Here is a 68850-nt window from a genome sequence, read left to right on the forward strand (position 1 = left end):
CTGCTTTCTACTTTTCTCTTTGATCACGCTTTCGGCCTGTCATTTCCGTTATCATGATCTACAAGGAAAAGACATTACAACATTTATCTATAAAGGGGCATAATGTGCCATAATATAATAAGTACACTATCATACAGTGCCATATGATAATTGTGATGTGATAAACACATAAATCTTCTGAAATACACTGTATTACCTTTGCTGAAATTAATCAATTACCTCAACATAAAAATGCAATCTAAATGATTATCTCATCGACAGAAACGTGTTGGGTATGGTTCAAAACTAGAAAATAGGTTCAGTTCGTGTACCATACCTTCAAAACATGCTAGTCATCGTTTGCAGTACTTTAAACATGATGGCTTGATTGTATATATATATATATATATATATATATATATATATATATAATACCCTGCACCACAAAAACATGATTTTTTAGACAGATTCCGAAAGAGCAGACTCAAAGCTTTTAATGATACTGTATATTACTCAATTTATACGGACTCTCCTAACCTATCTAAATTTTGGGAAAAAAAAGCACACACCATGGAAAAGTGTGAACTGAGAAAAAAAAAGCAAACGGCTCCTAAGTAGGCCTATACAGTCTATTCCAGAGCTTAATCTTTACCAAGCCGTGCTGTCTGTGCGATGAATGGGACAAAACAGAGGATGTAAACCATCGTAGCAACAATGGAGGAATTTCAGATTAAGCTGGAACTGAGCATGCTCTGTTATAACATTCTGTCCATAGTAAATGTAAACTCAATATTGACTTGGTTGAACTATTTCACCTCTTTTGAGTCATCAGGGGAAAATCCAAGGATGTGACTTTTTGTTGGTTTTGTGATGCACGTCATATATATTCTATATACAGCCAAACCTGTCTATAGCGGCCACCCAAGGGATACGGAAAAAGTGGCCGTTATAGACAGGTGGCCGCTATAGACAGGTAATCCAACTTTGTGTGCATTGCCTACATGTACATGTATCATCGTTGTATATACATGTACATTTATGTGTGTACGTATGCACACGTGTGTATCATGCATAGAACAATGCCGGTGTTTATGAAATTGTTGCCCAGTACACTAGATGTAGCATGTGCACAGTCATGAATTAGTGCATTATTGTGACTGAATAAGTGATGAATGCAACTGTGGCGATCACTGAATGTTGCCCAGAAATGACTGGCACGGCTAAAAAGCAAAAAAATACCCTGAATTATCGGCTCGGCTACGGCTCCATCGGGTTTTTGGCCGCTATAGACAGGTTAAAATCTATCGCGGGACACAAAATTTGTGGCTGCTGGCCGCGTTAGACAGGTGGCCGCTTTACACAGGGTCTTTAACATGGCTTTTCTGTCGGGGGGATTTTTCAGTGGCCGCTATAGAGAGGTGGCCGCTAAGGCAGATTTGACTGTATATATAATATATATAATATACCAGTCTCGGCTTGTACCTTTTTACGCTATTCCGTTTATCCAAGTTGTTTTATTTTCCCTTTCTCTAATTACCACCATCACTTAGAAAAGTTGTCAGTTTCGTTATAATACATTATTTGGAAGAATCAAATTTAATGTAGTCATCCACTTTTTTTATCCAAATGTACGAGACTTTAAAAATTAAGAATGTTTTTCTCCCTAACAAAAATCACAACCAACAGGATAATCTTAGATGATATCCAAAACCAAAGAATGACACTATTACTTTTTGACATCGACCGCCGACATTTGACATGTTTGTCCATGGGTTTAACATGTTTAAATGGACGAGAAGTATTTCTTCGCGTACAACCTTGTACCAAAATTAAAATGACCGGTTATACCATACTAGGGGAGAAGAGAGAAAACAGAAGTGCTGGTTCATCCTAATTCTTGCAGGATTGATAACTCTGATTACGATCTCTTGTCGTGAATATATCAAAATCCACACCTTAACCGTGTTCTAGGGGAGGGGACATTTCATGAAACGTTTTTTTTTTTTCGACCAATTTGTTGAACATATTTGCCCTCAGCCAGTCTAATGCAAGTATATTAGTAGCTTGTAACCGTTTGTCATAAAAATATCCTACAAAGGGCTTTATGAAATGCCCCCCCCCCCTTTGGTTTTCGGTCATCAAAAACCACCCTTAACAATCACCTTCGTGTCTCGTATTTTAAAGGAGTGCGAAAGAGATGAGAAAACAAAGATCCTCGGAATATCCTCATTATTCGGGGTATATGTTTCATGCAAAGACTGTCATTCTTTAATAGCAAATCATTCTTTGTGGCGATCAATTATAAACCCTTTTTAAAGACATAGTATGCTCTTGCTTCACACTATTATACACTACAGTGCATATCACTTATATACGGAGTATAGAGGAGTGCTTTCTGTTAAAATTCACACTTATGGTGAATTCCACAACGTGTTTCAAGATCTTGATGTTAGGGATATAATAATATAATAAATAATAATATATAACGGTTAACTTCCCAAACCAACTATACATTTCTGTAATGAGGCTGAATTTTGTTGTTGCACGTAATTGTGTAGGTTTGAATTAGAGTGACGTTGTGCGCTGCTGTGTTACAGGAAATATTGGAAATGATAATGGTTGTTATCAGTAACCGTGTATTTAATCTTCACGTTTCGTTCAAGCCGTTTCAGGTATTTAATACAAGAGCATATTCTGAAAGAACAGACTTTTAGCTTTAAAATGATGTATAACTCAAATCAAATGGACTCTCCTAACCTATCTAAATGTTGGAAAGAAGGTACACACTCTACAAAAGTGTGAACTGAGAAAAGAGGCTCTGAAGTACAGTGTCTATTCCAGCGCTTAATCTTTACCAAGCCGTGCTGGGTGTGCAATGAATGGGAAAAAAAAAAAAAAAAAAAGATGTAAACCACCGGAGTAACAACAATGAAGGGATTATCAGATTGAATTGAAATTGATCATGCCTTATTACCCTATTTTGTTCTTAATCAATGTCAACTTTCAAAGTAGTAGCTCTATCCTTTCAAAAGTTATAGGACTTGAAAGTGAAGGGTGTGTACAAGGTTTTTAATAAATGAAAACGGGACTCTAAAGGCACACTCAATCACACTATTCTGCCAAATAATTAATTTCACTTATTTTAAATCCTCACACAAAATCAGTGTGTGCGACCTTTTGTTCGTTTCGTGGTGCACGGTCACATAGGGTATATATATGTATATGTACATATACATGTATATAATTGTACAGTATATCTATGCATGTACAGATTAATATATATCTATTTATTTATGTATTTATATGCTATGGTGGAAACCCTGTGTGCCACATTTTTCTGAGACACAAATGTTGTCTTGATTTGAGAAAACATTCTGTATTTCAAATATGTGTTACTTTTATTTATATCTGTTAAGTTGGACATAACTAGTGTAAAGTTGAAGAAAAGATGTCAAGCTTTTCTTTGATGTAAATTGTACAACAAATCTGTGATCCTTGATCTTTCAAATGATTATAGTAGCTAAATTATTGTAAAGGTGTCACTTTTGCGCACAAAACAGTGATAGAAAAAAATTTGCTTGATAGTCAATCACGACATCAAATTCAAGCTATATGTGAGAGGAACAAATTCGCGAGAAACATATTCATTTTACTGCAGCAGTTCGCGATTTATCGATCGGTTTCGGCGGGTTTCTGCGTTTCAGCGGAATATGCGAAGTTCGCACGCCGTCGCCTGAGTCGGATGTGCGAAAGTGGCAAATAAAGAGAAATAATAACTTGTAAAATAAGATAATCGAAACCTATTAAAAAGTAATTGAAATGAGATGACAGTTAGATATAGAACCATTGGAAATAATAATTAAAACTTAAGGTTTGCTTCACTCAGTCATGTGCAAAAGGATCCTTGAAAAGGCATTCTATTTCTAAGTGAAAGTAGCTCCTGATAGAAAAAAAAAATCACATGGGCCGTATGAAAGCCTATAAACATTTCTACAGTGAAATACATTTTTCCTTGAAATACACGATATGTGCGATACGCAGTTACACAATATATCAAGCATAACATTAAGAGAGAGGTCTTCCTTTATATCGACAATAACAACCTATATCTTACAAGATCATGATCATGATGTTTTTAGTGGTATTGTTCACCATTCTTGTCATTGCTTCTCACTCTCAAACAGAGACGCAGCTAAAGCAACTACTAAGAGCATCAGGAAAGACACGTAACAGACAATGTTACTGGACATGGAAGTTTACCAGCTTTTTTACTAACTTGGAAAGACCAGAGATGGAAATGTTCGCAGAAGTAGTTTCTCACCAAGACCAGCTAAAAGGAGGTATTAAGAGGATATGCACCATGGATATTCATGGCAGAGACAAGCACGAGAACGAAATCAGGTCAGGAGACCTGGAACGTCACAAACAATATGCCGACACTGACAAACCACGACCGACGAATGAGAAAAGCAAAACAAGAACAAAATAAAAAAGAATTTGGAAGAGGTAGAGGAGAAGCAAGAGAGGAAACGTTGGTAAGCGAGATCACAAAGGCACGGGAAGCGAGACATTGAACCAGGAATATACCTGAAAATGCACAAAAAAGAACTTCACATTTTTTTTTCTCATTTTCTTCTGCAATTGAGCACACTGCTCATTGACATTTCTCCATGAAGTGGTGCCTCATAATGATAATATTGATTACACGTATAACAACGACTGTTTTCTACTGTTAAGATAGCCGTATATTTTTAAACATGTTATAAATATTAATATCACTGATTTTGTCTTGTTTTTGACTATCGGTAATACTTTTTACCAGTAAGATATAAATGTTTTGAAATGAAAATGCAGTCGTACATGAACAATATTGTCATTACTGAGCCCTTTTTGGATACTCTTCCACCGAAACTCTAAAGAATTTCTTCCATGGGTAGAGGATGTGAACTTTTTTCCTTCAAAACAATTCATAAACTCTATCATTATTCCTGGCTCATCTTTCTCCTTTGAATGTAAAGTATTCAACACTTTTTATATAGTTGGGATGTACAACGCTTAGTGCAATGTTACTCTCAGCGTTGGGCCATTATGTGGACAAACATCTGACACACCTCGCAAAGACTGAATTTAATCAACAATTTGATTCTTGATATGCAGAGAGAAACTCTCATTATTACACAAAATAAGCATAACTCACGCTGTTAAAGAAAGGGTGGTCTATCCTTCTGCTGTGAATTTGTCTTCAAACAGACTGTGTCTGTGCGGGAGAGTTTTTTTCCGTTCTATTTTATCGTTATATAAGATACGAAGGGATGATCGGAAATTTCTACATGTAAAGGCAACTCGCTTTTTCTGTGTATACTATAACGGATACGTTTAACGGATTCATCGTTATGAATGTGGATGCGATATCAAATTGTTCATGTCGCTGTGCTTTTATTGCCTAAACATGTATACAAATGTGAATCTCAAGAAATCAGAATATGTGTTTAAATCTGATATAATATTGACTCGTAAGAAAGCAGCATGAGAAAAATATATAAAAATGTGTGATAAAGTAAAACACGACAACGAGGACGGTTTTATTTTGCTATATACAACACGCATTTCAGACACTTGCCCGGGTATACTCGGGACTCGTCCTCAACGGGTAAAGGTACAAAAAAAAAGACAAGTTATTTATGTTGTATTTTATAGCATACTGAGAAGTATGTGGCACTATTGTAGCTCATTAGTTATTTTGATATCGAGGAATGTTTTTATGTATCTAAGTGGTTTTATATTGTAAATTTCATTTCATTTCTTTTCCAAACTTCCATACTTCCATGCTATAAGTAAATGAAGGTATGTGTGCTGATGCGTCTTCGCCTTTTTTTTTTTCTCATATTTTAAAAGAACATTGTAGTCAAGTATTATACTTCCCTGTACGTATGCTATCTATTGCAAAGATTTAGTCATATTCAAGTGAAAGACAGGTGTGCACTTACAAATGTAATTCTCCTTTGCTCTCTTTTACTTTGCACAAATCGTAGTCCTTGCAGCCACCATAATCCATTTTCCCTTTTCTTTACTGTCGAAACAGGCCTACAGTTGTTTCCCATGTAGTTCATTTTTTTTACTGACAGACGGACATGACAGAAGATACTTAGACAGATAGGCCTAAGTCTAGATTGTGTTCGTGTAAAAAAATTTCATGAAAGCAAACAGGCAGTTTACGTGCAGTGTCATGAAAAGCACTTTGTTCTTATTTATTCCTCTTTGCTAGTTTTTTTTTTCTTTATTTCGTAGATTTCAATATATTTGATGCCTAGGGTATTTATTTTGTCATGGAAAATAGATTTCGTTTCTTGTCTAATGTTTTGATGTTACTCGGAAGCCCCACGATCATAATGAGGTACCGCTTTTGATCAGGTGAATTTGGATGTCTCGATTGTCAGTACATGCTACCCCTCAGCACTTGCCTCGTAAAGTAATCCGTGTAAGATGAGTTTGATTACAACGATCCGTGCTTATAGAGCGAAGTTGCTTCGAATTAACAGTATGAAAGCTGACATTACCTTTTTTTTCTTCATATCTAACGAGGAGATATTCCAAATCTAATTGGAATTGTGAATCAACTACACACTAACTGCACACTAAAAATATCACCTACAAAGTCACGAATTCTTTGTGCTGAGGTCATATATCTATTTCGACCTTTACTCATTTTATCCACGATTCCCAAGTGTCATATAGCAACATTGATATCTATCTGAAAATGTTCTTTTTGTTACTAAAGAAAAAAAAAATCGTATAAGACTTTGTAGTCAAAGCCGTGGAGAGACGCATGAGTGCTTTTCCCGCAATTTTGAAATTCGTTGGTCATTGGTTGAAAACGCAATTACATTCACATAAAATTAAAGAAAGTCATGTATTGACAGAAAATAAAACCCGCGAGTAGAGTCATTTGTAATTATTGCTGTTTGGATATTTTGGGATTTTATTTTACTGAACATTTCATGCTTGTGTATCTCAATTATGTTCAAGTCTTGTTGCGTATGCGTTATCTTGGGCAAAGTCGTTAATGACATAAATACGAATATTGTAAATAGGCAACAGTATTGTTTTGAAAGTATTTACAACAATAAACCGGTTTTGACCAGGTCATGTTGTTGTAAGATTTTATTCGTCATGTTGTAATTTATTTTCGTTTGAATAGTGTACCCTGTGTCACGGCTCGTTTGAAAAAAAAAAAAACCAGCCCTTTATTTGAATCAAATTTTAGACTTTGCATGGGATGTGATGCAAAAGAAATGACTTGTAACGGACTAGCCAAAAGTCTGTGTGTGTGTTTTTTTTTACAGTGCAACATTTTTGTGAATACAGTGTGTCAGCATTATGACAATTATTTACTGAAGTTTATATCCCAATAAATTTATAGTATCATTGTAATAAGTATGTGTTTGCATTTGTACAACCGTTAAATATAGGTTGGTGACTATGTCAAAAGTGGTTTAATAACGTTCCATTTTAAATTTTCACTTCCTTACGGGACGTTATAAATTGATATAAGAAGCTGTGGATCAACTTTGAGGTTGAATTTGTTGCGCGGTGCATAATGTCTACTTTCGCACGATAGTAAGTATAAATACAATATGTACTAAACAAACGCGTCCCTTCTTTCCATTCAACTTGTAGAAGTAGAATAGGACCTACGTGGCAGTGTTACAATATTGACTGTCCGCATTTGTGTATACTCATCGTCCCCGCAGTCAACCATGGCTAAGATATTTATCTCCTGATGAGCTTGATGTCTAAAAGTACATTTATTTAACTCGATTTCAATAAAGATTCCAATACAATTAAGTGGTTACCATGGCTAACATGCAAACTATATAGTAGGGAAATTGGATAATAAAACGACCGCGACAATTTTGATTTTATGTTTCCGTGTTATATTACAGTAGTGTATAGACATTTGTATTTATGACCGCATTTTTGTTTATAATTCTTACGAAGTTGTAGAGCAGTATATATCATTGTGTATTAGCAATAAATGTTCTTTCTCTTTTGCTTCTTTTAACTTTATAGAATGACTGTAAATTTCACTTTTTGCCTCATTTGGTGAATGTTGGTGCATTTCGACTTTCATGAGCCAAATAAGTAATCGTGGGCGATAAGTTTTCTCACGAAAGGGGTAGGAAACACAACAGTTGTTTTCTACCTTGCAATGTATATAAACAATATACTATAAAGTTAAACAGCATTATTTTACCTTGATTGTTTATGATTTTTCTTTTCTATTCTGAATACAGCTTTACTGTTTGTTATAGCATCCTAGATGGAAACAACAAAGACACTTTGTGTGTTAATGTTTTTCGTAACTGCGTCGTATTTTTGGTGAGTTAGATATGTTATTGTGCTTATAACATAACTTCGTTGTAGGTAATCACCGATGGCGAATTTCTTACAAGCAGGCTTGATGGCTTTCAGAACAAGTGAAAAGAAATAAATATTGTATAGATATGTCATTGTCAATGTAAACTTATATCGTTGTAATGAGACAGAAGAAATATATTTTCATAGTGCGTTGTGAAAATTAAACTTAAAACTCAAAATACTGATAAATGTAAACCTTGTGTTCTAATATAACGTGAAGGTCACGAATGGTACTTTGCTGTACAAATGAAACTCAGATAGAATCAGCAATTTGCAGCGGAATGTATTGTTTAAAGATTTTGTCTTTGTTGGTTTGATCGTTTGTTTAACCCCTCAATTACACAATAAATACAAAATGTGCTCACACATTTCACACATTCAAATGTGTCTGTTGTTTTATTTTTCCAGAGATGATAGCTTCGTATTGATGAAAATGAAGCTGACTGGTATGATTTTAAACACATTTATACAACGACTTTCTTTCATACAAGGAATTCCGCAAAAAAAAAACAAAAAAAAAACAAAAAAACAAGTTCGCGTAACGCTTTAGAAATCGTTTACTGCATTTTGACAATCACATTTGGTGGTCTATCTAACACACGTGAAGTTATACCAAAATTAGCCAATTTCTGTCGGAGGTTTGTTCTGCTTCCTACAAGAATTTGCTGCATAATAACCACAGCGGTTGAATATTTATACGAGCAACGAAAAAAAAAAAGAAGCAAACACTTTTCAAGTTTATATTTCTCGTAGAAATCATGGGCGTACATACTCGAGCAGGGAAAAAAGGAGACACCTAACGCATTGGTGAACATCTTTATTTTTGTTTACCAATGCTCAAAAGTTAAAATGGCAAAATGAACTAGTCATTCATTCGTAGCTACTCTTCCATGTAACAATAAAAACAAGACAAATTTAACATAATGATAAACGTAAATTCACTTGCCAAAAATATAGCTATGATGTCTACAATCATGACAATATCTTTGAAGCCCAAAAGATCAATAAAGGCAAAAAAAATGAGAAATATGTTCTGTCAAGTCCAAATTCAATTGAAATGAGAAAATGAGAAATATAAAAATGATAGCATTTTGAATTGATTCCTCAAATAAGGAAAAATTGTAATTATATTTGGTTCTTGAATTTGTATAATGAATTCTTAAATTACAATAAATGAAATAAGGATGTTCTGTTCATTGTATCGACTTTGTACCCTTATCCCCTACACTGCATGTCATTTGAAGTTTGAGTTGACAGAATATTCTTTATTTTAACATTTGATTTTGTATGGGATTATAAAGAAATAAAGAGAACGAAACTTATTTTAGCTTTTTCATTAATGTATATAATTGTGTTACATTTTTCGAATTAGGAAATTCTTCTGTTTTCATTGCTACTGATTGACAAAAATTGCCCAATTTCGACGTACATATGAAGCACTGAATTGATCAGTGTTTAGTAAAAGCCATGATAAAAATCATGGGCGTACATACTCGAGCAGGATTTGAACCTACGACCTCCAGATCTCCGGATAGGCGTCATCTCCACTCGACCACAGAGCTTCCGCCGGACAGAAAGTGCTAGTTCTAATCCTTATTTACCTCGATGTTGGGCAATTTGTCAGTCAGTTGCAATAATTGTGTTAAATTGTTCTTTGTTATCATTTTTATCTTAGAGGGCATTTGCAAATGACCGGCAATGTGTTATTTTCTTTTTTTGCAATATTGAATTTTGTCCCTTGGAGGATAAAAAAAACAAACAACGTGTTCACTCATTCGTAAAGTTTTTTATTGACCTACTAGGTTGATAGCAAATAAATTACCCTTAGTATAGTGAATAATACATTGATTTCAATCAAAATCTTGTATGCAAATTATACACTCGAAAAGTTTTTGCTTTTGTTCTATTTCCTGAATGATATATATAATATATAGAAATATATATATATATATATATATATATATATATATAATGTATTGAGTCAACAAGACTTACCATAATTGCGTGTGTTCACATGTGGTCTCTCGTTTTATACGCTTTATTTGGAAAGGGTAGCTATTTTACAGCAACTATGTAATTGTAGACTGTGGGATATGTTCTAAAATAGAGGGACATCTGATTACTTCCGAAATAGTCGTACACAGCTCATAAATAATCATTATGATTATCAGCAGCACCTCAAAGCTCATGTTCATCTGTAGCTTTCAGCTATACTGCCTCGCCGGAAAGATGATGAGGGGGTCTGAGTTCATCGTCAGAAAAGACGTATTTATGGATACGTTGCCTCCATTGGTGTCCCACGGTGTCTTGATCAATTTGACCCCGAGCGTGGAATGAAGGCGCTGGTCTTCTGTCCGTGCGTTCGAGTGACTGTTTAAATGGTTGTGACTGCATTGTGAAACAAGACAGATCATAGAATTATACTTTTAAATCATTTTTTTTAATGCTGCAGCGCATCGGTACATGGTAAAACGTAAATGCATTCGTATTTTTTTTTCGTTAGTGCTTGCGGGCGTGGGCGTGTTAAGGTGTGTGTGTGTGTGTGTGTGTGTGTGTATGTACGTGTGGCACAGAGAGGGATTATTGATGTTCGTTCTTTGGGTGAAATTCAAAAACTTTCACTGCTTTGATGATTGGCGAATAGATTGTTTCTGTAATGTATTCAGATTTTTGCATGTTTTTTTCACAAAAGTTGCTATTGACCTGTTCAAAACCACAAAGCTTGCCACCGGCTTGCCCTATCCATAACAACTAAGTGAATTCCTGCCTAGGGAACTCGAAGAAGCAGTTAATGTAATGTTTCGATGTGTGGGCTGTAGGAAAAAAGAATCTCAATGAATCGTTACAGAAACGGTCTACTCATATAATATCATCTGTATAAATGAATGCTTCAATGGGTAAAATTACCAAATCCAATTGGTGGTTGGAAACGAATCGTTCTTGGAGTTGGCGTCCGTAGTAACCAGCAAACCAGTTCCTCGTGGTGATATTGTCAGAGTAACCATTTTCCCAGACGCTCCGGTGAGAGCGATGTGTGCTGCTTTTCCCACCAATGACGTAAGGATAGTGGGCGCGGTCGATGTTGGTAGCTTTCATTCCAACTGGTTGACGTATTGGCGTTTTCTGAGCTCTCACCAGAGCTACGTAGCACGATGAGCACAATGCAACGAAGAGAACAGAGAACACTCCTAAACCGACAGCAAGGCCAATAATGAGTCCCGCTGAATGGCCTGTTGATGCTAGAAAGAAAGATATAAAGAGGCTAGACAGCTTATCAGGGCCATTCTCAGATTAAGTGTTCAATTCCATGTGAGTAAAACCGAAAAATCAACCACAAAGTAATACATTCAAAGATGTGTTTTCGGAAACTTCAAAACCGGTCAAATACGAAACAAAAAGTGGAACATTCTAAATGATGGCCATTCATTGAGTAAAAATGAATTGAAATAGAGCATCATATATGATTTTTGATCACCAATCAGATACGTTACCGCAAATTTACATGTTGTAATGGACTCCTAACTCTGAATTAAATTTATTGTTTTGATCCAATTTCTGTTTAGGAAAAGGCATCTGTCCCCCCCCCCCCCCCCCCTAAAGATATTGGGGTTTTTCAAGAGGTAAAGATGTTGTCATCCCTTGCTAATTGGTAGAAGTTATTTCTGTGTGGTAGGTTGAAATATGCTTTTTGCTGAAATGAAATATAACCTTAAGATTCACTTTGTATTTTTAGCAAATTTCGCTTACAAATAAAGTTTCGAATCCCACAAATCATGCAAAGGGAACGATCCAATTTCGAATTTCACAGGAAACAAATATGAATTGCTTTCCTAGGGAAATAACTATTGAAAAACATCGAATAACCATTGGTAACGTATCTGGTAAAATATAAGTAATAATTTTAGTTGTATATGAATTAATAAATATCACCTGTTTAATTGTTTACCTCATGTATTGATGTAAAAATGAATGTTGTAAGCGCAAATTAACCATTTTAAACATTGTACGTAATATTTAAAGTATGAAATGTAGTGGAAAAGAGCCCTTAAATGTGAAAGCTGAGTTCTTCATTCACAGAATATTCTCATCTTACGTCTGAATGTATTTATCCATCTGACTATAAATATTCATTAAGTTTTGATGGATAATGCAAACAAGGTTTGAAAAATATATTTTTGCAGGCATTTAGAAGGAAGTAGGTACAGTCTCTATGAACTCGATATGCTAAACAGTTGTTTGACCTATGGTAACGTATTTGGCTCATCCCTTTTAATGAAAATGAATGAATAATTGTTCAACTTATCAATGAATCTTGAGTAGTTCTTCATACGTTGAAAAACACTAGAATAAAATATGCAACAGAACACTGAAACTTTTCTCGGAAGCGTTTCATAAACTACTTTTTACTCTTTCAAAGTTTGGTAACGTATCTGGCGTACCGTAAATGAATCTGTCGGTGAAGTTACAAAGCAATTTCTACTGAATATTCTTCATTTGAACATAACTTTAATTTTTTATGGAAGCGTCATTCTATGCAGAATTGTTTTATGAACACTTTATTTTAAATAACATTATTTGTCACCGTGGGTGCCCTGAATTATACGTAACGTATCTGCTAAATCTGAAAAGCAAAAAACTGATATACTGAATCGTAGCTTCGTCTTGTAAAATAAACGTTCAAAGTTGTTGCATAGAATATGAAAGTGACTGGGTTTTATAGAATAGAACTTTGGAGTTTATGAGCACACAACGATTTGTTTGTAAAAACATTTACAATTTCTTTTCAGCATTTTGATTATGTGGTAACGTATCTGTAGGAAAACTTGGCATTAAGTTGTGAGACACTGACGCAGAAAGAAAAATCATGTGGAAGTGTTGATCTTTTTCACCTCTCTGTCCTTTTGGTGTAAGAATATAATCCTGAGGTCCAACAAAACGAAGCATGTAATGTGTAGGGATGAATTTTGACCAGATTTGATCCCCAGAAAGCGAAAGACCGATGAGCAAAATTCGGTCACGTATCTGGGGTAACGTATCTGTGGTAACGTATATGGTCGATCATATTATTATGAGAGCGATATCTACCAAATATTTCTCACTTGTACTAAACTTTAATGTTGAATCGATGCGTCATTCCGAGGAGTAATGTATAATATACAATTTGTCTGACATTGCAATATCTGTCGCAGTGGGTGGCGTGAAAAGTATGTCACGTATCTGTCCAAATAAAAGTGTAGAAAACCTATATTTCAAACATTGTACCGTATTCTCAAAAAAGAGCTGTTGCACAAAAAATCTAAGTACTTGCAATGTATGAAGTATATCCTCAGGGTTTCATATACACAGGGTCATTGCATAGTCTTGTTATTTTCGCTATGCTATAACACTAAAGAAACTGGTAACGTATCTGGCGGTGAACTTGGCGACAGGTTTCAAAAGGCTATAAAAAAAGAAGTCAATAAAAATTTTGGAACTTTTTGAGTATTGTGATTAGCACATATGATATGCTCATCGTCCATGAAAATGATACTTGGAAAGTGTGTTTGTGGACGGAGAGGAGCAATAAAACATAATTCTGAAATAGCCGGCGACACTGCGTTTTGGGGGTCTTAACGAAGTTTAACAGCAAAATTTTATACAAAAAGGCAGACAACCGCATTTGATCGTGTTTATTTTTAACAAATAAAGTCCTCGTGATATATTATAAACATTTAAATAGTATCTAATAGGTTTCAGGGAGCCGCAAACTGTCATGGAATGTCGGCGACACCAAAATTCCGTATTTGAACGCTTTTACTGAGAATGGGCCATCAGGTGGCTGATACTGATGTTATGATTATCCGTAAGTATGTTATGTTTTATATACTTAATAACCAAATTCAAGTGAATTATATATTATATGTGCATATGTGTTTTCGAGTGTTTGTGTAAATATCTGTATCATAATACGCGTGTCGCTTGTGAAAAGAAGTTTACACGTCAGAAAGAGCATATTCAGACGTCGAGTTGTTTCATGTCAATAAAGAAAACAAAACAACAACAACACTTGCTCTTATAGTAGGTTAATGTCCCGCAAAGGCCAGTGCAATCTAAGTTAGAATGTAAAAGAACACAATGATTGAATTATGGTATACTCATGTAACTCTGTTTACTTTTACAGTCCTTTCTTGAATTCGGTGTTTTCAAAGTTTACCAAGAGCCAAAAACATCTAACACACATCCGCACATACGCAGGCTACATAATACGCCGTGACTAAAATTAGATTAGTTTCAAGAATATGACAGAATGGTAAAGTGTTCAGGCAATGTCAGATGAGTTCCTATCATTCTTACTGCAGATCCTCCCGGCAATGCCCGGGTCGGGAGTCTCGTCTATGAAGCCATCAAGGCACCGGCACTCGTACGTTCCCTCCTGGTTTAAGCATTCCGCATTTGGTGAGCAGTCATTGGTCGCTTCTGATGAACAATCGTCTAGGTCTGCAAGATTAATAACGAATAAGACATTAAGCTTGAAATTCATTGGGCAACTTCTTCATTTCATAGTTTGAATATTTTTTCTTTGTTACTATGGGTTCACTTTATTTTCTAAATTGCGAAATATGGATTTCGCGATCTTTTTAAGGATTTCATTTGTTTTTGTTTTTGTTGTGTATATCAAGTACTTCAAATCAGTTTACTTGGTTTAGATGTGTTACACTATTGTATCTCAATGGTTAAGTGGTAAATCTTTCAGGAATATCCAGAGGAATTTACCTCAAATCAGCACGTATGCCAGCTATCCTGAGATATAGATATCCGTTTCTCATCTATCAGCATCAAATGCATTTAATCTCCAATATATTTGGTGCACGCACACATGTGATAAATTGGTTGGGGGGGGGGGTGCATTAGCAGCAGCCTTGTGACGAGTGGTGCAAACATCGTTACCAATAATGAAGCGATGCAAAGTTCATCTTGTACCAACATAACAACCATAATTTCCTCCCCACTGACCCCACACGTAAAGTTTCAAAAATGTTAACCTTGCAGACATACAAAGAAATATAAATTTAGTAAAGCGCAGTCACGTGGGATTCAAACGAGCATTAATTTCAACTTTAAAAATTACTATTTCTGTACCTTAATTTAGGGTAAGTCAGAGTAAAGTAAGAGTAAGAGTAAGAGTTAACGTGAGTTAGCTTAATGGTTCATCAGATACCTTTCCCCCTACTAAATCAAATATAATGTGCTACTGTTGCTTTTTGCCATACGTCAATAATCGTTTTTTAACAGCTTGAGTTTGACTAATCATGGCTGAGTGTAGATTATCAACATTACCTGACACTGCTATCGTTGAAGGATCCATACCGATGGAAATGTTTCCTGAAGAGATGTTACCTCCGCCCAGTCCCATCTGTAGCATACCATCCACATCATTTAGAGTCATCTCCTGGTCAACCTCAAGTTCGAAGTCAGCGATGACGCTGCCTGGTCGGAATCGGGCAGATCGGATTCCACGAAGGAATGGGAGCTGAAGCAATAACTATACGTGCCAAAGAATGAAGAAAACATTGAAATAAGCCTTTCTTTTACGAAGAATGGTTTCATTTTCGATGTGCATAGAAAAAAAAAAACACATGGCAAATTACAGTGCGGTGTGCTTGAAAAGCAAAAAAAAAAAAAATGAACAACTCCCAACGCAACTTACAACGCTATCATTAATCAGACGTTTTCTTGTTACGCTATGGGCAGATAGCGGTAGAACGAATACTCAATAAGAAAACACAAAATGGGGATATCAACGTTGTACTTAAAAGCATGTAATATCTACTAAAAAAATGCTTACTACGCTATCATCAAAGTCAGGATTATCACCATGATCCTGATTATCGCCAGCATTACGACTAAACCTGAATTCATATTATTTGCAACTAGATAAGAGAAGAACGCTGCAAGTAAATGACATGTAAAGGTATTTTGTCTTTTGGATTTTAGTGTACTCACCAGAAATCGAAATATCCTGAAAAGAGCTCGATATTCTGTACTTGTAACATCGGTCAAAGAAACGGTGAACTCGATTGTTACGCCGTTCAAAACGGTGATAGTCAAACTGCCCAGGTATACGTTTATAGCTGGAAAAAAAAATGAACACAACATTTTCATTTTCTGTTTGTAAATGACACGTTCCTCTTACACATTTGTAATTAGTAAGATTTTTTTTTTTACTAAATTCACTACGAGTCAGGCTTCTTGTATTCCCAAATGAGACATGTTGTATTATCTTACTCGTAGAATCTATTTAAGATAATTATCTTTTGATGAGTATGGTATTTCTTAGAGCAGTAAGAAATCATATTGCAAAGGAATAGAATAATATGAAAACGTAATTCATCGTTAATAAAGATGAAACCCCGTGTAGACATCCTTACGAGACAAAAATTTTACAGTCTTGGCAATATCTAAAAAAGTAAGATAATTATGCACTGGCAAACAAAAAAAAATCATAAATACTAACCTTCGCATACATTATCCGTGCTCTTGGCATATCCAGCCTTACATACACAAATTTCCTCATCACTGCACTGCTCGCGCACACCACACAGGGATTCGTCAATTGCACATGTCTCTGGTTCTGGTAGGTAATAAGTTAATAACATGTTAACTAGCATGAATGTTTGTTCAAAAATACAACGACAGAGGATGGGAAACAGAAAAAGAAGTATAAAGTACAGTTTCATATCATCGCAAGTTGCATGTATCGTTGTAAATTGTCTTGCATCACAAATCATTCCGGGCATTCATTGTTTAAAACCAAATACATTTGTTTCAAATTTGTTCAATTCATATAATAATTCCCTTCTTGTCAAAATGTAAGGTCCGAAAGATTATAGAGTAAACCTTACCACAATCCAAACCCTATCCGTAACCCTACCCCAGCCTTAACCCTAGACCTAACCCTAACCCGATTCCTTACCTTAACCCTTACCCTATCCCTAACCCTACCCCCGCCCTAACCTAAGTATCCTGAGACCCTAACCATAAAACTAACCCATGAGTTACCCGATGTTGGAGAAGAATAGGTCGTTAAACTTTCTCAAGGAATTACCTGATAAAAGGCAAATGGCTCAGAATTTACTGTAGCAGCTCGTCAGGCAATGCCTTACCACATCTGGCATGTAAGACCCGCTTACATTACAATCTTCATTTTGAGAGAGCTTGATGGATTATTTTACAACACTGATAATGTTACTTACCATTCTGACACCTATCTCCAGAGTAACCAGAAAAGCATTCACAGCGATAGGCGTTACCAAGACTACGGCACACCCCACCATTCTCACATGGGGCGGAATCACATTCATCGACGTCTGCAAGGGAAAAAAAAATACTAAACACTTAGTTTATATGAAGTTGATATAGGCCTACAGCTCCAAGTGGTGGAATGTGTATTACGTTATAGGCCGTATTGTACGCTTCTCGCACAAATCAAAATACTGAATTTGTTTGACGGCAAACTTGGCATTTCATAGCGAGTACAAACATGTGGAAAGGATAACGACTGAAAAGAACTAGACTTGACTACTAGACTTTACTACTTGACTACTGCAGTGACAGTCTCGGTATCATTTCCCTTCAGTGCAATGCTTACCTTAATGAAGAGAGTAAAATTATGACAATCAGGTATTAGACTGGAGAGTTGCATTTCAATGAATACGCTAAGAAAACAATATCAAGATTGGAAAAACATATCGTCATGTGAATAACATAACATTTTTGGTAGATGACACTTCCCTTCGCTTGTAAGTCACTATTACTAAGTTATTTGATCTCTTCGATGATTAGATGGATTCAATGCACTTTATTCACATCGTTTTAAAGGAAACTTAAGGGACAAAAATCTTTTGAAGTTAGATGGGAAAGCTGTGATGATATAACGTGATCAAGAAGAATATCAGTGAGATGATGTGAATCTTCGGAAGCCCTGATATTTCACTTCCGAGTTCGAAACATCTACATTATATATTAATGTATTTAGCTAATCCTACTCTATTCATTACATTCCAATTGAATGATCCTTTTAATTCAACATCCTGCACTACAGATAATCCAAATGCAAAGTAGTGGAAAACGAAGAGCCATTACCTATCTCACACGTATTGCCTTCAAATCCGATGACACATGAACAAAGGTAACCGTTTATATCGTCCGTACACGTTCCTCCATTTGTGCAGGGGTCACTGCTGCATTCATCTAAATCTATTAAAACAATTGACATATCAAAACTTCAACAATCAATAAATCGCTTTACATTTAGGTAATTCTTAAATGGGCTTTGTGTTTGTTGCCTTATTTGAAAAAAAAAAAAAAAAAACCTTTGCTTGTTTCAAGAGGCAACAAAATAAAAGAACATACGAGCAAACAAAAGAAGAACAGAAATAATGTCTTAAATGGTAAATCTATGATTTTCTTTTATTAATGCGTAGCTTTATCGAAGTCATGCAGTGAACTCTTTGTCCTATCCATGTTTCATGCGTGTCTGTGTCACAAAACACTTTGTCATCGACGGTGAAGTGAAAAGAAATTTATACTATCGCACAACATTACGCTATTACCTTTTTATGGTGTGCTGTTGTGCCTCATGCCTTGTGCTGCTTAGATTTGAAATTGCGAGTAAAAATAATTTCTTTGTCGAATGGAAACTATACAATCTTGTATGTTTGATAGTGCATAAAGTGGATTTTCAGACTCAACTTGAACTCCAGCAGGTTTTGATTCTTGTCTTGACATTAAGTGGGCATTTATAATAATATGCATAACTCTCCTAACTTTTACAAGAATAAATTTCCTCTCTCGAGTCAAAACTGTTTCCATGAATTTTACATCGAAATCTTTATTGCGCATTTTACTGCGTTCGTATAGTAAAAAAAAAAAGCAAACAAACAAACAAACAAACAAACACACAAACAACCAATAAAGAAAAAAGACAGAAAGAAAGAAAAGAAATAACGATGCTATGGTTACAACCAACTCACCGATACATATTCGGCCAGGAAGAATATCGGCCGATGCTCCGTCAGCATAACCTGGGAGACAGGTACATACGTAGCTCCCATCCGTATTGGTGCACAGTGCATTCGGTGAACAGTCGTTGCCCCCTGCATCCTCGCACTCGTTTGCATCTGGCAAAGAAATGGTAAAATTTGGGCAAACATAGTGAGAAATTAAGAACAAATACATGTTGGTGTAATGCATATATGATGTATCACCATGATCCATACATGTATGCATAATATGAATTGGAATACATAGTCCTACATATAATTTTATGTTATACAAGAGAAAATTATGTTATAACCATAATATCCATATTTATACTTATATTTATATTTGAAATGTATATCAACTAAGCAATACAATGTATCAATATGCATGTACGAACTTCACGTAGTTTTCCAAATTGTTGTTGTCTTGACGAGAACATAATATTTTTTACATTGATTCAATTATAAAAGAGGAAGTTAATGTGTGGACCAGTAGCAGTTTGAATATGAGTAGTTACCCTGAACGTAGATTTCATCTGGAATGAGCTTAAAAGTTTGCTGCCCTGAATCGAGAAGGCCGTCGTCTCCAATTCCAGTCGTCATCGCAGCCATGATGTCAGTCTCATTCTGTGTCGAGTTAATTTTCAATATGATGCTCACATCGGCCTTTATGCTGCCGTTGTAAAAACGCCTGGTTACCACGTCTACAACTGCTAAATTCAGGGAGCTGTCTTGCGAAATCACTTGGCGAATCTAGAAGGGAAAAAGATTCCAAACCGTGAGACAGTTTCGCTGATATTTTGCAGAAAGTCAAAGTTTCCGTTCCTCATCCTATTTGCTTAGACATAATTACCATTATTACGATGGCCATTGTATCAAAATTACACTGTGCCTTTTAAAGCTCAAATATACAGATATGCGTTTATAGTTGCCATTTTAACTTCGTATACCTGCTATTTATATTATCTTAATAAAAATTAATACAATGCTTTTTTTTTGTTTTAGGCTTATAGCATCATTGTCATTTTGTATAAAATGTCAAATTACTCTCACAGACCAGATCTGTTTCTAAAACATTACCACTAATTACATCCTCCTACACCTTGCCTCTGATAATTCCCCACGATTTCAAAATTTACCTCATACTCAAGTCCTTCTCTGAGGGTCTCGCCATTGGCATCATTGAGGGATTCGCTGAATACGGCTTCCTGGCCATCTATCTCCGTTAGTGTGAGACTCACGAGATACTCGTTCCCGACTTGTTGTTGTTTTTTTTTTTTTAATAAGAAGGGAGGGTGTAGAAATAATAAACGTATTACATGTATGCTTTAACATATTTTGTGCATAATGTATAGAACATAAATGTAAGGCCTATACATGTATTGCTAGTATGCATCATGTACATTTATCAAAGACCTAACTTTTAATCCAGATACAGTGAGATAAAAAAAAAATCAGTTCAACTCGATTTGCGATCAGTCCTTTAAGGATGCTTCCGTCATATTTTCTTTTCTCTCTTTTGAACAAAAAAAGAAATACAAACGAGGAAACCTAACTGCCAGATACTCCTGTATCATGATCTGATCTTATCCACTTTTGTCACCGCAGAGATTTTATTCACGTCCCAAAACCTTAGCCGTAAAATCGTGAAAAGAACATGAAAAAATTTTGGTGTGACACCCGTCTCACATGAAGCTTTCTAAAGTTAGATAATAAGCCTGAAATGAATTTAATGTGAACGAACAAAGAGATGTCGTCTCATGCAGGTATTTCACCAAAAGTGCGTAAAACTAATACCTCCTTGCTAATTATAGCACTGTCAAGTATTTACTTCATTGTTCCTCTGACCATCTCCTTGAAGCTCTCTTTGGATGACTACATGTCCCCAAGGCTGTAAGAGGTAACATCATGGTATGGCAAGTGTCTTCGCCTATCTGTACATGCAATAAACTCTTGGTATGGTGTGGCTCCCTTCAAAGCAACAACTCAATTTCAAGAAAATAATGCGCCTTTTTTACACCACCATTCAACATTGTTCTTTCTGCATGATAACACGTACATTCAAAGACTTACTGAGGACACAAGAGTCACTGTCGTCACGAATCCGGTCACGTGCACAGACGCACTCGTCGTTCTCGCAGACTTCGTTCATTGAGCATTGGTCGTTGACGCTGCAGGCCGTATTCGCTAGTGGCAGGTTTCACGGAGGCCAAGAAAACATTTCAGACCATTATTGTCAGGACAACAATTTTAATGTCATACGCAAAATTTACATAATTATAGTGCTTAGTGCAATTTGTCTGAAAATGATTTGCATTCCGACTTTAATACGATAACCACAATAGTTACCATCAAAGCTCAATTCGCATAATGCTTGCATGGTGGTTTTTATTTTTCCATTGGTTTTGGTTCAATTTTGAAAGACGACAAATTTTGGTGATGTTCACTTTTCCTGGCATCCATTTCCTATGCAAAGGACGTCAACTGCAGAGGCAATATTTAACCAGACGAGGGAGGTAAAGATGATGATGATGATGATGGAAAAGAAAAAAAAAAGAAGAAGAAGAAGAAGCAAAAGAAGGAGAAAACAGAACAGAAAAGAACGAGAACACGTATAATACGAAGGAGAGCATGAATGTGGTCAGTAGTATTAGACGGTTCCTGTAGCTCCATACCGTGCTCGCAAAATGTGCCCGCAAATCCTGGAGCGCACTGGCAATAGTAGCCGTCTGTGACATCAAAGCAGACGCCATCGTTCACACAGTCATGTGACAGGCACTGGTTGCCGTCTGCGTATAAAAATAGTTATTAACGATAATGTCAGGACTTGTTAAAGTGGTAGTACCTGTAGTAGTTGCTATATTAGCAGTAGTGTCAATGATGATGATAAAGTTGATGATATTGCTGACAATGATGATAGCAATGAATGAATTACGCTTTTCAATTTCAGTCTTCGCCAAAGAGGATCATGTCACTTTACCCGCACCCTAGCATTACCAGGTAACCAAAATTTGAATAAGAGAACCATATTTTGAGTGAAACAGCTCGTCCAAAGATATTCGCCTCGAGAAGTAAAAACTCAGAGTTAGATTGTTAGAAGCACGGATTTAAGAGAGCGAAGTGTCATCCATTAAGTCCAATTTCGTATACTGGACTGGGCGTAATTGCTCACTGCACTGGAGAAAGGGCGTTCTTCTACCCCCCCCCCCCCAAAAAAAAAAAAATGAATAAATAAACAACAAGGATTCGACTGGATGACGAAGCTATACAGAGGACACAATAGGTTACTGAGAGTATATCAAAGTAATGGTTGTTGTGTGCACACCAGGAAACACAACCATGACATAGCAATATGAAATACAACTATTATATACATGGAATCTGAGAAAATAAATGAAGGGCTAAATATACATCGGACAGGATTACTATCGCATGCAAATCCTGAACTAAGGATTAACTTGGCAAGTCGAAATCAATCAGTTGTTTCTTTCTTTAGGTTTTTTTTTAATCGTATTCGTATTGTGTGTGTGAATGTGTTTATGACTGTATTTTCTTATAATATACAAATATGGTGTGATTAAGAGAACTCACCTGTAGGACCGTTGCAATAAAAATCGACAACTGTTTGATTCCGTGGCTCGAATACGTCTACCTGTTTATGGACATGATTTATCAAACTTAAAGTTAGTGAAGTTCCACCGGCCGTCTTTCAGATAGTCTTTTTTTTTATCTTATTCGTCTTTTTTTATCTTATTCGTAGTAAGATGTGTATATTTGTCCAAAAAAAAAAAATAAGAATGCAAATTTGAACCTCTGCAATGTGAATCTCTCTTTCTGAAGCATAAAGGGCAGACGGCAGTATAATGATCGAAGTTATGAGCGTGATGATACATTTGGATTTCAGCCATTCAAATTCTAATCAATATAGGCTTTATGAATAGCTAAAGATGTAGTATGGGGACTTAGTGTGGACTGTCACTTAGCGGTTCGAGTTAAATGATCCTTTACATTAATATTTTGTCTATTTTCGTTTATCAACATCATTCTGATCTGAATGTGTCTTCGACTTTTAATCATTTTTACCGGTATTATGGTTTCAATAGAATTCTCAGTTTAAGGATGGCGATTTCTTGATCAGGTTAAAGTAGAAAATGGTTAAGAATTTAGAATAACGCATTCAAGAGTGACGATCTTAATTATCATACTTAAATACCAATATAACACATATTCTTTTGTGTAATGTATACAGATACGTACTCACGTGTAAAAATAATCACACAAAATAGAGAACACCGATTAAACAGTATTACGTCACATTACCTCAAAATAAGGGCAGTAGTCGCTCAACTCAAAGCCCCCGTAATGACTCACTGCTGATGCATCAACATCCGTGATCTCAGCAAAGTACTGAATTAAAAAAAAAGAAAGAATGCAATGATCCAATTATGACCTCATGTTTATTTGTTAGTTTAGTCTCACCTATGTTTTTTAGGGGGGGGGGGGGAGTGGTGAAGGGATCGCCTGACGAAGGAACGATGTGAATTATGAACATGCCAAATTGCATTCGAGGGAGCATGAGGCGAAGGTAGAAAGTATCAGATTTCATTACAAATGTCATTATACACATATTAGACTCAATAGCTTCTCTAACGAAAATAGATAGGCCTGAATAAATAAATAAATAGATGAAAAAAACACAGTGTTCTAAAGGTGGTAGTATCCATACGAAAAGAAAGAGCATCACGGCTGAGTAGAAAAAAAAGAAGAACAAAATAAAACTCTGCAGCCATTGTTTGGAGATACAAGAAGCACTTTCACATCCTGCACATTTTTTGTAACATTTCCTTTGATGGTTCAACCAGTGTTGTCTTGACCATTGACACGACCTGACATACTTTAAAAATGAAGCAAAAGAGAAATGATAACAAAATGACTAAATCATTTAACGTAATTATATACTAACATTACATTGAGCACAGGATATTCATCCAAAAAGTTGGAAAAATGAAAGGAAACTGAATGTCGCCCATGCACTCTTGTCTTACCCTACTGAAATGTTGAAATATTACCTTTAAAATCATTAACGCAAACATCTGCCTATACCGGTACTGCTTTACAATATTTTGGCGATTTTACCTCTGTGGGAGCTGTGGGGTAAACTGCATGATGCTTTTTAGTTTGAAACAGGTGTGTACATATCTTTGCAAAATTGGGGCACTCAATTATTTTAGTCCCTTATATATAACCTGGGTGTACGGGTGGGTGACTTGTAGTTATACCCAGGTAAGGATGATAATCAGAAAAAGTCCTCCAATAGAAATCGTATTCAAAGAGGCTACCGTTCTTGAATAGAGCTTTCTTCCTCTTATATCGATTTATATGAACCATTATTTTCGCCTCAAGAAAAGAAGACTGACTCGCCTGGAAGAGGATCGGTAGTGGTTCCCCGTGCGAGAAGAGCAAACAGCTGGCTACATCCACACCCTCAGAGTGACAACTCATTTTGGCGGGAATGTCGCACCAGGGATCGATGGGCTCCCCGCTACAGGTCAAGAAGGAAGGAGTTGATGAGGACAAAATAATCTCCTGAACTGCCTACACATGGGGGTGGTGGGTGGCGTAAGCTTCTTTGACAATATTTGAATAGGGTTTTGTTGTTGCTGTTGTTGTTCATAATGATATACAGAACATCAAGTAGGTCTCCTAATAGGCAGGATTAAGGTGAGCCGAAGTTTATGAAGTATCATGTCACAAACACAACCTACGAATTAACTGGCCAGTAAAACTAAATTTCGTGAGTCTGTCCGTGACGAGCTTGAAGACAGTCCCCATACATGCAGCCCGAGTATAGAAAACGTAAATCATGGTGATATGGGTAAAGGCATGAAATCTTTCCACAGAAGTATAGGGGCAAAGCAGTTGTGGTGTGATCTTGTCAGCGTAAGAAAATTGAACGAACAGATGGCAGTTGAAAGATGGTGAATTAGAGCTGGTAGAGACCAATCGAAATACAGCAATAAGGGGGTGGGAGATAACCATGGATAAGAACAATAGAGGGCGCTGCTGCGAAAGTTCACAACCTTGAATATGGATGAGGACGGTACTTGTCAAAGCCATGCAAGGCAACAAGTTTTTAGACCTTTAACCTTTGAAAAAAGGAATATTTACCTCGCCCTTCTAGTGTCGATCCACGATTTGCAGCTCCTCTGTACAAACTCACAGCCGAGCCCCTTACCCCACTGCAGATCGTCAGCCATCTCATAGTCGGGTTCGTACCACCCTGTGTCCTCCATCAGGCCCAGAGTTATCCGGGAGAACACCCGGGAAGGTGTGATGAAACCACTCATTGATTCCGGCTGTCATGACCCAGAAGGAAATAGGTCAGATTATAAACAATCCGTAGTATACACACCGCCCTGGCATGCCTGAAGACTTACTTGAGTACCAACCTAATCATTTTCCCCCTTTACATTTTATACCATTCCTACTGCATCTATATTAGTACCCGGAGGTTATTCATCTATTCATTCTGCATCTTTTGATACTATAATAATCTTGGTAACTTTTGGCAATAATTATTTTGTTTTTAGGGAACGTCCTTTGTTACGAAGGATGGCACGTTATTTTGTTTTTCTTCTAGTTTCCACTTTTTTTTTCAATGACGCCTCAATTTTGAAAGTAATATTCACCATTCCTCGTCCCACAAAAATAATCGTTACATTTTAGACACGAAAACACAAAACAAATGATCAGTAGTTTATTAAAGGGATCATACAGTTTTGATTGAGACCTAATTTCGGGTTTCTAACATTTTCTTTTTTTTTGTGAAACAATGAGAGACCTCTTATGAAATATGAAAGGGCATGTAATTCTATGAGGAATTCAACGTTTATTTGATGAAAATTGGTTTTGAAATGGCTGAGATATCAAAAAAAAAGAGCAATATTATTCTAAAAAGTGTGGGACCCACACTTTATTACAATCGCTTTGATTTACTTTGTTTTTAGATGTTTAAGTAATTCAAAACCCGATTTTCATCAAATAAACTTTGAATTCCTCTTAAAATGGTATGCTCTGTACTATATCATAAGTGTTTTCTTGATATCTCGCAAAAAGTTAAAAGCCCAATTCTCATCTCCACCAATAATGTACCATCCCTTTAATGATTATGATGATCAATAGTAACTGTTTCTCAATAGAGGGAAAATGTATTATCATTCAGATTGAAGCAACCAACATGTACTGGTAATCAAAACACTCAGGTACCATCACACTCACGGGCACTGATATTGATTTAATGTTAATCTCCTTTTCCAACTCTTGCTTAATCTCCAATTCTCTATAGTAAGTAACATTCCATGTTACCGCAGAGTCCATAATTCACAAACTTATGTCACATCGAGTTCAGACATCTGGAGCTCGCGTCAGAGAAAAATAACGGGGTGATATTCTACATTGTTACTATTATTGCTTTGATCGCACAATTAATAGCAAATTTCACATAAACATGATACATTACTCTAGTACTCATTATAATGTATCGTTCCCATAAGGTCCATTCTTGCTGTTTCCTCTGTTTGATTAACATTGGTTTCTTTACATTATTTTCTGTCGTAAACGAAACTCAAGAGAGACGTTATATTTTTTTTTAATTGACCATCTAGAATAACGCATAATAAGCACACTCGTCGAAACAGAATAAATTTTAACACATTACAGAGATGAATAATGTAGAACTATACATTTTACCAAGCAATGAATTCTTGATAAGTTTGTCCTGGTGTCTTTAACCATTTATTAGATCATTTTTTTGATCTATAATCATCGGAAAGAGATTATTGAGTTGCTGCCTTTACTAAAGAACGTTTCCTCAAAAGTTTTAACAAATTAATTTCTGCGCCTGTTGTTTGAAATCAACCGACCGCCAGAATTCTCTTCTCGAAGTGAGCCAAGGCGGTGCCAGAACCTCCCCCATCTTCTAGTTCAACGCCTTGTAGGGTGGGGCAGTCGAAGTGAGCTCTTGCTTCACGCTGTTTAAAAAAAGATGAAAAATAATAAAAGTGGAGATAGAAAGAAAAATAGATCAAAATAGAGGAAAAAAGAGAGGGAGAAAGAGAGGGGGTATAGGGAGGAGGAGGAGGAAGGTGTATCGGGGTGGATATGGCGTGCAAGAATTATACTTTTAGTGAAATCCTGCATGATACCGGCAGGGATATTTTTTTTCTTTACTTACTTTTCGATTTAAGACATTCCGTGTACGTTGGCCCTCTAATTTCACCACTCGTATAATACACAAAGCGGTTTCTTATTTCTGCTTGCCTAGTTTCCATACTGATTTACTTATCTCTAAAAAGCAGACCAACAAGTGTAACAAGTCAAAGGGTCGAAGACCATCTATGCGAATGGCCATAATAATTTGATACGGATAAATACAAGTTTTTACTCTTGCGACATGAACTTTGTATCTTTCTAGGATTAGAAGCAAAGACAAACGTCTGGAAGGAAGACCAGCTTACAAGCACATTCGGAAGAACTAGGACCTGGACAGATGTCGTCATCGACCCCGTACTGTGTTCCCACTCCAGCTCAATTTCTTGGACTACCTGCTCGCTCCAGACGTAAAGACCGGTACTTTGGAGGAAAAGGGGGAGGGAGTACTAACATAATCGGGTTTTTTTTTTTTTTTTTCATTAGTCAAACAGAAATACAGGCAACATAGAAATTGCTTGTATATAGACCAAGTGGTCAAAGTTTGCTATAAGATGCCATTCTAAAAAAAAAAAAAAAAAAATGTAAACTTGCTTAATCATTCATGTAAACGAATGTTATGATGTTATGAGATCTAGCCTGCGAAACATAAGAGACTGGAGTAGCAAATTGAGTTTTAAATTTTACATTGGAGGACCGAATTTGATTGTCATGGTTTCAATAACTGCTAATTTCACCAAACACATGCAGACATGGATCCTCATATTCCAAGAAAACTCCCATTAACACATCTTGATCGTCTTCTTCATCATCAATATGCATATTATTGTTTATAAACGTCGAAAACTATTTCAATGTAATAAGGAATTTCTTTAAATACCGAATCTGTCAAGATTTAACTTTTACTACAGACTCTCACTTTGTTAGACTATTCTTCCTTATGAATATTTACTTCGCAGTTATCATAACTATAATGATTGTATTTTAAGATTGTATAAGGGAGATAGCCGAAGAACAAGGTGTGGACCCGTAAACCAACACGAAATGCAGTATTCAACAAAATGTTCGTGTTCGATCTAAGATAGACATGCTCTACACATTTTGAATCACTTAACGTGTTACTATGTTATTGCCATGGTAACAGCAAAACCTAAACTTAAAGAAATAAAAGAAGCTTTCTGACCCGGAATTTTCATCTACTATAGCACTTACTCTGTATCGAATGTCGGCAAACCGTCGGCATTTCGCGGAGTCAATGGTGCGCCATCAGCATCACGAAAGAAAGCATATAATCCGGTTGAAAATCCCTTAAGACAAAACAAAACAGAGTAAGAGAAATGGAAAGAGAGGGGGTATGATAGGAAGTTTAGTAAAATGGGGGCGGGGGTTAAAAAAGCAACAACAGAGACGTACTCGTCTCAAAGATGGCAGACGATTGAAAAAAAAAAATGTCACTGTAATAAATTCACATTTTTATAAGAAATGAAGTATTTTTTGTTGTTGCTATTGTCATTGATTGTATATCCTTTTGCATGAACAAAATGTAAAGCGAAAAATGGCAAGTGACTAATACGTTCCTGAAAAGTGCCAAGGCATGAAAAGAAGAGATGCGACCGGGTAGCTCAGATTTTCACTAAAACTTTCTTGTACTCAACAATACAAGACAACAACGTATAATTCATTTTAGTAGATTATAAGGACGGCAAAATCATTGCCATCACAAATATCTTGTGAAGCATACGTTATTTATCAGCTCCTCTGGTTCTGTTATGACTGGATATGACTGATTATTCTGTCAGTTTGCAAAGTCGCACTCACACACTTTGTTATAAAGACTGAACGCTGTCTATATTGATTATATTTACATATTTTAGGATGGGGTGGGGTGGGAGTTCTTTTTTATTCTTTTTAATGACCAAAAAAAAATCAGTTTTTACATGACTATTATTTTCTCCAAATCTTTTATTAAGGAACGCTTTTTCCAATGTTATCGTCGTTATCATGGATATGAAGATTTATTAACGTACAATGGCTACACTTCACAGAGTGACTCTTACCAAGGCGTGAAAGATCTCATGCTGAAGCGTTAGACTGAGTCTGTCCGGTTCCAGGCGTAGGAGATCCGGGCAAATATTGATAAAACCTGCCAATGGCCTGGTGATGGAGCAATAAAAATGACAATGAATACCTAGCAGATATTGTTATTGAAAGTCGCATTGGGAATACAAGAGCGTTTTTTTTTTTCTTTTTGGTTACCTTATGAGCAGAAAACATCTAAAGACATTTTTGGTTTAATTTTGCAATGTAAGCCTATACAGCTTACGGCTGAAGTCTAGTGTGTCAACGTAGCGATGCAGATGTTGATTGTTTCGTTTTTCCCCATTCTAGATATTTCATATACCTTTCATCTAGCTATTATAGGAGAATATTGGTGAGTCGAGTGAAGAATATCCTATCCTTTTTTTTATTTCCTTCACAAGGTTAAATATATCGCGATTATATCTCATAGAAACTATACTTAGCATTGTTCAAGGACTCGTGAAGCATCTTATTCTTTTTTTTTATCTCGGCACACAAAAAGGAAAAATGTGGCGGGATTTATCAAACTGTATCCCCTCCGTGGTTCTCGGTACCTACATATTCCTTGGATAAAGATCATCCACGGAAAAAAAAAATATTCGATAAAAACAAAGAGATCGTGGTTTCCTTTTTTGACAGGATGTCTCTTGTTGGAGGGATTAAGTTATGGCCATTGTTTTGATTTTGCCTCTGATGGCACAATATCATGGCAATTCAAAGTCAACAAAATAAACCGTACGTGCATCAGTGTCAATAAATTTGGATTTTAGAGCTTTATAAAATGCTTTTGTGTTGACATAGGCTTCATAGGGACAGTTTGCAGTCATATACGAACATGAACACACATCGATCTTGCATAATGCTACGGTGCGATTTAAGTGTGAGTTTTTTTTTTTCAGCTATCAAAAACAATGATTGAAAAGCATGACAACACACGACGTGAAATTTAAAGGTGCGGTCTCCGCATACCTATCGGTGTCTTCGTCAAGATAGCACGCTGAGGCATAAGCGAGAACCTCGGACTGACAGGACTCGGCGATCGATGCCACGAACATGACAAAATGGACGGCCTCCTCAAAAGGTGATGTTTCGGGTGTTGCACCTCCGATCGATCCACAGTTGAAAAGTTCCGTGCCATCAAAATTAGAATCGCAGAGGTAACAGGGCTGCCATTTAGATAAGAATAATCCAAGTTTACATCTAGAAGTTGCAATGAAGAATACTTACATAAACTTCATGAGATATGCGCATTTTGAATCTCACACACAACACGTCTCTGATCCAATAATCAAAACGAACTGTAATGTACATGTACTTTGAAAAAAAAAAGAAACCCTTGATCTCTTGACTTTGACGCCCACAACTTGATACCTGACTAAAAATGTGACCCTGCACCTCAAAACAAACAAAAAGTCGCCAGACATGAATTTTTAGTTAAGACCATATTCTGAAAGAGCAGACTTTAAGCTTTAAAATGATGTATAACTCAAATCAAATGGACTCTCCTAACCTATCTAAATATTGGAAAGAAAGCACAAACTCAGGAAAAGTGTGAACTGAGAAAAGAGGCTCTGAAGTACAGTGTCTATTCAAGCACTTAATCTTTACCAAACCGTGCTGGCTGTGCAATGAATGGGACAAAAAAAAAAAAAAAACAGGAAGTAAACCACCCGAGTAACAGCAATGAAGGTATTATCAGATTAAACTGAGATTAAGCATGCCTCATTAACACATTCTGTCCATAATTAATGCCAACTTTTAAAGTAGTAGCTCTATCCTTTCAAACGTTATTAGAGCTCAAAGTGAAGAGTGTGGACAAGGTTTTTCAGAAATGAAAAAGGGATTCTAAATACACATCTAATCACACTATTCTACAAAAAATGTTCGAGATAAACTGCTAAAAAGTCACACTTTCCTGCCCGTTTTATGATACCAAATTCTAGCATATGTAAAAGAAGACCCGCTCTTTCAGAAAATATGAAAAAGTCAAGTTCTGCTAGGTTGACGAATTTCACTTATTTTCAGTCCTCATGCAAAATCAGTGTGTGCGACTTTATGTTCGTTTTGAGGTGCACGATCACAAATTTAAGATAATAAAATCATCTTCTCATACAATGTATTTTCCGAAGAATCATTTCGCTTTCATTCTGAAAGACTGGAAATTATCACAAAAACTGTATTCATCGAATAAAGCAAATCAATACAAAACTCAATGAGAATTCATTAGCCTTCGTAACTAAACGTTGCGACTACCTGCTGTGAATTTCTCATGAAGAGGCAATAAAAGTTAATTTACTTACAAAAAATACTAATATAATATAATGTATATCATACACGCACATATACACCATGTGTTAATACACACACACACACACACTCATCATGACCTTATACTATTCGTAAGCTCAATGATGAACGCAATGCCTATATATACACAACGCTAGCAACAACTGAAAACTTTCTGACAGAATGATGACGTCAATATTCAAGAGTGAGGGCAATTTTTGTTATGGTTACCTCAGTGAGTGCGTCTGGCACGTAGATGTCTCCACACACCGGTTGATAGCAGCCGCCGAAAAGGCAGTACTCGTTCCCGTCGTCGAACGGCAGTCCGATTACGACGCAGTCTCTATTTGGAAACAATGATGATATTTGTTTGTTAACTTTTGTTTGTTCCCGCTATTTTTTATTCCAGGAAGCTGTTGTTTGAACGCTGTTGGAACCTACTGCTTTGGCCAAAAGAAAAAAAAATCAACAGTTACTAACTTTTGTTAAAGGCATAATTTAGCATTTGCAGATGAAAGCATTAGTGCTATAAAATAGTTCTAAAATGTGAGTTAGGGATAGAAACAACCACTGTCAAAATTTGAATCCGTATAATCGATGTTAAGTGTTGCTAAATACACAAAATGTGAACAATAGTTATAATAAAAAAAATTTCCAGACTAAACCGTATACAGTTACGGTTTATTGAGAAAAACCCTGATATCTCCTTATATTTTAGGTTTTATTGCAAATATTTCATATGGTAGGATGTTTTATGATACAACAGACCTACACATATGCATCAAATATGATATCTTGAAAATTTTTGAAATCACTGCTCCCAAAGGTAAACTGGACCTTTAAGAGACGATAATGATATAATTTTGCTCAGACTTTCAATACCTTTGATTCGAGAGAGGGGAAAATTGAATTTTCACTTTCGTCTCTTATGTTTCCGTATACTCTGAGATATAGCTGTCGGTCGTATTAATATAGATATTAAAATGTTTATTGTTGAAACCTTTATTAACGTACGACAAGATCTGTAATATTGCGTAGTATTTTTCTTGAGAGTCATCATTGGTCTGTTGGTTGTTGGTTTGCGCTCACGATTTCCGCTAATATTTATTCAAACAAAGGCTTACCACATTGAAAGCTTTGTAAACATTGTTGGTCACGAATATCAAATAAGGAAATCAAACGAAAATATGAATATGAAGCTATCAAAACACTCAGAGTGATTTCTTTTTTCAGAAGCTGCCATGTCAGAAGTCTACACAGAGATTTCGCGTCACACAGGAGATAGAAATGCAAGGGCTCATTCATTTTTGTGGAAACACTCTGAAGTGATAAGGCGTAGACCTACATAGGCACATCGTAGCAGTTAATGATGTTAACAATGCTAATAATTCCAACGTTCTTATTTATAATGATGATGACATAGAAATCATCTCATCAGCTTAAATTGCCTTTGATCTTATGACTGTGCGAGGAATTTTTTTGAAAAGTTTGAAGAAGGTGTAATCGTCTCGATTACTCGACTGACTCTACTCTATCCATTATATCTACTCTAGCGTGATAAATGTGGTATTGGCACTGCACTGGCACTAGTACAACTTACTTGGGAAAGAGAAAATATCCCGGATCTTGTTTGACTGACAACGTGCGAGAGATGCGATCTGTGACGTCAGCCATGGCGGTCTGCAAGAATACACGTGCCAATATATTTATTCTTTATTATGATACTTTTCGTGCCCTTTTAGCAATATTTCTCCTAATCAATGAAGATAAATACGTATGTATTGTGATTGCGTATATATTATATATATATATGTATATATATATATATATATATATATATATATATATATATATATATCATTTACAGTATGTATTATACATGTAACAAGGCCTACTACGCTTTCATACATTGATAGATAGTATGTCATTCCTATGTTCATTCTTCTATATCTTCAGAAGTTTACTCAGAATCAAAAGTTTTGACAACCGACGTACACTGTTTGGTTGTACTCAAACTGTATAATAACCCCTGCAGCCATTATGAATTCCATCTATAACATGATCAATTGCTGAGGAATGGTTGCTGTTTCGTAAAACAAATTTTTCATTTTCCAGTTAATAGGTACAAGCATGACAAGGCCTGGAAGTTATTCTGTCGCTTATTACAGTGAGCTGGAATTAGGGTTCGGAAACATAATCACTTGCAGCAGTCAACTTAATCTTAATTTAAGAATCAAGTTGTATTGAGCTGTGCTATAACAGTGACGTGAGTTCAATTTCCATGCAACTCACCATTATTTCCTCTGAATTGTCGAGTGCAAGTATGGTGTCGTCAAAGTGAACATGGAACTTCATTTGCCGATCAGTAGACAGTATGCGGGAAGAGGTCTGTGGTCTCTCTACCTTGATTCTCTTTGACTAGACAGGGATGAAGAGGAGAAAACTTATGACGTCATGAATAGGTGGCATTGACGTCGAAAACATGATGTTGATTATAGATACTCATGAAGGTACGCTATCTTTGTACACAATGTATCTTTCTCCTTATCATATCTAACGTATATGTGCGTGTGTGTGTGTCTGTATAATTACAATATTATTATCAGAATGGAAAAGGGAAAATACAGGTCACATTTTATTACTGATTCATATGAATGAAATGATTTCAGGCTATTGAATTATACGGGTGTGATGATTCAAATACTTAATTGATGTGATAATCATTGATATAAAATGCCTTCGAAAGTGAAGTAGTGCAAAGGATAAGCTAATTTTTTTTTCTTATGTTTTAAGTTTCCTCAACAAAATTTATAGCAAAGTATAGCTGTTGTTTATATCAATGTATAACTGTTCTTAGTCTAAATTTGCTATCTAATATCCTGCTACATATTAGTAATATTAGATATAGTATCTGCTTTGATAATGATAATGTAAGGGTTACGGGAACTGATAATAATGACACTTTATAATTTGCAGGTGTATTAATGCAATGGTTAGGAATGGTAACAATTATTGGAGGAAATGACTAACATTATAATCAGAGAAATGTTTTCTTGTTGTATCATCCCATTGCAATTTTCATAGTTCGATGATGATGATAATGATAATTATTATCATTTTAACTATTCTACATACATGACACGTCTAATGATGAATGTAATCTTAAATGGAGAAACTGTTTTCAGAATTCCTGCACCATCCAATAAAAATATAAGATCAATTAGAAATTATTACAAGAGTACAAAAGGGTATTAGAGGGAATGTATCGTGACCAACAAGTGTGTTTGATTATATCTTATAACTGAAGTTACACAAAATATAAAATCTCAGCATTTTCATCCCAAATCTTCATCTAAAATGTTTGGCAGCTGCATGCCTTCCACATTTCACTATTCTGTCATTTATTGCGATATTGTTGGGACGGCGGGGTCGTTTTCACATCAGATAAGGCGAAATGTGTATAAGCTATAGATTATTGAAATCTTTTAAATTAAACTTATTGAATCATCTAAGATTGTTTAGGCCTATCATACACGAGAATTCATAAGGGAAGACTGTGTAGACGAACGTATCAAGGACAGAGACGAGTCATGATTATGACATTTAATACTCTGTTATTATAGGACAGCATTAAGTGCAGTCCAGAAATCTCGAGTATACAGCACCAGGTGCAGAGATTGGTAAATCAAATGTGTGAGGACCGTAACTCACCGCGTCTATCAGTGTTGGTTTATGGTAGCAACGCTGACTGTGTGAGTTGCCCACTGCAAGCAAAACAACCACTGCCACACAGCAAATTGTCCCCCAGCATTTCCGTCCAGGCTCCGTGCTCATCATCGTGTCAAATTTCCCCTAAACCATGCTATACAGTGCCTCCGTCTCACATGTGAATCTTCTTGTATAGCGTCTTTCAAACCAATATAGAAACTGAACTCGTTCACACTAGTTGTCGAAATCATATAGTCACAGGTGTTGTCCTAATCGCCGGAGGTGTTTTATGACGATATTCATCGACTCTTTGATTATTTTCCCCTTTTTTGAGCCAGTAACCCACCTCTTCAACTTTTGATGGTTGTTGCAGGACTTGGGCTCAAACGACTTTTAGGTTTTCCCACAAAAGATCAGCAAGGTCATTTCGACAAAATCACTTTGGGAGTCCAATATACATGATGGCTCTAGTACCCATTCTTGACAGTTCGCTTTTCATACCATCAGACTTGTAGCGTGGGCGGCGATTGTCGAGCGGAATAATATGCCTTTTATTATCAATATTTAGACTTCAGTCCTGCTCTTCTAACGACATGTAAATACCTACGACTCGTTGAACCCAACCATTTCTAAAGGAAATGTCGTCAAGTGAGTACGCTGCTGCTTACTCAGGGATTGGTCACGACAAATAGGGATAAAACCTGACCCAAATTGAAACTCATTAATTTCTTATCGTTTTGCAAAACCTCGCCCTGTCATGTTCTTTTTGGTGTCTCAACTTCCGAGGTTTGTAAGCAACTCTAGATTATCAGACGCAACTTTTGATAATTTCGAGATTATCCTATCTCACTGGCATCTTACGTTGTCTTGGAACTCTTGGAGCTATGCTATTCTGAGGCAGGATGTAACATCATTCTGTCGAAACGTCTTCTGGATAGCTGATTTCTTCTATTCACTTTTTACCTCTTCAAACAGAACAAAATTAAATGAGAACATAAACGAAAAACATCATACAGTAATTATGTACACTCGAAGAAAAAAATCAATATCCCTCGTATATTTCTGACACAATGGAAAGGAATGCAGTTCTCCTATCTATAACTCACAATGAAAACAAGTTTAAGCTTAAACACAAATATGTCATTCAATCTAAGTGATGTTGAAAATATTGTTTGCACTGCAAATTTGTGATTGGAAGGCGATCATGCTGGTATTATGTGATCAGGAGAAGAAATTTGGATGGCTGGTTTGTTCTTTGACTTTGTTTCTCAAACAGGAATGAATAGTTATAACAAGCAGGTACCGAGTTGTGGAAGATGCTTCCTGAGCACTTCTTAGATAGATGTAATAGATAGATAGAAAGATAGATAGATAGATAGATAGATAGATAGATAGATAGTTAGATAGAATTGATAGATAGATAATATAGATGTTATAGATAGATAGATAGATAGATAGATAGATAGATAGATAGATAGATAGATAATATAGATGTTATATAGATAAAATGGATAGATAAATAATATAGATAGATAGATAGATCGATAGATCGATAGATAGATCGATAGATAGATTAGATAGATAGATAGATAAATATAGATAGATATTAGATAGATAGATAGATAGATAGATGAATAAATGAAAAAAATAAAATCATAGATATTATAGATTAAAAAAGATATTCTATTGAGGTATTCAAGTCTCGCAGTCACAAGATGAATTACAAAAACAAAATTATATCGTAAAAGAGACATCAAGGATTACAACATAACTATTCATACCAAAAACCAGAGTAAAATACAGACATAAAAAACGAGGACTTATCAGAGGACATGTAGGAAGGGACGGAAGAGATGAGAAAAGAGAAGGAAGAAGAATTGAAGGTGTATGACAACAAAAGGCTGAGTGAGCAGAATATGAGAGAACAATTAAGGGGAGGTCTAGAGAGAAAGAGAAATAAAAAATATTGACTGCAGCGATATACGCAATGCCGTGTGAATATTAGGGAATTACAACATGATACCTACCACTGCCTACTGTATACACATTATGCATCATATCAAACAAATTATCAACAATTCAAGACAACGTGAAATTATCATTTTCATTATGTGTAAGCTATAATATATAACATTTTGCCTATTTATTAAAAATAATATTATGTCATCGATGTGGCATAAATGAAAACAAATAAGAGAGAGCAAATCAATTACCATGGAATTTAATTTTCAAATTTTTAATAATCAAAACCCCTGTGAATAGATTTCCTTACATTATATGAATCAGTTAAAATTGATGGTGAACAGTAATTAATCGTGGTCGTGAAATCGATGATTAATCTGGAACATTTCACTAAGCCTTGACCTTATGCCTACTGCTTCCTACTGTGATTCTTTTGCGGTTTTGACGTCATCAGTCATTTGTTTGTTGATTTCTTAGAGTCCTTGATACTAGGTGTAAAATAAAAATTATCACTTTTATTGGTAGACCTATATTTTTAATGCATTTAACTAATCATTATTGTATATGCCCTACTCTCTTTTTTTTCCTCTGGCGTGTGTGAGAACAGTATGTTGTTGTTGTTGTTGTTGTTGTTGTTGTTACGTTTTGTGGCTTACAGTTCGTGTGCCGAATATTGACGCCATCTATGTGCGGGTTTCTGTATCTTTTTGGCTTGCTTTCGTTTTACTTTTCATGAGGTGTCCAAGGTCCGGCGTCGGTGAAACGTACCTGTAACACCTCTTATTTCCATTCTTTTTTGTTGTTGGTTGCATCTTCTAAAAACAACATTTTTTCTTCTAAGAACAGCATTGTGCCACTCTTAAAAGAGAAAACTGATTGTAGAGATAATCTCTATGATACGGATAGATGTACAAAAGTAAAAACAAAAATGTGGAAGTTTGGGCCGACAATTTCTGCCCTTATACCAAGCAGTTCTCAGACTCACTTCAATGTAAATATAATGTATATAATATATTCCCTTGAATATATCATGTCCATTTAAAAAACAGATACGATGTTTGTATGTTGTTTTCATTTTAGATAAGTATACACGCAGGTCCTAGCTGTAACATTGCTACAGGGTAGACCCACAGCAAAAACAATAAAAAACAAAAACCTTAATTTTCGATTTCTTCACTATCCATCCATGATAAAAGAAAGGAAAGAGTAATGTGTGGATACGATGTTTGTATAATATTGTTTTTATTTTGTAGATAAGTATACATGCAGGTCCTAGCTGTAACATTGGAATATGATGTCACTATACAGGGTAGACCCACAACAAAAACAAATACAAAAGCGATAAAACAAAAACCTGAATTTTCGATTTCTTCACTATCCTTCCATGATAAAAGAAAGGAAAGAGTATTGTGTGGAAATTCCTCATTTAAACAGATGGGTTGGTTGTGGTACATGTATCAGAGATGTAGATATAACCCGTAATCATGTTTTCGGGATTACATCCACTACAATGTGCTCATGGGCTGTATCTTTCTGGAGGTAAACTGCCCACCACCCCCCCCCCAAAAAAAAAAAAAAGTAAATGAAACCAGCAACGCCGGAATAAAACAGGAAATACATAAGGCCGCGACAACAACAACAACTTCGAGTATTATAATACTAGTAGTAGATTATATATAACAAGCAAGCAACCAATAAAGAACAAAGAACCCCCCCCCCCCCCCAAAAAAAAAAAACCAAACAAACAAACAAACAAACAAACAAAACAAGGCAAAGCAAACATGCAAACGCCTCTTCAGCATAGTAATTTATGGCTCTGGGCTCCGTCTTATAAAGCCTTCTAATCAATCACAAGTCCCCAAATCAATCGCAACTTGCATTGCAGCACACAAAAAAACTTGTGATTGGTTTCTATCACAAGTCTTTATAAGACAGGCCCCAGTTGTGTTTTGCAACACAGCTTCCCGCGCTAGAGGAACAAGCAGCAGCTGTGTATGACATTCAATTTGCCTACTAGTACCAGTGAGTACAGGTATTTTGAACGTATCATATAATTGTTGTTGGTTTGGTTTGTTTGTTTGTTTGTTTTTTGATGTTTTTGTTTTGTTTTGATTTTGTTTTTGTTTTTTTGTTTGTTTGTTTGTTTTTCGGGTTTTTTTTTTCTTTCTTTTTTTTTTTTTTTTTTTTTTTTTTTTTTTTTGCTACTACGGTTTTTGTATGGTTTCTGATTTGTGTCGACTGCGCATGCTCCTCGATTTGGTGGTGGCCCATGGCGGCCATCTTCAGCAAAAGTACAGTTGAGTCAAACTCCGTCTGGTAAGATTGTGCATTATTCCGTTATCTTTTCATTTGGTCACTATTTTTTTGAGTCCGAGAATAGATTATTCAATGTACAACGTGCCTGAGGGATACAAGCGTATTTCGTGGTCTGATGTCCCATGGAATGCGGGTATAAATGTCAACAGAAAAGCAGCTGTTTTCGTGCCCACTAATTTTGTGTGGTCCCATCTACTACGACTTGTGTACTGCAGTGGCAGAATGTCTACTAGCCGTGTTGTATTTGTAATGTTAGTGTAGAACGAGAGGTCTATGTAATTATGGCGTTCACCTGTGGTGAGAGATATGCGTTTTACAGAAATCGACGTAAAAGGGTCACCTAAACTTCTCAAGTCGTTTACCGTTAGAACTTGTTGGTTGGTTGTTGTACGATGAGAGCAGTTCGTGGCTAACAGCGACTCACAGTAGCCCGAAGGCGCGCGAAGGCAAGCGTTCACTGTGTTACACGGATCGGAGCTCCGGAGCGCCCCGTGCTGGCCCACCGAACTAAGTCTAACGTTACTGTGGGCCGGCCCCGGGGTTATTCGTGGCTGCAGTGCAGTGTTCGCCTCGTCCTGGCAGAAATACCAAAGTTCGACCTCCTTGTGCCAAAATTCAACCGTACACAAACGCACAAACACAAACAATTATTTTTCTGGTGCCACTTCCAGGGTTTAAAAATCAGCTGATGAGCAAAAAGAAAAAAAATGATGCCACTCCTCTTGCTCTCGAAACAAGGCATGGTAAGGGACACAACATCAAGTTATTCGACTGCTGACAGGCAAAGTCTAAAAGATAAACAACAAAGAGTCAAACCCTTTTTTTTTTTTTCAAGGCACAAGTGGGGGGAATTGAGGGCTAAAGTGGTAAAGACCCTCTTAATTATTAGCCTATTAAAAGTGGGGGCCCACCTAGACAGAAAGATCCGTCTGTCCGGAGGAGTCTTTTATTTTTTGCCATTAACGCTCTCCTCTGTAGACAGAGGGGATCCGTGAAGCCAGACACAGTCTCCGCGGAACATTCCCCGACGGACAGATACTGACCGATCTTTCGGTCAAGGGCCCACCCCTCTCAGCTGTCTTTCTAACAATTCTAGCTTCGTTGCAACATACACGCATGTAAAAGATTTTTTTTTTTTTTTTTTTTTTTTGCATAAATATATAGCTGGTTAAATCTTTCTGTTATCATTTCTACCAGTTGAGTACCAAGGTATAAAAAATTACAGTTGAATCTTAAATTACAAAGCCAATGGCAATGCACTGTATTGTAAGCACATTTTTTATTTGGAGCCTAGGTTGCTTGAGATATTTTTGTGATGAATGTTTGTAGGACTTTGTCATGAAACTGTGGATGGTACTGTGCCTTTATGTTGATCTGAAAATTTTCAATCTATTCTTGAATTTTAGATTCCATTTCCATGATGTCAGGTTTTGAGGAGGTAGGAATAGCAGGAAGTGTCCATCTTCGGGAAGCACTGACCAACTGCACAGACCCTCTTCAGGCCATCGAGGACTTCCAGTCAGAAAATGGCATCCTCCTGCCCACCCTGCAGCCTGCTCTCCCTCTGCTCGACCTCCACAACATTCGTCGCTTCGAGTTCCACCACTCCATCATGGAGGAGCTTCGGGAGAAGCTCATCTCACGCACACGGGAGCTGGCCAACAGCGACACCAAGGGGCGCTTCAAGACAATCGAGGACCTCCTCTCCAAGTGTTTCCCACTCATCAGGGTCCAGTCCATTCAGCCTGTGGTTTTGTCCATTATGAAGTGTCTTCCAAAAATTCCTGAAAAGTACTTGACTGTCCTGGTAGATGATCGTTCATTGTACAATGTGGCATCCATTGAAGTCAAGCAGCAGATATGGCAGAAGAATCCCTCGCTGTTTGGCGATGAGGTCTCTCCACTCCTGACAGACTACATCAAGACCAAGGAGGCTGTACTCTTCGGCAGCGAGACGTTGAACTCGCACATGTTCTTTCATGTCGCGCCAAAGACGAGGCGACAAGGTCATGTTGTGCAAAAACTCACCGGAATGGTCGGTAAGAGTGTGAAACTCTTTGATATGGTGCTGCAGTTTCTGCGGACGCTTTTTCTCAGCACAAGGAACATGCACTACTGTACTCTTAGAGCAGAACTTCTCATGTCTCTGCATGACCTCGAGATCCACGAGATCTGTGCAGAGGACCCATGCCATAAATTCACATGGACACTTGACGCCTGTGTGCGGGACAAGCAGGTGGATGACAAGAAGGCCAAAGAGTTGCAAGGATTCCTGGATGGTATCCGGAGGGGCCAAGAACAGGTCCTTGGGTATGTCAAGTCAGTGTGTTGTGCAAAAGTGATCAAAGTGTAAACTTATGAAGAAAATAACAACCAGTATGAAAGCTTGCCAGTTTTCTATGATGATATATGATGGGGACCTTAATATTATTGTCTTGGTTGCATTCAAGATCTCTGTAATCATACATGTTCAGAATTTCGTATTGGATTCAGAAAAGGGGCAATGTGTGATTGGCTCAAATCCTAATGACAGCATCAACTTCTGCTTCATCGTACAGTGTTGAAAAATATGTCATAGAGTGTAAGTACATCATGTCATGAGTAGAGTCCTACAGGGGAAAAAGATGGGCAATCAATTAAATATGTCAGAATTTTATGGAATAAGGGACATAAAGAGTTAAATCCACACCTGCATGAACACGCTTTGATGCCAAGCTTGAACACCCATTCTTCTCCCTGCAGTGACCTCTCCATGATCCTGTGTGACCCCTTTGCCATCCACACCCTAGCAACCAGTGTCATCCGTCATATGACTGGTCTTATCAACCAAGATAAACTACCCAGGGTGAGTCAAACAGAGTTATTGTTGAACAGAATTCTAAAATGATTTTGTTCTCAATGAAAGACACTCTTTTCTTCTTTCAGTACCGGTAGTCTATTTGCTTTATAGTGTAAATCCTTGATTGATTTTAGGATATTGAATTTAACAGATTGGTGAATCTCAAGACTGATTATTCACCTTTGTTTTACATGAATGAGATTCCTAGTATTCTTTTGTTGTTATTGAAAATTAACTACAGTGCACTACCGTTATAACGAAATGCTCGGGACCGGCAGTTTTCTTTCGTTATAACGAAATTTCGTTATAACCGAACAAATACAATATATAACGAAAACAAGGAAACCACGTTTACATATCATATCATGTTTGCTAAATACTCATCATACACTGGAAAGCTATGTGAAATGTGATGGGATAACTGTAATACAATAATAAACGCAAGGTCCCCTCAGAAACTGTGCGTGACACAAGGAGCGGACACACAGTCGTGTGAAGCGTTCACACATGCAGAGACGCTATAAATGCTTGTTCTGCTACGTATTTTCGAAAGCAATTCACATTTCGTTATAACGGAACATATTTCTTTTGTTTTTCTTTGTCTGTGGCGCTCGGAAAAGACTTCGTTATAACGGAAATTTCGCTATAACCGTGTTCGTTATAAGCGAACTTTGTACTATAGACTTTGATGGTGATAATTTTGGGACCAGAGGATTTACTTTGTTATAACGAAATTTCGTTATAACCGTGTTCCTTGTAACGGGAGTGCACTGTATCAACAACTGTCCTGTATTTGAATCTTCAGTTGGAAGTAATGAAACTGGTTTGTTGGCCAGGGAGTATGTAATTTTGTTTTTTTGGTGTGTTTTTTTCAGCTGATTTCAAAGTTTAGGGGCTTTTATCAAATTTCAGCTCAAGATCTCATGGTAGGAGTGGCTTACAGTTGGGGAAACCTGACTTAGCTTGACATTTGATTTGATGCAATATATATAACCCATGTATAAAATAATTGTTTGATGAGAAGTGTCTGAATTACCAAACAAATAAGTTTTCTCTGTGTACTGTTTCTAAAGTGGTGGTGAAAGCTAAAGTTGGTACTAATTAGCATCAAAGGAACTTGAGAAACTGTGAAGTCAAAGGCAGGTGTTTTTTAAGGGAGTCATTGAATAATTGCTGTAAGTCCTCAGTTATGTCACTAATTTCTGGTTTCCATCCGTAATTATCCATTTCACAACAGGATAGTCCAGATTTGACAACTCTCCTCCGAATGCTGTCACTCGGGCTAGGTGCGTGGGACATGTTGGACAGTCAACATTTCAAGGAACCAAAACTGGTATGATTTATGTGTGTCTTTTATAAATTCTACATTTTTATGAGTGATGTTCGATATCTGTGAATAACCGTACGCCAGTCATTTGATTTCTCCTGTTGCCTTGTGTAAGTTTGAGAAACTACATGTATTGTTTGAATGGAACATCTCAATGATTTCAGGTGTTGTTTCCTTTTATATTATACTTTGACATGGTTTGATAAAGACACTAAATTACTCAGAAACAGTGAATAAAAGTAGAAAAACACAGTCGACCTCGACTAAGTCAAATAATTCCATAAGTCAAAGGTCTCGGTCCTCTTAATGTTCTATTGATTTTATTCCCTCATAAGTCAAATTTTCACTAAGTCGAAGCTATTTTTTCAGTCCAAAAACTTCAACTTAAGCGAGGTTTACTGTAGTATCCAATATACTCGTTGAGGATGTTCATTCTGTATGTGTCCAGCAGTATTTAGAATACCTCAAACAGATCAATCCTCTTTCTTTGAGTGAATTTTAGTAACTGTAAACAATGCTGTCTCATTCTAATCTCACCTACCAGGAGAATGACTTGGTGCTCAAGTTTCTGCCAGCTCTGATGGGACTCCTTGTTGACGACCAGATGAGGGTCGTCAACCGCCGGCTGAACGACACCAGCGACCTCGACGACATGAAATCTGTCCCAGCCTTCCTCCTGAAGTACATCCGAAGGAACCGCATCGGTGCCACACTCATCCTGTACTATGTCCTCCACATCACCAGCAAGCGCAACAAGGACGCTCTCGCTCGCATCCTGCCTTTTGTCGTCAAGACAGAGAGCGACCTCTCCTTCAACGACATCTTCCTCCACCCCTTTGTGGCACAGCTCTCCCTCCTGCTGGAGGAGTTCTCATCCGAGCTCTTCTGCGAGATCATCTTCGACGGTTTCCTCCTGCATGGATCGTCGAGGGAGAACGTGGCCAGGCATTCCCTCCGGCTGGTGGAGTTTGTGTTTCACAAGCTACCGGCAGGGAAGCTTGCCAAGCTGCAGAATGCCTTGGAACCCAAGCCTGAGGTAACTAACAAAGTTGCAGCATGTATTGTTTGATATTCTTCCGAGATTCAGTTCTCCATTGCACAAAATAGACGTACATTAAAGAAAGATTAATGCCCATGCAAGCCTTCATATGCAGTGCTCTCGTTTGATTTATGTTACCTCAACATGATTCACATTCTGTGTTTATAACATTGTACTGTCAAAGGGACTGTTAAAGGACAAGTTCCCCTTCATATACATGTGGATTGAGATAATGCAGCAATATAAGTGGAACACATCTTGAAAGTTTGAGGAAAATTGGACAATCCGTTCAAAAATTGTGAATTTTTAAAGTTTTTGTGCAGTCACTGCTGGATGAGAACATACTGCAGTTGATGATATCACATGCATACAACAATATAAGGAAAAAATAAAGAAATTCCACAAAATTTCATTTTTTGAAAAAAGTACACATTCCCTCAACTTGTAACTGATATATGTTCAGGGTAATATTACTCCCCCAGCCTTCTGAAAGAGGCAAGTCATGTACTCTTCTATTATGCGAGAAAAGTGAAAATATGTTGAATTTTCTTCATAGTTTCTTTATATGGTTGGACTAATATGACATCACAAGCTGTAGTAGTCTTCACATCCAGCAATCGCGGAACTGAATTCAATAACTTTTGAACGGGTTGTCCAATTTTCCTCAAACTTTCACTGATGTGTCTACTAATATTGCTGCATTCTCTCAATCGTCATGTTTATGAAGGTGAACTTGTCCTTTAAGGCTCTGCATGAATATGTTTGCACCCTCTCCTAATTGAATGTGGTAACTGTACGTTGTATTGTCATGGCAGAGCAAAGGCATATTTCTAATTACACAAATTAACCTTGAGAGAGAGACAGGCTAGATTGACATAATAAACCTAATTTTGCAATTTTCATTCATGTGTGCTATACTGTGCCAAGAAAATGAATTTGAAAGTACTTTATTGAATCACATATTTCCCATGATTACTTGACAAAGGTGAACAAAGCTTTTGATTAAATGTGTCAACTTTCCTTTCTACCCACAGCACAGCCAGGCAGTAAGAGATCTCTATGGCTCAGTGATGGTCAAGATTAGTGCTCATACCCCCAGCCCCACCAAGGTACCCGAACCGATCGACTCCCCCCTCTTGAGTGTTCCAACACCGGCCCCGTTATGAGCACAGACTTTAAAGCAGAACTGCTGTGTAAAGTACAGCACCGTGTATGGTGTGCACACTGTGTAGGGCATTATGTTCTTACTGCAGTGTGCAAAGTACCACACTGAATTGAATACACAGGGTGTAGAGCATCACGCTGTGTGTAGTACCACAGTGTACAAAGTCCCACAGTGTAGATGGTATTACACTGAAGTTCCACACTGCATAGAGCACACAGTGTGTACAGTATCACAATGTGTGCAACGTCTCAATTCAGATGGATAAAGAAGACCACGTGGTTAAAAGCTATCAAAGAGACGATCAGGGAGCTGTTGTTTCTCCAAAAGCATTCTTCAGATGGATAAAGACTCTTTATTTGAGAGGACAGAAGCCATCTTGGAGAATCCTGTGCAGAGGATATGCCACGCATACAAGAGATGATGCATACAGTAGTTTCTTGTTGCACTAAGATGGCTGCGCCCAGCTCTGCTTGAGGAATTGTGTAGCTCATCGGCCTTGTGTGTATCAGCTCTACTCTGTCTCTGTGTGTCTTGTGCAGCAAATTGTAGCCCTATATCATTAAATGCTGGAGTATTATATGCTCTTGGTGGAGAGTTCAGGAAATAGGCTATAAGCGTTGAATATACAACAACAACAAAATTCTCTTTGGTGCAAAATGCTGTGACACTGCTGGCTGCATGGAGAATGCATTTTATCTGTTGCTGACTTTGTCTTACTTGGAATCAGGATCTCATAAGAATCTATTTACTGCTTATTTAGCTGTGCTTAAAACAGAAACAGTGAAGAATATTTATTGTATGGACGTCAGTGCACAAAAATGTGTTAAATCCACAAATGTAGTAACACAAATTGTGAGTACACACCTTTTTTTTATTCCTACAGCAACTGAAAATGTTTTTCGCAGTGAAGACATGAGTGTCTTATAGTCAGAGACCAGCTATCCTCCTACAAGCCCTCCTACAACCATTGTTGAATTCCATTTACAGTACATCTCATTCAGTGTACAGTAGTTGTCAATAGTAAAATCATTCTTTCTAATTCAGTGTACGTTGTAGTTGCCAGTGGTATTACAACTTCCTTTGATATAGTCAAGAAATTTATAAAGCCAGACTAGGCTAAAGTTTTTCATGTGACTTCTCAGCAATTCAGACGTATTTGTACTCCAAGTTACGGATTAGGCCATTGTAATGTCAAGTGAAGTGTTATTGTGTGCAAACACATCCAAAAGAGTGCATTTTAAACAAAATGTGAAATGAGATTGCAATTCACTGGAAATCTAGCTCAAGCAAGTTATACTGACATGTAAAATTGTAGCATCAGTGGAATAATTACGTGATGCTCTATGATGGCTCTGAATTATTGATCTATGTGTCAACATTACTTGATCTGATATCGCATTTTATTTTAAAGCGAGCTTAACCTTTGATCGCACAGTGCAAATTGATAATAGCATTATTCCTGACATACTGAAGGTATGCTTGTCTGTCCTGATACATTTTAACAGCAACATTCTTCAGTCATTTTCAGTTCTAGTCTTATTCTATTTTTGACATCATTATCTCAGCATCCAATTTTCCATGCTGCCCCATGAACATATCTGTTGCTTGATATTGCTGTATGCCACATGGCTCAATTTCGTATGTTCATGATGATTGTCGTACTGTTTGTATGTCTGATTGCCTGTGATTTCTCCTTCTGATCTCTACCAATAATGGCAAAATTTATCCAGTCTCGTCCTCCTTGTAGATGTGAGAGGAAAGAGGCTGCAATGACAACTGATTACTCTTGAGATTTTTACTGTGGCTCGTAACAAAGGGCAATGGGTATGTCACATATGTACTAGGACTTACATCATTATAGATAGCATCAGAAAGACAAAAGGTGTAACTTTCACTGGCAGTAAGCAATACAGTGCACAATTTTTTTACATTGCTGTTGCAGCTTTAAGATTGTCAGTTCAGATTATCATGTTTTCACTGTTGATCAGGACATTCATCACAACAGTGAAATTTCCTATTCATAACATGGGAGTGTCATTAGCCCAGTGTCATATTGTACTATGGTAGTGAGGTGTGTAATTTCCGCATTGACTGTCCGTTTATTCTGTTGCTGATGATTATTATTTCATAGTAATTGATTTGACAAATTATTCATCCTTTCTGTGTCACAAACTTTGGACAAAGCGCACAATTCTACGGGGTATTCTGTGTCAATCATCATGCCAAAGGGTTAACAAAAGTTACATGGGTGAGATTTTGTAGCTTACGCAGGTCTATAATACACAGAGTTTGTACTTGGGTAGACATTTCCTAATTATTGAAACTTTACAGAGCAAGTTTTCTCGAAAAACAAAAACAGCTTGACATTTAAGCTGGTAAAGGGAAATTAAATATCTTCAGCTTTAACATGATGCTCTTCGTGTCGAATAAACTTGCTGCCGATTGCAAAATTGTACCTGTCAAAATGTTGTACAGAGATGTATAACATGTAGAAAACAGAAGACCTGAATGCCATTTTGTTCCAAAAAGTGTCAATCGTTGCCTTGAATTACAGCTCCAAAGATCCATGCACACCAAAAGTCAAGCCTGCTGAATGATTTACTTGATCATATGCATGTCATACTGATATTTCTGCTGAAATTCTGTTTGATTCTAACCATTTTGAAAACTGGGTTGACAATGCACTTACACTGTAGGGGACTGAGTTTGATTTAATATCCTCTTGTTACCTCTCATAGACAGGTAGACATTTACTATATTACTTTCCAAGTAGAGGATTTCATCATACTTTTTTGTATGACTCTCTATGTATGTATGTCTCTCTATGAAGTGACAAACATCTCAGAATTTGATGATGGAGAGAGATAAAGAAACAGTAAAATGCAGATACCAGAAAAGTATGCTTTACAGCCTAAAATTTGATATTACTATATTCTTCACTGGTACAGGATTCAGACTGAGTGAAGGGGCACAATTGCACAGATTATACAGGGGACCCTCCTTATACCTTGTTATGTCAGGTTCCTCACTAAATCAGACTTACCAAAACAAAAGAATATAAAAAGTTGGGATACAATGTGCAAAATCACTTTGTTGTAAGAGGATCTTGCTATATCTGACCTCTTTGTAACAAAGTTCTACTGTAGTTGATTTTTTGCCAGATGATTACTTTCTCAGCTTTGTATGGACTAACATTGTACCTGTACAAATCTCTTAGAACCAATACTCCAATATTCACAGGGCCATCTTATATGTGGACAGCTACATCCATGGCAGTATTCTGTGGCTTGTTTAACCTCCTTGTGAAAAAGAGTGTCTTGTGCTTGCAGATACACATTTTTTGGTGCAACCTTTGTGGAAGTCCAGCAAAGGACTGTTTTTTGATGTTTTTTTTTTTCATCTTCTTCTTCTTCTTCTTTTTAGAGCTCAGAAAGTATTACTGTACATCCTATTCAGGTCTGCCAAATATGAGGTACCAGAAAACCATCGACAATCAACCATCCCAAAATGCAAGACCCGCCCTGTAAAACATTTGGGCATTGTAGATAGTACAGTGGCCTCTTTATTGCAATCGATTACAAATTGCCCTGCATTAATGTAAAAATACACCAAATCAATTAATGTTTTAGTAGGAGCTATGAATAAAAAAAAGAAAAGTGAAGAATTTAATCAATTTGAATACATGTAATCATGCATTACTCACTGCATGCTATGACGATTAGAACCAGCACTGGCTGTCAGGCAGAAGCTTGGTGGTCAAGTGGATAAGACGCCTGTGCTGAGATCAGAAGGTCATAGGTTTGAATCCTGGCCCGGTATGTAAGCCCGTTATTTTTTTGTTTTCTTTTTTTATCATGACTGCTACTGTAACACTGATTTTTTGGTACAAAATATTATTTTATTATACTTTGATGTAGAGCAATTTGTCAATCAGTTGTATGTTTCAGTAAAACACTGATTTCACTAAGTGTGTTAACACAAGAGTCCATTGTACAATGAATCACATCGTTTGAATGATATGTATTGTATCTATCTTTTGCTTTGTCTTTATGTCTTTGTTTTTGCTCAGTCTGTGCAACTGATCACCTTGAACTGAGTAGCAAAGCTGATATCATTAGGCAAAAAATAAAACTGGAAAATGAATCGATTGTAGCTTTCATTTTTGTTTGTGTGCATATGAAGAGTTTGTTCGCAAAAACCGATAAATCCATATTTGCCAAATGGAAATACAAGGTCAAGAAAAATGTACCTTTATATGTAGTGACCAATATATCATTTGAAAGGTATTATTTTGTACTCTATGATATAGAGAGTACTTCATGATATAGAGAGTACTTCAAAATCTTCAAAAATGGACTTATCGGTTTTTTGCAAACAAACTCTTCATGTGTTTGAATTCAGAATGATCTCACATTTCCATAGAATTGTAAGTTTATCTCTCTCTCTCTCTATCTTTCTCTCGCCTTGCTTTCTATTCATCTATGCCTCATACACTCAGTGCAGTATAGACTTTACAAGACATTGTTGATAATGTAAACTTTCATACTACAACTGACTGACAGCAGCTCTTCACAAATGTCTCATCAGTTTGTAATACAGTGCACTCCCGTTATAACGAACACGGTTATAACGAAATTCCGGTTACAACGAAGTAAAATTTAGGGCCACAACATTGTCAACTCTATGTATTTTTATTGTTTATTCATTCGGTTATAACGAAATTTCGATATAACGAAAGAAAATAGCCGGTCCCGAGGACTTCGTTATAACGGGAGTCCACTGTATCTAATGAAAACAACCATTACTTCAGACATAATCGTCATACATGTACAGTGTAGTATGTTACACATTTTGCATTTTGCTAGTCAAATACAATGAACCCAACATTTTTGTTGGAATCTGTGGAAGGAACACACACACACACACATACACACACACAAAAGAACAGACAAAGAAGCAAAACAAACATCTGTTGTATTCGTATCTTCACAGTGAATCTTTAGAGATGTGTTTTATTTCCCAACATAATGAATTTAAGGTATAAATATACAGTACAAAGTAATAACTAGGTTGTACAGTATAACTTGGATAAAGTAGTTTCTTGTGTACCCATGTGGAATGCAAATCTTATGGTGTTCTCATTGATATCTCTTAATACAGTAATGGAATGTGGTGATTCAAAACATCAATAGTGTTGCAGACTTCTTAAGAGCTCCAGTGGCCGATCCAGGGGGGAGCGCACAGGGCACCCACCCCCCCCCCCTTTATTATTTTTTTTAAACAAAAGAAATTTTAAAAAATGGGGGAGGCCCTGGGGTGCATAATGCCCCCTACCCCAGCCCTTTAATTTGGTAAAGGCACCCCCTCCTATAGGAATTCCTAGATCCGCAGCACCTGAGCTCTCTTAGAAAAGCAATAGGCCTGTTTGTATACAAATGAAGAGTTTGTTCGCAAAAACCGATAAGTCCATAATTGCCAAATGGAGATATTTGCGATTAAAGGTCAAGAAAAATAAAGAGAATAATAAGAAAATTTTTGTTTCTTTTGACCATAACTTCAAAAATGTACCTTTGTATGTAGTGACCATTATCATTTAAAAGGTATTATTTTGTACTTTATGACAGAGAGACCGTTCTGCAAAATTTTCAGAAATGAACTTATCGGTTTTTGCAAACAAACTCTTACACATAATATTCTTTTTCCTCTCCGTTATTAGTACATTATACAATGTATGATGGTGACAATTGTTATCATTTTGTCCTTATTCTTTTCTTATTTATCATTCTACGTTTTGTCGATAATTATTATCAACATCGGCTTTACAATCAAATCATCATACAACATTATCTGCATGCATGATGGGCCTTGTATTTTGCAATATTTTATTTTCTTTGAAGTCCAGAGGAATGGGTGAAGTTACTGGTTGCTGAATTATTACACATTGGTCAAGTTCATGTGTACTTGTATGGGTCTGAGCACAAACACGCTTGAACAAACTATTGTTTTTGTAACAACTAACAGTTAATAATGGTGAATAATTAAGTGTGGGTTTATGATGCAAATTGCCAAAATGCAATCAACTCCGTCTGTTGTGTCGATCATGTCCGGCATCCGGCTCATGACTGCTCTATGTGGTAAGTGCTCTACGAATCACGAATCTATGACTAGCGCCATCTGTTGATCATGTGCCGTAGAACTTTATGCTTCGGACAGGCTGGTACGCGAAGGTCACTTTTCTCTCTAAAAGAAATCCTGTATCGTCAGTACCTGAGGAAAGAAAGAGCGGCTGACATCTCCCAAGTAAACTAAATACATGTGTCTTGGCCTTCTATCATATTGACAAATAATCCCGGAGAAATATGTGAGTGAAAACCGTGGTATAACGCTCGATACAAAGAGCGTCGTGATTTTAACGTAGTCCCATGTACTACAATTTGCGTGTGTGTTGTGTAATACAATTTTAAAGTCACATTGTCATTGTAGATTTATTTGTACAATTTGTAGATCCCTAAATGTTAGAGCTAGAGCCTAGGTCTAGCCAATTGAATATTGTCAAAGCATTATTACCTCCGCCAAGGGAGGAGGTTATGTTTTCGTTACCTTGGCGTTGGTTTGTGTGTTTGTTTGTCCTTGTTGTGCAAAATAACTCAAAAAGTAGTTAACGGATTTGGATGAAACTTGCAGGGAAGGACTGGTTTAGAATGATACAAGTATCGGACAGATTATTACATTTTGGTAGTGATCCGAGAATTTGGGGGGGGGGGAATTTGTGAAGGTTTTTTGATATTTTGGCAGGTAGGGTCTCAGAAATGAACTTGGGATTTCAGGCTGCGCGTAATTTAGGTTTGCATGCATGCACTAAAGTGCGTGCTTTAGTTTCTACTAACCTAGGGCCGGGCGGCGTGTTTTTTTTAGACGGCACAGATTGGGGGAACTAAAAATCTATCGGGGACCCTATCCCTAAACCTAACCCTTATCCTAATCCTAACCCTAACCATCAAACCATAACCCTAACCCTAACCCCAACCCTAACCCTAACCCTAACCATAACCATAACCAAAAACCCTAACCCAACGTTTTTCCCATAGGTTTAACACGCGCCATGCCCCAATCTGTGCCGTCTTAAAAAAAAAAACGCGGCCGGGCGAGGCGTGCCGTGCAGCTGAGGCCTGAGGGTTTATGACGTACTCGGGCGACTTTCAACACACAGTGCTACAACAGTACGTATGGGGAGAAATCACTGAAATCTCTATGGAAGTAGAGGTGGGCTATAGAGGGTGACATTTTCAGAACATGCTCATCACACCTTAGTTTGATGACTTTTGGCTACTGACACCATTTTTGAAAAAAAGAACGAAAAAAATGCAAAATCCGGGGTGCCCCGGCCGAAATCGTAAAAAATCCAAGATGGCCGCCGTTTCGGCTTTAAAAAGACATTTTTAGCCATAACTCGGCTATTTTTTGGTCTATTGTGATGATTTTGGTGTCTAACCCCATGTTTTAGGGGTCAAGGAAATGAATTATCATGATAATTTCAGTGTAAAACCTAAGCTTCTACATGAAACTAACATTTTCCCCATATTTAGGGTTAAATTTCCTTCTCCTTTACCCCTACCCCAACCGCCATTTTTTGCACTTTTTCCGTATTTTTTTCAAGTCATGTTAACTACCATACTCTTAATAACAAGTTCTAGCAATCTGTTTTTTGTTTTTTTTTAAGCTACCGACAATACAGCAAGAAATATACAAAATAACTTACGGTATACATGTATGTGTCATGCCAATACTGGTCATGTGGCAGGTGCATTCAGAATGCATGGTAACTGTGGAACCAGTATTGTACTGTATCTGCTTTATAGTGTCCATTAACATTTTGGTCCTAAGACCTTTAACAATATAAATGAATAGATATGATAATAAATATTCCTTCTCCTTTACCCCTACGCCAACCTCCATTTTTTGCACTTTTTTCCGTATTTTTTTCCAAGTCATGTTAACTACCATACTCTTAATAACAAGTTCTAGCTATCAATGTGGTGTTTTCTTGCAACAATACAGCAAGAACTATACAAATAACTTACATTATACGTGGTTTACATATGTGTCATGCACTACAGGTCTGAATACCAAATGTTTATCAGCACTACAAAGCAGATACAGTATAAGCACTGGCTTCTGTTACAATGTACCATACATCTTGAATGCACAAGCCACACTATACCGATATGTGCATGACACATATATGTAAACCATATATAATGTAAGTTATTTGTTATTATTTATTATTATATTTATTTATTTATATTGTTAAATGTCTTATGACCAAAATGTTAATGGACACTACAAAGCAGATATTTAATACTGGTTCCACAGTTACCGTGCATTCTGAATGCACCACCCACATACCAGTATTAGCATGACACATACATGTATACCGTAAGTTATTTGTATATTTCTTGCTGTATTGTCCGTAGTTAAAAAAAAAACAAAACAAAAAAAAGATTGCTAGAACTTGTTATCAAAAGTATGGTAGTTAACATGACTTGAAAAAAATGCGGAAAAAAAGGCAAAAAAAATGACGGTTGGGGTAGGGGTAAAGGAGAAGGAAATTCAACCCTAAATGTGGGAAAAAGGTTAGTTTCATGTAGAAGCTTAGGTTTTCCACTAAAATTATCATGATAATCCATTTCCTTGACCCCTAAAACATGGTGTTAGACACCAAAACCATCACAATACACCAAAAAATAGCCGAGTTATGGCCAAAAATGTCTTTTTAAAGCCAAAACGGCGGCCATCTTGGATTTTTTACGATTTTGGCTGGGGCACCCCGGATTTTGCATTTTTTTCGTTCTTTTTTTCAAAAATGGTGTCAGTAGGCAAAAAGTCATCAAACTAAGGTGTGATGAGCATGTTCTGAAAATATGACCTAAAATTGACCCTCTATAGCCCACCTCTAATGGAAGAACAAGATCAGTGGAGGAAATGAGCTGCTTGCATGCTTGGCGGAGGTCTGCGCTCTCAGAGTGCTTCTCTAGACTCTAGTTATGAATTGTAATTGTTTGTCACTTCATTTTATATATATATTTCTTTTCTTCTCTTTTTATATGTGATTGCTCAGAGTAGTCTAGAGTTGAGTACCGGTATCTAGCTTACGTAACAGTCGTTAGATTTAAGAAGTTTTTCATGGAATAGGGTACAGATTCATCTTTTTTTTTTTCTTCAAAAGATTGAAATTCTGTTCAGCTTCAATCTTTGATATTAAACTTACAGCATACTGGTCTTCAAGATGGAAAATACTCATACAGGCAGGCCTGTAATGTTGCTTGAAAGTAGGCTGTTGTTGCTTTGCTGACTTTCTGTAAAATATACGGTGTATTCAGTTTACTCAGAAGAAAATATTCATACACTTATATCACTTACATGTACCCACAGAGCTCTGTGAGCATTCCTGGGACGCATCTTCAACAGGTTAAAGGAGACCTCAGGATGACTTTCAGATTTTTACATTTGAACAGCTATAGATTAGTTATACTGAGGACAGAGTTTCAGAATTTGTGATAATTGGGGATGAAGAATAAGAATATTCTCAAAATTTAGAACAAATTGCAATGAACAAGGATGATGACATGGCAAAGTCACCATGTACGAGTTGGGGCTCAAGGAAGCAGAACAAAAGAAAAAGGCATGCATAGATTATACACAGGTGAACTCACAAGCAAGCGGTATTGCAATGGAATTACACTGCTACATTTCTGAAATATGTGAACCTCCTATGTCATCATCCTTGTTCAGTGCAATTTGTTTAAGGTTTTTCAAAGTATTGTTTCTCTGCTCATGAACCACAATAAATTCCACAAATCTATACATGGAGTTATCGATTTATGTACTACATGATGTGAAATTATGAAAATTGTCTGGAATGTCCCTTTAATAGTTACGAAAGTACTTGTGGCACTACTTTCATCTTTCTTGTTAACAGTTTCTGTTATACAGTACCAGTATTAAAGCCAAATTTGTCAATGACATTACTCCCATTACTCCCATTCCTGCAGGGAAGCTGTTGTGACTCTGGTTTTGAAGTACTGCGGGAAAGAGCTTGAGGAGTATGGGGATTGTGTCTCCAGGTTTCCAGAAGATTGGCAGAACAGATGTAAGGAACTTGGAGACAAGGCCTCGGCATGCTCCAACAGCCAGTAAGTTCACATAAATGTACTTTATTCTGTAGACCAAGTAAAGTGTGAGAAATATTTAGGACTCTTTAGCATTTCAGAGGATTTATAAATTATACAAATTTTAGGTGGTGATTCTTGTGAAAGTAGGTGCAAGTACAGTTTGAATAAAAGCCTTATTGTCCCCGCCGAACGAGTTCGAGCAGGGGACTATGAAACGGGCTCCGTACGTGTGTGTGTCCGTCCGTCCGTGTGTCCGTCCGTGTGTGCGTCCGTGTGTGATCAAAATCTTCAATTTGCTACTTCTCTGTCATTTATGAGCCAATTTTGATTCTGTTTGCTTTATATGATAGCACTACATGGGAGCTTTGAAACTTCTACACAGAATTTCAGTCGTGACCTTTGACCTTGACCTTTGACCTATATTGTACATTTTGCTACAAAATGCTACTCCTTCGCCATTTCTAACCCGATTTCGATTCTGTTTGCTTTATGTGATGGCACTAGTTGAGGGCTTCAAAACCTCTACACAGAATTTTGACCTTTGACTTCTTTGACCTTTGACCTTGATTTTTGACCTATATTGTACATTTTGCTTCAAAATGCTACTCCTTCGCCATTTCTAACCCGATTTTGATTCCGTTTGCTTTATGTGATGGCACTAAGTGAGGGCTTCAAAACTTCCACACAGAATTTAGACCTTTGACTTCTTTGACCTTTGACCTTGATTTTTGACCTATATTGTACATTGGCTACAAAATGCTACTCCTTCGCCATTTCTAACCCGATTTCGATTCTGTTTGCTTTATGTGATGGCACTAGGTGAGGGCTTCTACACTTCTACACAGAATTTTGACCTTTGACTTCTTTGACCTTTGACCTTGATTTTTTGACCTGTATTGTACATTTTGCTACAAAATGCTACTCCTTCGCCATTTCTAACCCGATTTCGATTCCGTTTGCTTTTAGGGCAAGTCCAAGATAATGCGCGCGTTACGTATGGGACATTCAGAGACTTTTATGACCTGAAAAATAGTGTTAATGGCCTTTGATCACATTGAACTTCATCATGGTGATTGATATCTAGGAGAAGTATAAACATGTAAAAAATTGAGAAAAATGACCTTGACAATTATATTCTAGAAGAGAAAATATGTGCCGTTACGTATGGGACCAGAAAACTTTTGTTTTTTTGAACATTTTTTTCAACCTCAAAACTCTCTGAAAGTATTTCATTCTACAACTTGTAACTCACTGTGATGAAGGTCACAACACTCAAGATTATCACAGCTAAGTTTCATGTCATTAGGCAAAAAGTTCTAATTACAGGTTCTAATTAAAGACAGACATGACGTGTTACGTATGGGACAGTTACGTATGGGACAGTTTGTCCCCCATTCATTTAGTGTGTGAAGAACCATGTTTATGGGTATTTTGCATAATTATTGTAGTAAAATCAGTTGAAACTACTCAAATACTGATCCAAATTGTCAAGGAAACATTATTCCCCAAATATTCACCATCATAATCATATTCAATCATATTTTCATATTTTTATGACCAACCTGAGTATGCATGCCCTTTGTTCCCCATCCGTTTAGTGTGTGGAGAACCAAGTTTATATGGTATTTTGCAAAATAATTTTACAAAATACCCATAAACAAGTTTTTGCGTAATCATTGAGGTAGAATCAGCTGAAATTACTCAAATGCTGTTCCAGATTGACAAGGGAACAATGTTCCCCATATATTTACCATCATAATCATATTTAATCATATTCTATATTTTTTTTTGTGACCAACCTGAGGTGACCAACCTGAGTATGTATGCCCTATTTTTATCAGGATAGTTACTACTGAAAAATTGAATAGTTAAAAGTGTTTACTTCCATTGATGAAGGGCAGTTTGCCATTTAGTTTCAATAAAAAATGACTTGACACAAGAAATAATAATTTTAATAAATAAGCAATACCAGCTGAGTGGAACCCCAGCGATCAAGTAGATATATGATGTCTGTCTAGCAGTCAGGTCATTGATTTGTTCTGTGTACTATTGAAACTGAATAAGGACAATTTTTGTATCACTTGCAATAAAAAGGAATCATTTTACTTTATATATTTTTTTTTGTATATATCACAATCATTTAAAATTGGATCTCCGTCACATAAACTTTGAATTCCTCTAGTCTTAGGATTGTATGCTCTTTAGTAATTCATATAATTGGTTTCCAATCATCTCATTAAATGTTGAAAACTGAATCCCCATTTCTACAAAAACTATACCATCCCTTTAATGCTGATATTTCATTTTGTATTTTGGCATTTTCCCCTCCCCCTTTCTGAAAATTGTTCAGTCAAGTGCATGCATTGTTTCAAGTGTCTAAAATTCATAAAGTAGATACAATATTGGGATGCTTTCTTCAGGATGATTTACCATTTGTGTACTGAGAGTCCTTCCCAGCTAGCTACATGCATTCACATGCAATATGTATGAGGATGTCCCATACGTAACGCATTTGTCCCATACGTAACATTATTTCAATGCCTAATAGAATATATTTCTTTTACTGTTTTTTCTTTTTTCTATGGTATTTAATTTCTCTAAACAATAAATTAGAACTTTCCAAAAGGGCATTAAAATATCCTTAGCAATTTCAGAAAAAACCTAAAAAAAAGACCTCAATTTGTTACGTATGGGACATCTCATGATAGGACACGAGCTAATTTGCATAATCATTTGCATAATCCCTAAATTTTGATACCAAGTTAAACTATTTGATGAACTTCTTATGTCCACATATTAATCAAATATCATTTGCTTTCCTTTGAATTAATATGAATTTTTATAAATGTCCCATACGTAACGCTGTGTTTCACATTTATGCAAATGAAGCCCTTGAAATTTGCATAAACTTACGTAATATCATATTTTCATCCATGGAAATCAAAACTTCAACTCATAAGCTTCAAAATGATACCAAACATGTCAATATTGAGCAAAGATGAAATTTTGCCTTCTGAGGGGACCTTATCTTGGACTTGCCCTTATGTGATGGCACTAGGTGAGGGCTTCAAAACTTATACACAGAATTTTGACCTTCGACTTCTTTGACCTTTGACCATGATTTTTTACCTATATTGTACATTGGCTACAAAATGCTACTCCTTCGCCATTTCTAACCGGATTTCAATTCCGTTTGCTTTATGTGATGGCACTAGGTGAGGGCTTCAAAACTTCTACACAGAATGTTGACCTTTGACTTCTTTGACCTTTGACCTTGATCTTTTGACCTATATAGTACATTTTGATACTAAATGCTACTTCCGGCGGGGACATATTTTACGCACCGCGTAATTTCTACTTTTCCTTGTTACATTTACATTTTCTTGTAGAATTGATAGGACCATGCTTATTTTATCATATCTAGCTTGCTCTGAAATGTTTGTGACTGGCTGCATTAATCGGGGGGTCTCTCTTTCTCTTAACGTTGACCCAGAGGTGCACTGTCAAAAAGCCATCAATCATTCCCATCTTTTCATCTTCTGATGAAATTCTCCATCTCTTCCTTTCCTTTGGAGTGCACAAGTGACTGAAATTGGTACAGTAGACTCCCATCATAAACGAAGTCCTCGGGACCGGCAGATTTCGTTTGTAATATCTAAATTTCATTGTAACTGAACAAATAGACAATTAAAAAAAAAAACATAGAGCCAATTATGTTATGGCCTGAATTTGTACTTCTTTGTAACCGGAATTCCGTTTTAACTGTGTTTGTTATAATGGGATTGCACTGTATTTAGGCTGCATGAAGATTGCTGGTGAATAAATGTGAATTCTGATGTTGATACATTCTTTTTCAAGTAGCCTTTTTCTTTCTTTCAGTGGTTTATCAGAGCATCAACTCATTCTGTTCCTTATTTACATATTGTGTTGTTGTTTCTCTGTGACCCCTTTCAGTCCTGCAGTCCAGCAGATCCAGAAAGACTGTGCTAGAGAGTACCAGGCTTATGATGAGTGTCTAAAGGCAAACCCTCGCGATGTCACACAGTGCGTCACCCAGCTCCACAGCTTCATGAACTGTGCAGAGAAGTCGGCGTCTAGAATACAGAATGCCGTCATTGAGAATTCATGATTCTGGCTGTATTCCATCTCTCGGAGAGCAGCCATTGGACAGTTTCCTGTATTTGTGGTGTGTGTGTATGCATCTTCTTCATTTGGTGATCTTTTGTATGCGAATAGCACCTGATTCACAGGCAGGTGACTTTCACTTGCACATTTTAATCTGCAAAGATTTGACCTCATCTGAGCTTGCCTTGAACATTAAGGCTCTTCATATGAAAAGTTGCAATAAGATGCAATTTGAGTGAGAAAAAAAAAATGGAATACAGTGTACTAGTATTAGATCACTATGTTTCCCTCCATCTGTCAGATTTATACATATAGACTAATGTCATTTGCCAACTTTTAACTGATGGTATCTGTAGCCACAAGATTTCTATCATTACATATTAACCAGATTCCAGTATTCAGACATGGCCAAATAAATATTTCTCTGATGACTAGAGAGTGTTTTTGTCTCGATTTCATACAAGTTCAGAAAATTAGCACAGATGAGAAAATGTGTTCTCCATGTTATTGAAATTGATGCTCGAGCTACCCTGGTGTAGGTAAACTTGCCAAGTCTAACACATGGAGAGAGAAAACATACTTTGTATATGCAAGACCATGCACCCCCACATCAATGACTCGAAGGGAACACTATACATGTACATTGTCCGTGCTGTGAACACATGATGGCAGCAGACAGAACTTATCAATCCGATGGTTTCAAGCATTAAAGGGATAGTTGTCATGTGCCACAGTCCATTGAAAGAAACTTGAGGCAGCATTGATTCTGATGCCAGCGACGGATTTGTTTATTGTTGTTGGTTTTTTTTGCAAAATAATACCTCCTGCTCTTTTTCGATTAATATGCTTTTGTAGATCATGTACAAATGCAATACGTGTATACATAGCAGGGAGACTGAAATCATGACAAAACTAGTGTATTTGACTGTGAAATTGTAGATAATGAAGGTTTGCTGTAAACCTCATTAGATGGTCATGAAAAGCATTTCATGTGTGTATTTCATTGACCAACGAGTATTCTTAAGTAGTTACATACACATGCAACAGAGCTGAATAAAAACTTTATAACCCCACCCCCCCCCCCCCCCCCCCCCGTAGGATGTACCATTTATTATTATTATTAGGATGATTTTGTTAAGGAACTGTGAGTACCAGTGTCAGTATGCAGAAAATTACTGGTAGATGTCTGTGTAGATTGATTTTCATTGCCTTCTGTACAACATAAAGAATAGAAATATGTGGTGCTTAAACTTAAGCAACTTAATTGCTTGTTCCACTGGCAAGGCTTGCTGTGTACTTTTGATACCAGCATATTTTCATTGAACATATTTGGCATGCAGTGAAGATCTACTTTCATGAAATACAATCAGGAGGCATTAGTTATGACTGCGAATGGGTTACACCTCTACATGCGAATCATAATTATAGCATAACATTATGAGTATAGAAAAAACGGAGGTAACACTGCGACATTTTTTTTTTTTCAGTGACTATGAAAATACTCTACCTCTCGGACCCCTCATGTGAATTTCAGTCATCCAGGTTAGAACCAGGTTTGTTCTGTTGTGATGATGGCAGAAATGATTTTTCATAATAATGATAATGACAATAATTCATGGAAGTAACAACAATAAAATGATAATACAATTTAATTAAAATGATCAAGGATGATGGGTTTGATAATACTAAAAGAATTGTGATATAGGACAATGATAATAATTATGGTAGTTAAAATCATAATCATGAGAAAAAATGCAGATCTGGTGTGACACTGTATCCATTCACCACCATTCAAAGTCCGAGACTGTAAGGAAATTTATGTAAAACAACAAATTTGAGTAATGCAGTGTTTTGAATGCTTTGTATTCAGGTTACAGTTTTGTATGTACTGTATTTCTCAAAAAAAAAATAAAGTTATGTCTTAAATGTTATCAAAGGCCGCCAGGAATAGGAAAAGATCTCAGCATTTTCAAATGAGATAGGGTGCCTTGAAAAATCAATGTAAGAAAATGGTTTATGACCTACCCATGGATTGAGGCAATTACATTCTAATTGAAGTATTGTATTTGAATGACTGGTTGTCAATTATTGAATCAGATTTGCTTATCACAAGAATATACAAGTGAACATGTTTTGAATGCTGATTTTTATGTTTTCCATGTTATCCATAGAGACTTCTCATTATTCCTTTATTACAAATACAGATCATGATTTTAGGCGATCCTTTTACAATGTTAACTTATGTCAAGGCTAGTTATTGGTGTGATTATGACAGCTTATCAAGGCAAGGTCATGTGAATACATTTTTTTCTCTTTCCTAATGAGGACGCTGTCTCTTGATTATTTCGATATTGTTCGTTGAAGAGAGACTTCACTATCTTTGCAGCTCTATTGTTGTCACTTTGTTACATGGAGAGAACCCCTTCATCTGCTGTTTCTATTTTATTTTTGTTTTCATTCATAGAGTTTACAGAAAACAGCTATGTCTTTGCTGTGTTGATAGCATATCTATGAAAGTAGGCTGGACTTAAATACCCGGGCCTTGATGAGAATAGCAATGATTCTTGTGGATTATGTTAACAACAACAGCAGAATACACTGACTAGTGTTTTAATCTGTTTCCAAAAACTGGGCTACCAAAAAAAAATATATATCTTTTTTTTTTCTATCAGTTTTACATATTGGAGGAGAATTGCCAACTACCAGACCATTATTTTTTTATGAGAAGCAATCATATTCTCTTGTTGATACGGATTCACAATCGAGCTGCACATTACAGACCACTGTGTGAAACAAGATAAGCTTGAAATGTGTGTGTGTGTGTGTGTGTGTGTGTGTGTTAAAATCTCTGTGTGTGAAAGCTTCTGTTCCAAGTGTTATAGGGTCTTGTGTCACTAAGCTGGATACAAACATGTAAACAGTACTACACGGTATTTGGTTCTAGTCTTTTGTTTGTTTGTAGAGTTGATTTTTTCCCCACTATTGGCACGGAATATGCCTATATCTTCAGGTTGTTGAGTTGAGATTGTGGTATAGATGGCTTAAAAACTCTTGCTCTATTAACGCAATGCAATGCAATGACGTCTGAAAAGTAAGAGAGATACTTAGTATCCACTTCAGATTTGTATTCTGTTCAAGCCCCTTTGTATGTTGTGATGATAAAATGTAAGAAGACGAGACATGTGTAAAATGTCCTTTAGTGAAAAAATGTACCACAGTACAAACATGTATCTTCATCAGACTGTTCATATTTTTTTCATAAACAAAGGGTACTAAGTCTAACAATCTACGTATACAAACAATACATTTAATGCAAATGTTATTTGTTATGTTCTGTTGAGGAAGTAACGAGGCCATCTGCTTTTTCGATTTGGTAGAAATGACTCTTTGTTCGAGGATATACTTCCCCTTTGGAATACAGTGGATCCGTGCATGTGTAAGTAATACCAAATTTTATGAACACCTTGTTCCACTCGTAATAACATTATAAAGGTGCTGCACAAAATTTGATTTGTGCAGGCTACTTTCCGTGTGAAGACATGCAGCTTCCCATCATCGATGACTGTGTGTGATTTCAGAAAGCGGGATTATGTGCGGTGTAATTTTGACAACTGCTGAAGCGTTTCACATTGTGTCTTAAACTTGTGACATGAAATTAAAAGGAGAGAAAAAGTTGCAGTAATGAAACTACTGTGTATTGACTTTAAATGTACTTTGTTTTGCATGATGCGATTTACTATACAGTAGATAAATATGGAAATAATGAGACAAAAATCGCAATGTTTGCCTGTCTCTTTCCGCTTGTATTTGGCAGCCAATCTCTATTGTTTTATGTGCGTTTCCGTCAGGATGTAAGCATACATTGGGTTGATTGTCCTTTTCTTGTTTTTATAATACCGTACCTTGTCTGCAGTGATGCTAGACAAGGCTATACATGTATTTGTTAGTGTGGTTAGTTTACAAAGACTCGACATGATTATACGCCAGTCAGAAAACTGCCCATATAATTTGTTTAAAACGTACGTTATGTTATTTTTGTTTAGTATGGTTTAACATGTATATTAGTGTCCAAGCACTAGGCTCCAATTAATGTAGGGCACAACGTAGCCTCGACGTCATGACATTGCAGAACACGGCATGATAAAATAATCACGAAAATGCTCGAACTTGAACGTCCATAGATTGTGTTCATATCAAGGTAGTCTTCACTTACTCTCTAAAAAAAATCGAGTGAAAATGTTCACTCTTAAAGGAGTGAATACAAAAAAGAGTGAATTTAGAGTGAAATTGGAATGAATTTCGAGTGAAAATGTTCATATTCACTCATTTTGGAGTGACCTCAGGGATCACTCGAAGATTTTGGAGTGATCCCTGACGTCACTCTAAAACGAGTGAAAATGAACATTTTCACTCAAAATTCACTCCAATTTCACTCTAAATTCATTCATTTTTGTATTCACTCCTTTAAGAGTGAAAATTTTCACTCCATTCTTTTTAGAGAGTAGTAAGTACATGTAGATAGATAGATATAGAATTAAATAGATATCTAGTCAAACGGATCCACTAGATTGGTGAAGATCACTGTCATTTTATCGATAAGATGCAGAACCACCAAATATCGAATATGAATAAATAGATAAACATATGCAATTACACACAAAAATGGTTCTTTTTACAATGATGATTGGGGAAGTCAGATAGCTTACAAATGACGGACCTTCCTTCGTTGGTAAGGGTAGCCTCTTGAGCGTTGCCACTACTCTCGCCAGAACGGCCCTGTCATCATCATCATAAATTATTACATGTATTATACCTTAGCGTTAGCAGGTACATGTGAAGAGTTTGTTCGCAAAAACCGATAAGTCCATTTTTGAAGATTTTGAAGTACGGTTTCTGTCATAAAGTACAAAATAATACATGTACCTTTTAAATGATATATTGGTCACCACATATAAGGGTACATTTTTGAAGTTATGGTCGAAAGAAGCAAAAATTTTCTTATTAATCTCTTTATTTTTCTTTACCTTTAATCACAAATATCTCCATTTGGCAAATATGGACTTATCGGTTTTTGCAAACAAACTCTTCATGTATACCAATGTATACACCTGGATCGAGAGGAATAAAACACATTGTTCAACGAAGAGGCACTGGATGGGATTCGAACTCGAGACCTCCGATTGAAAATAAAGAACCACATCCACAACGCCACAGTGCCCTCACATATGGAATTTATTGGAAGTAAGAAGGCTTGCAGAGAGGGACCCTCTTGACTATCCAGCCAGCTCGTTAGGTCACTCACACCTGTAAACAGAATGGACTCTCCCAACACTTGTCACCAATCACATTGTCCCAAACTTCCAAAGAAAATCAGCAGTTGGCGATCATAGGAAGGCAACTTAGCTGTGATAAATGACAATGAAGTTCCTCTACACACACTCAACAACTGGTATCTTGTTGTTGCACATGCTTTTCTTTATCAAATTAAGAATTAAGAACCCTTGGTTGTCTCTCCATAAATTACATACGACTCAAAATTTGTAGTATTGAAATATTTCTGTGTTCTCCCCGTTGGTTGTTAGGTTTGAGCAGAACTAACATGCAAATTTCAGGTTCGAAGGGAAACAATATGTGAAAACATCTTTGATTCAATTCTATAATAGATGTGTATAAATACAAAATTTTATGATGTACATGTATCTCTGTGGTGCCACACTGCGACGAGTTGGCGCTCGATTCAGCCGAACGTAACGAGAGTTATAACCGTGATCGTAATGAGTGCACTGTAATTGTCTCATTCCATTGGAAATGTGTATGGATGTGTATATGTAATGATATGCATCAACAAGAAGAGTTTGAAGCGAACTCCTTGGGGGACTGACAGTTTTCTTTCGTTATATCGTAATTTTCTTTACAGCCGAACAATGAATTATACAAAGATCGTATATAGACGATGACTATGGACGCTAGATGTGTACTCGTTGTAACGAGAGTTATAACAGTGTTCGTTGTCAAGAAAGTGCATTGACTGTACGTGTTCTCATTCCATTGGAAACTCGATGTATGTGTATAGCATGATTATAAGCATATAGGTATGGAACATTGTAATAGCCAAATCTATCCACCCATTTAGAAAGCGAATATCCCAAAAAAAAAAATGTGTTGAATAGTTTGAGTTGTGGGTATCAAACAATATTTTGTGGTAAGGAGTTACGAAACATCCCAGACATGTTTCCTGTTATTTTCAATTTCAATTTCAATTTATTTTCATGTTTCTCATATATATCACAATATAAAGTAAATTGATACGAAATCTATACAGAACATAATTAAAAATAGAACTTCACCGGAATGTTCAAAAGTTTGTCTTGGTAAACACAAGGTCTGTATACATGCGAGTTAAACTGAGATCATGATGCGAAAAATATGATGGGGCCTGCGTAAAAGCAAGCTTGTATAGAGCCGCAGGTCCCGTGGTAAAATCAGATTAGGGGAAGCATAAGTACAAATATTTTTAGACCATACTATGACTGGGGGATCCGATTAAAACGAACAAGATCAAATCAAATGTTGCTAAATAAAATACAAAATAAAATACAGAAAGGTCACATGTTGCAACTATAGCCTACTACAAGTAACGACATTGAGAGAACAACGACTGAGATTGTAAGGATTTAAGTGGGTGTGGAGGTATAGATGATGACGTAACAGTTTGGCATAAATATATAAATGGAAGGTGGGCTAAAAGAATTTTGTCGTGAATATAAAATATACACACAAGAACAATGGAGCTCAGGAGTCAAATTCCAGCGGGGTCCTAAACCATGCAGGCCGTGTGACCATGGTAACAGACAGCTGCCACGCGCAAGAATTCCAACAATCGAGTGTAACAATAAGTGCTCAGAGAGCGCAACAGGCAGACTGATCGAAAAATAATAATGTACATGGTTAGGATCCCGTCGGACTACTACTAGAGGATAAATAAGATAGACAAGGGAGAAAATACTGAGCAACAAGTACTATACAATATGCATGCCGTAGCTGCTCAAAAGATATTGTTTTTAATTTTCGTTTGAATGAGGTTAAAGTGGTGCAGCTTGTAAGTTCCGTAGGGACAAGCCCCTGGGAGCCGGGGGTGCTGGGGGTGCTGCAGCACCCCTGACTTTTTGAGCAGGAGGGCATAGCACCCCTGTGAAAAATAAAAGTTGGGGGTGCTTTTGCACCCCCAACTGCACCCCCAACTTTTATCTTTTACAGGGAAAATTGCAATTTTTTTTTTTTGATAGAAAATCATCCAAATATCCCACCCAAAGTGTGCATCAGATTGCTGAATTTCACTTCTGAAAATGTGAAATCTCCATAGCGTGGGAGGGGGATACCACACAGAACAAGCTTATAAGCACAGACAGTACTATTACAACATTCCCATTGTCCCTGGATATTTTATTTTTCCTACTTTTCTATTGATCTTTTTAAAAAAAATATGATACCTGAAGGGCTCACTATAGATTGCTGAATTTCAATTCTAAAAATGTAGAAGTTCCCTCATTAAGGGGGACGGTTCTCTCTTCAGGAGAGTGTCGATGGAGTGGGCAGCATATCATTTTGCCCCCCCCCCCTCCAGTAATTTCCAAGATGTGGATTTTTTTATTCGACACTGTCCCAATCTTTCACACAAAGTGGCGTACCTTTCTATTCTAGAGTTGCAAAAGTTTCCTCGTATGCAGGGGTGTGGGGCAGTTGCCATGATATTACCCCCCCCCCCCCCGATGATTTTTGGAATGTCGGAGATTTTCTTGTTTTTGTTGTTTTTTGCTGGAAAACTGTCCAAATATTTTACTGAAAATGTGCAAGGTATTGTTGCAGTTCAATTCTGAAAATATAATGGGTTTATACCCCCTTCCACATCCTCCCCCTTTGGTCCTTTCCCATGAGATTGACATATCTCCGAATGATTCTTTCATCAAAAGATATGTCATTTCAGTTCAAAAAATGCAAAAGTGCCCTCGTGTGGGAATATAATATCCTCCTTTCGTTTAGGCCCTAACCATTTCCCCGCTTAGTTCCCCCTCCATAGACGTAGTAGTATTCTACACTTTGTGGATTGATATTTTCCCAAATTCCACCAAAATGTGTTTGCTAGATAACGTCAATTGGATTCTAAAAATGACACAGTTTCCTCGTATCAAATAGCATCAATCCAGGA

General features: G+C 36.7%; 2 protein-coding genes across 2 annotated transcripts; both read left to right on the forward strand.

The window, feature by feature from the left end:
• The first annotated feature begins 40697 nt into the window (after nt 1-40697).
• Nucleotides 40698-46361, forward strand: LOC140240889 (negative elongation factor B-like). Its single transcript, XM_072320668.1, has 6 exons — nt 40698-40720; nt 41384-42287; nt 42720-42822; nt 44054-44149; nt 44688-45179; nt 46217-46361. The coding sequence occupies exons 2-6, from the start codon at nt 41395-41397 to the stop codon at nt 46346-46348; spliced, it is 1716 nt and encodes a 571-aa protein (XP_072176769.1). The 5' UTR covers nt 40698-40720; nt 41384-41394; the 3' UTR covers nt 46349-46361.
• A 6217-nt stretch (nt 46362-52578) lies between these two features.
• Nucleotides 52579-60648, forward strand: LOC140241240 (coiled-coil-helix-coiled-coil-helix domain-containing protein 5-like). The gene is made up of 3 exons (XM_072320992.1): nt 52579-52708; nt 56400-56540; nt 60474-60648. Coding segments are annotated over exons 1-3 (318 nt in total). The 5' UTR covers nt 52579-52706.
• The last annotated feature ends 8202 nt before the right edge of the window (nt 60649-68850 follow it).

This window comes from Diadema setosum, chromosome 17, assembly GCF_964275005.1.
Source record: "Diadema setosum chromosome 17, eeDiaSeto1, whole genome shotgun sequence".
Taxonomy (NCBI): Eukaryota; Metazoa; Echinodermata; class Echinoidea; order Diadematoida; family Diadematidae; genus Diadema; species Diadema setosum.

Coding starts and splice junctions, on each gene's coding strand:
- LOC140240889 (XM_072320668.1), top strand. CDS start 41,395: ATGATGTCAGGTTTTGAGGAGGTAGGAATAGCAGGAAGTGTCCATCTT. Junction 42,288..42,719: donor GGCCAAGAACAGGTCCTTGG/GTATGTCAAGTC, acceptor TTCTCCCTGCAG/TGACCTCTCCATGATCCTGT. Junction 45,180..46,216: donor CCTTGGAACCCAAGCCTGAG/GTAACTAACAAA, acceptor TTCTACCCACAG/CACAGCCAGGCAGTAAGAGA.
- LOC140241240 (XM_072320992.1), top strand. Junction 56,541..60,473: donor TCGGCATGCTCCAACAGCCA/GTAAGTTCACAT, acceptor GACCCCTTTCAG/TCCTGCAGTCCAGCAGATCC.